This window comes from Bemisia tabaci, chromosome 10 (assembly GCF_918797505.1).
Source record: "Bemisia tabaci chromosome 10, PGI_BMITA_v3".
NCBI classification, from domain to species: Eukaryota; Metazoa; Arthropoda; class Insecta; order Hemiptera; family Aleyrodidae; genus Bemisia; species Bemisia tabaci.
Window position 1 is genome coordinate 13035811 of NC_092802.1, and position 71834 is coordinate 13107644.

A 71834-nucleotide genomic window follows, 5' to 3' on the forward strand; every position below is an offset into this window, starting at 1 on the left:
ATGAACCTCAACATGTGACGGGTGTGTTTTATGTGTTTTTTAACGCCGAGTCCGAAAATGATGTCAAAGTTGCTGCAGTGCATCTGGATTTTCCGGGAAATCGATTGTACCGAGTTTTCTCTGGAAAATTCCCTTTTTTACGGGAAAAATTTCGTTCCTCAGAAACTCTAAGTGGAATAGAGGGAAACGGTTATGATTTTTGAATTCACCGTTAAACAACACACCATAAACATCGAATACAAGTCGATCGTTCATTTCCTAAAAATTAAGTTTCCTCGGAAAACCCTGTTTCTACAAGAAAATCGATTTTCCGGAAAAGCCCGATGTACTGGAGCAACTTTGACATCATTTTCGGACTCGGCGTTAAAAAACACATAAAACACACCCGTCACATGTTGAGGTTCATATCTTGAAAATTGAGTTTTCCCCGAAAAACCCTCTTTTTATACAAGAAAATCGATTTTCCGGAAAATCCTGATGAACTAGAGAAAAATGGATAGCGTTTTCGGACTCAGCGTAAAAAAGTACCTACGAAACACTTACCATATGATGAGCTTCCTTTTTCAGATGCAGACGTACGTAATTATTTGAGTTTTATCACCGTCATTTTACCCTTATTTAGCGCTTTCTAGATGTTTCAGTTGTTTCGCCGCTATAACGAGGGATAAAAATTTTTTTTTGAAGTGTCCAATACATGTTTCCCCACTCAATTTTTCCTGCTGAAGCCGAATATGACCTCAGATTTTTTTTAGAAATTACACATTTTTCGAAAAATGGATTTTTCCGGAAAAAAGTGTTTTTCAATGTAAAATCCCATATAAAAAAGATGGCTCTGTCGGCACGGGTTAATATTATCCGATTTGGCTGAAACTTGGCGGAGAGTGTTTTTTGATCAAATGGAACAGTTCTAGGGGGTAAGACCAAAAAAATTCCGACATCGCCAAATTTGGGCCACCCTAGTGGCCACCCCCTTAATCCGGCCCTGTCGCAAACCGAGATATGTGGTTTGGGACTTTCATCGTTAATATATACATAAGGATCGCTCGCCGTGCATAGTTGCGCCGATTCATAATTCGACCAAGTTCCCGCCCTACAACCTGTAGAACGGCTAGAGCGCTCTACCGAGACTATGCAGTACTACAATACTGTTATCTGCAGGATAAACAAATCAAAAATTGATTACGAGTTAACCTATCTTCTTTGTAATGTGTAAATTAGTGCCGCATTCTTCTCTCTTATTTAGAGAGTATGTACATAATTTGAACACTCCTTATTCCGCCAGCATTTCAGAAATGTCTCCGTGATTAATTTATTCCGAAGTTAAAAATTATTCGAAGGTAAAATTCACCGCTGTCGTAGAATGCCTCTCAGTGACTGTTCGTGATTTTGATAACAGCAACAGCCTCGGTGTTTTTTTGTGCTACGTCGCTATTTTCCCATAACAAAACTGCATACCATCCAGAATTTCACAAATTATTTCAACTACTCCATGAGGTTTTACAAGAATGAATTTTTTTGGACTTTATAGGGAGTTAAGTGCATTGTTTAGTTCGTGACACTCCCTCTCATGAACAAGCTGTTGCTGTTAAATTGACGGAATCCTTGGTTATTCTGTTTAAAATCAATTCTGTACCAAGTTTTTAAAATAAATCTGCCCTAGTACAAAGCGTTTGCTTCCGAAATTCTGCATTATGGATGTGGCACATCTTGTTCTCACCCCCCAGCTGGATGGCGTCACGATGCATGGACCTCCGTATAAGAGCCCTCAGGAAGGTACTCTTTGCAACACCGGCCATCAGTTAATTTTTTCATCACGGAAAGAAGGCGTAGAAGAATTATGGGTAATTTTTCTATCATTTTTAAAGTTTTTTTAGCCCTTACTGTCCATGTGCTTTCATTAAATATGAACGGATTTTGTTCAAAATTTTTTTGTGGCACCTAAGGGGCTTAGGTTAGAGAAATACATTAAAAAAAACATCAGGAGTTGCTTTCAGGGGCGCAAAAATTTCCCAACTGTTGGGTGATTGCCTCCTGGACAACAGTCTGATTTATGCAGCTACTTAAATGCCAGATTTCAAAGTAAAATATGCAATCGGCTCCTTTTTCTGGAGTATTCTAAAAATGAAGAAAAAAAACCCGGCTAAGTATCATCTTAGAAATTTGCATCACTTTTTGCTCAGATTTTTTTTCTAATCCTATCAGAGTTTTTGGCAGTCTAGAAAACCTGAACAGTCAGGGGTTTTAGTTGCGCGACCGAGAGAAGTCATGGAATTCGCAAGCAGCATTTCACAGAAGCATAATTAAAATGAAATATATCTAAGAGGAAGACTTATTTGAATGTCAGGAAATTCAACAACTCTGGAGTAAAAACAGTTCTAGGAAATCAGAAAGTGAAGATGTTTGTCGAAGATATAGGTAAGTGGAGATATAAGTGGAAGCCTTCCAGGATCGTGATTGGGGCATCTTTTGCACCTCTGTCTACCTTTTTTTTCAAGTTTGACCATAGATATGTACTCACCCGATGTATTTGCTGGATGTAACTTACCTTTATTTTCTCCCTGATGTTTCAGCTGTTGCAACAAAATATAGATGTAGTAGAAAGGAAAGTGACCAAAGATGTACCTGGTGGAAATCTTGTGATAAAATGCAAAGACTTTCGTGTGATAACTTTTGAAATCTCATCAACGGATGATTTCAATGATGCAGCCGTATCTATAGAATCAGTTGTTTATAATGGTAAGATTTCCATGTACTCAATGAGTATGCATTTTAAAAAAAGTTTACCCTTTTTTTAGCTCAGAAATTGACAATGCGAGGGCAGTCAAACCAATGTTAAAACAAACATAGTTACTCTCAGTTTTTTAATGAACCATAATTTTTACATTTAAGTAGAAGTAGTTCAGAAAAATTGTTGATTTACTTACCATACCCATTTCACCTAGACATGTCCTGACTTTTCACTTGCTGTGAAACTTCACCCAAACACTAAGTTTGTGTCTTGAATACCGCCATTTTATGTTTGGAGAGCTCAACTTATTTTGTGTGTTAATTCCTATATCTTAATAAAAAAGGCATGTTTGGAGATGAGGTGGGTGGTAAGTCTATCTCAGCATCGTTTTGGCCACATTCAAAGAATCGATGAGTTGATAAAATTCTGAGAGTATATTCATTCTAGCCCTATGTAGTTTGAATATCCATCGTAGCCTTATTTTCCTCCCATCACCTGTATTAGAGATTTTGATTTAAAATAGTAACAACCACAAAATTCCACTCATGAATTCAACTGTGCTTTAAAAATTGGGAAGGTATTACTTTAATTTTTCAAACTATTTTTATATTTTCCATTGAACAATGTATGGATTGTCTCCCACATCTCTTTCCGCCTAAAGTGGGAATGAAGAAGTGAAAAACAACTCAAGAATTCAACTCCTTCCAAGTAAAAAGAGTATGAAAAATTATTAGTCAACACTTTGCCCTATGAAAAAGAGGATCTTATGCCACGATAGTGAGTTCATATGATAGGTAGTTACAATTTTTTTTTTTTTTTCTCTCTCTCTCCAAGTGACATTTAGTAAGTAATTTGAAAACTGTGCACTTTATTGCAGATAAAGTAACACTCCTGTACCCTTTCTCGTATCGTCCTACGTACCGCATCGTGGAGGATGGATGGACAGCTTTTCGGCCTGAAGCAGAGTTCAGTAAACTTACTGCAAGTGAGGAATGGAGACTGACTCATGTAAATAAAGACTTCTCTGTCTGCCCAACATACCCCAGTCTACTGCTTGTACCAAAATGTATTGATGATGATGTTGTAGTAGCATCTGCTAAATTCCGTTCTGGTGGCCGGTTTCCCGTCCTCTGTTATCGGCACACAAATGGCTGTGTTTTACTACGGAGTAGTCAGCCACTTACTGGATCTGTCAAAAAGCAAGGTCTCACAGGACGCAGCAAAGAAGATGAAAAATTACTCAATGCTGTATTAGGCAAGTTTAATTTCACTTTTTTTACGTCGAGAAGCTCCTGTGCCTCTCATGAAAATAAGGAATTTATCCAAGGAGAAAATTTTGTGAGAGAAAAGGGAGGGTATTATTGTTAGTCTCAGTTATCAGTGATTACTGATTTGCTGGGCACCCTCTACCACAGAACTCTACCAGTTTGGATCCAAACTTTACTGAAAAATACTACTTTATTATTTTTACCAAGAGAGAAAAAACAATGAAGAAACAGAGATTTCAGATATTATTCAGAATTCTAAGATCTACAAATTTGCTCTAAATTTTTAGATGTCCAAAAAATCTGCTTAAACTGTAAATCATTGGAAAATTTGGTCTATTCAAAACCATTCGGCAATTTGAGATAAATGAACTGAAGAAAAATCAGGATTTTTGTTTGTAATCCACTGTTAACTACCAGAATTTCCATTTCGAAAAAATTAGAATTCCTCACCGCCTTTGTTAACTCAACTGAAATCTGATTTTTCATTTGAAAGATGTTAAACTCTTTACTTTGTTCCTTTTCCAGGCCCTGGGAAACGAGGTTACATATTCGATACACGGACTCAAACAGTAGCGCAATCAGACCGAACTAAAGGTGGTGGCTTTGAGACGGAAATGCACTACCCACAATGGAGACGATGTAGTCGACCAATTGAGAGGCATCATGTTTTTCTGGATAGTTTAAGCAAACTTGTAGAAGCATGCAATGACACCAACTCATCTGTGGACAAGTGGCTGTCCCGTCTCGAGTCCAGCAACTGGCTGACGCATGTGCGGAATACTTTGGATGTTGCATGTCTTGCAGCACAGTGTCTTGATCAGGTGAAAAAAGGCCATTCATTTTGATTTTAAGTGTTTAAGTTTTTAAACTAGCTCTATGATTGGGAGGTCCCGGGTTAGCCGGGCGACCCGAGTTTGATGAATCCAAACAATGGTTGCCTGGGACTGGTTTTTCAGTAGGGACGGAGGGGGGCCGGGACTAAAAAGCGCGGGATTAGCCCTTGTGGGCTACTCTCTTGCCAGTCACCGTGGAAGTTTGAAAGCTAGAACTGCTTTAAATGAAAAAAGGACCTCTTCATTGACTTCATCAGGAAAGGCCTCCAAATTATTTTATTTATCTATTTTTACTTATAGAGATTTAGTAAAACTATCAAATTCATTTCATAAAGAATCATTATTTATTCCCAGGAAAGGAGGTTATTTTGTAATAAATTCTGTATAATTTTTTTGACACTCGTGCTCGTTCTTGCGATTTTCTAGCATGGCACTCTTCATTTTGATGGTCGAAATATGAAATCACATATCTCATTTGCGGTGTTTCACAATTTATGCTCCTTTTTTATTTTTTCAAAGAGAACAAGCCAACTTTATAGCTTGAACTCCTTACGAAATGTTCTGTGAAAAGAAAAGCAAAATTGAGGCAGTGTTCAAGGAATTACGTCGACTACTTAGTTAACGAAGAAACAATGAAGTATGACAGGAACTCTGCAAAGAGGCAAACGAAGTTTCACTCTTAGGCCATCAATCTAAGTGTTCTCTCCAATTCTTTGCTCACACTTTTCTTGCATGAAACCCAAAAATATTTTGTTTGCACCGTTCAACCTTAAAAGTTTAAAATTTTCTTTTTTTAATTTCCAGGAAGGATGGTCAGTATTGGTGCATGGAGCAGACGGAATGGATGCCACATTACTTGTAACCTCTTTAGCTCAAGTTATTTTAAATCCTGATTGTCGTACTATTCGAGGGTAAGTTCCTTATCTCTAAAGACTATTCAAATTTTTGGCGAGATCAATAACTCATTCAAAAAATCTTACGTTTATCTTCAACACTGTGCAACCTGTGTATGTAGGTATTTTAAATACCTGTTTCTGAATAATGTTGTGAATTCCCTAAAATGTTACTTAAGTATAGAAAGTAAAGGATAATGCCCAAATGCTGCAGCCTTAAAAATATGAACATGACTGAATAAAAAATTAAAACATGGGCAAAACGAGGCTGATACATTAGAACACCGAAAAGGCAGGAGTGGCTAAGTGGTAACAATTGTGAGCGGGTCTCCAATCGAGTTTTTAGTCATTTAAATTGGTTGAAAATGAGCCTTTGACTTAAAAACTTAACTCCTTTTTAGTATTTTTATTTTTTTCCCTTGTTTAATCCATTTTTAAATATTTAATTCTGTCATGTCAAAGCGTTTTAGTTGTTGAAATTAATAATAATGACAAAATAAAAGTATAAACAGTTGGTAATTTACTGTCTAAAAAAAGGTGAATTATGATTGATTGTATTGATAATTTTCAATGGTTCTGTCTATTTTAGGCTGGAAGCTTTGATCGAGCGGGAATGGCTTCAAGCCGGCCATCCATTTTGGACCCGTCACAAACGTGGCTGTTTCTCCACAACCAGCACTGGTCGCACCAAAGCTCAAGCTCCAACGTTTCTTCTGTTTTTAGACTGTATATACCAGATTCAGAACCAGTTCCTATTTAGTTTCGAGTTCACTCCTTCATTTCTCAGTCTCCTCTTTCAACATTCGTACGCTTCTGATTTCGGTATGTGGTTTATTTTTTTATTTCAGCCGTAACAGATTTCAGTGAGATGATATTCATAGCAACTAAAGCCAGTTTGGAAGGCATTTTGAGAAGGGTCTCGGAATTAAAGCTGTATAAAATCTAGAATATAGTAGACTCATCAAAAAAGTGTAAATTCTACTCCTAAGTCAGTGAAAATTGTTCTCATCATTGTTGATTCAAACTTGCCGCTTACTAAAAAACCAAAGTCTCCTTGAATCAAGGTGGTTAACAAGTAAATATTAGTGCACTTTGCTATTAAGTCATATCTCCTGAGGGCTAAATTTCTATTGACAGTTTTAGATGTTTCTTATATCAAGGGATGTAGGAAATTTTCAGGATGCAAAACTTGAGTCATCTCTAAGAAATATTGATTTATCTAAATTGGTTGATCTGACCTGCGATAAGTTTGGTTTTTCCTCAAGCTGGAAGCTGAAATTCACAGATCGTTCTGTAAATTATAAATATTGATTTCTCATTCATCAGTAGATTTTGGCTTTTTCCAACACAATTGACGTTTTCTGAGTGAAATTTTAATGAGAAAACTTATTCTATGGGGCATAAATGCTTACCCTGTTTTAGTGGTACGTTCACTTTGCAATGAGCCCACTTATAGCATGTAAATAACATGCTCAAGTTGGCTTGTGTTTCCGGTCCCATGCAAACATGAAAGTGTGACTGGACTTGTAGTATATGATCAGAGTGGGGATGAGTGTTGTATTTGCTTGTTTTTTTCTAATTGTTAATTTTGCATTTTTAGGAACATTCCTTGGGGACTGTGAAGCGGAACGAATCAGTTTAAATTTAAGCGAAAAAACAACTAGTCTATGGTCTTACCTGAACCGTCCAGAGATCTTACACACATTATTGAATCCTTTGTATGACCCTAATAGTCGCATAATTTGGCCCTCTGTTGCTCCTGTTAGTCTGGTAAGTATGTTTCCTCCAAAAAGAATTCCCTTTTCTCAGAGTGTCGGCTGCTTGTATTTTGAATGAAACTTTACTCAGCTAGAGTGAAAAGAACCCAGCGTATAAAATTATTCAAATCAATGACCGAAGTGTGAATCGATGTATCTGTACTGCAATTTTTCAAAATTTCCGCTCCTATTTTATTTGATTGAAGAGCCAACCTTATAGCTTAAAATTTATACAGAATACTTTTTTAACAGAGGAGGAATCACAAGGAAATTTTTAAAAAGTTACGTTGACTGATTTTCCGAAGAAAGAATAAAGTATGATATTACAGGAAGTCTGTAATGTCGCTAACGGAGATACATGGTTTTGTACTTTGTCCATCAAAATTTATGTTACAAATTTTTTAAAATTCGAGCTGTTTTATGAATGGCATGGATCAGCTATCGCCACAATTTCTCCTCCAAAAATCTGATCAGGAATTACCAATCACCACTTTGATCGATTTAAGCAACCCTCATTTGCTATGATAAAGTGGTAAAATGGTGCTTGGTCCACACTATTTTGCAGGGAAAACAAGGCCAAAAAGTTCACAAATTTCAATTAGAGTAAAAAATATTAAACTCTCTACATATTATACTGGTACTCATTAGAGCTCAATATTCTTGACTCTAATTGATATTTTCGAACTGTTTTGGCCTCATTTAACCTCCCGAAATAGTGTGGACCTAGCATTATTTCACCACCTTGATACATACAGTGTAGGCCATGTTTCATAATTGTTTTTTCCTGATTAGTTATGTTTTCATTCAAAATTGGATGTATTTATGCTAAAAGGAATTATGTGCAAGTGGGAAGATGGGGTGTACTTGTGCAAGCTGCATAAGAAACAATTTAAAAGTGAATGTAGTTCCTGGTGAGAAAATTGAAAAGGGGGATTTTACAATAAATCAAAAGGAACTGAGCGCTAACTCGTGAGCAGTGGTCATGTGACAAGAGTGTTGTGGATAGGTCGCGTTGCCGATCGTCACCGCTCCTGTCATTGCCGCTGACATCACTGGCTCTTTATATTTCCCCTTCATTCTTATGGCCCGAGCAGTAACGAGCACACCCCATCTTTCCACTTGCCCATAATTCCATTTAGCATAAATATGTCCAATTGTCTGAAGGCACATAGTTTTCTTGAAAATTCTTAGTGTACCAACAGTGCAATTTTTCGCTCTAAATTTAATTAGCACTGTCTTTGACAAGAAAAGATACAGGCTTATAGTTCTTTCACCTGTAGAAATTAATGTATCTCAAAACTATTTTCCTAATTCTTCCACAGGTTTTGTGGCGAGAGTTGTTTCTGAAGTGGTCCGTCGATCAAACTCACGTCAAAGAATCATGGGATGCCATCTACCAACTCAAAGCAACTGACAGAGAGCTCCGTACGAAGGCAGCTAAACTAAAGAAACAACTCACAGAACTCGAAAAGGAAGCCGTCCAAGCAGGAATTTTATCTACTAGTATCAATGAAATGGAAAATGGAATTACCAGGCTGGTGTTATGAACATCGCCAGCTCTCAGAGTCGTTTTGGTAATTGAAAAAATTTCTCGGAGCTTTTAATTTTTCAGAGGTTCCTGGAACTTCTGAAACAGAGTATCTCAGGCTATAAAGACACAATGTTTCCTTTTTCTGCATGTTTGAACAAGTAATCAGTCCTTCTAAACTGATCAAAGTTGATTCCCCTGTGAACCATTTACCAAATGTTGTAACCAGAGCCTCCCCTCTGATCAGACGGGTAATCTTTTCAAAGGGAAATTTTATTTTTTTAACAAAAACCTCAGTTTCACAGATGATCCCTTATGAGGACCTTTTTTTCGCCTTTTTTGTGGAGTACGCACAAAAAAGGTCAGAAAAGCTACATTGGAGAAACATTTCGATGGCTAAAGTGTGAAACCATTTATTTTCATAGCGCTTTTTCACACTTTTTGCTCCTATTTTATTTTTTCAAATAGAAACAAGTCAACTTTATAGCTTAATATTCTTGCGGAATATTCTGCCAATAGAGAAGGAATATCAAAGAAGTTTTCATGAAATTACTCTGACTAGTTTTTCAAAGAAAAAATGAAGTATTACAAGAAGTCTGCATTGCCGCAAATGGAGATACAAGGTTTCGCACTTTGGTCATCCGCTGCTACCTCCAATTTTATTGAAGTCAAGCTGATGTGGGTCTGGGCATGAATTATTGATTTCAGTGTTTTGCTCAATTATTTTATTATCTTACAAAAGAAACAAATCTTTCGTCCCTCATTTTAGCTGTCATGTGTAACTTTTTCAGATCAAAATTTTAATAAGAAGGCCATTGTTTGCTGTATCTGCTCAACTTGAGTATTACTTTTCGTATGCAAAAACATTCTGTATAGTTTTCCAAATTTCTTCATGTACTCATTTTAAGAACAAACGTCCTTTTATAATTTATTTTGATGGTTAGATCCAGCCATACAAGTTGGGATGATAAGCTCTGTCACAATATTCATTTTTTCCCCTTTCTTTTAAGGACATTTTTTAAGCGTTTTAATATTATCTTTAACAACTAAGCAGTATTTTTCACTCTAGATTGCAAATATGATTTGCAATATAGAATTCTGTGCTGTTTGCTTTAAACCGGATGCATTTCTAAGTATTTTTTGTCCTTTATGCACAAGTATAACATTTTTGCCAGTAATTTTTCATTTGATCTGACCCAGTGCACCTAGTCATCTGAATATATCCTGCTATTCTCAGTTTATCATGTCAGAATAGAAGAGCATGGACTCCAATTTTGAGGTGGAACCACTGGAGGAGTTATCCAATTTCTCCCAGAAAATATGTATTCAGGATTTTTGTTTTTTATTTTTAACCCATCAAATTCCATATATTAGGCTTCAAGTTTTAGAATTCTGATCTTTCCAACCTTTGAACAAATAGAACCATCATATTATTTTTAAACTGGCATAACTGCTTTGTTCACCAAGGATAATATCCGTAAGAAATGTTGGATGTCAACGGCTAAGGAACAACACTGCCCGTCTGTAAAAAGAAGATTTTACAGGACGAAGAAAAAACTTCATCATTTTCGTGATTTTGAGGTTCATTCTGCATTTTTCCCCCTTTTCTTTCTTTTTCTTTTTCTCATACGTTAAAGAATCATTAAAGCGCTCTGTGCTCTCATGCAGAGTTGAAAAAAATTAAAGACATCAGATTTTGAATTTTATACCGTAGAATGTGGCAAAGTTGCCAGCTCACTTTTGCGAAAATTGATAGGTGGTATTTATCCTTAGCCCTCAGAAACTCCTACCACCATTAATTGACGTGTGTTGTCAGAAAAAAGAAAGATAAGTATGAAATAATTAGGGATGTTGTAAATCTCATCTCATATTCTCACTAATTTTAACTGAAGAGAAAACAATTTTGTTTTTAAAACATTCAGTGACTGTTCATCACCTTGTTGAGAATATTTTATAAAATTTTCAAAATAACTCATATTGTTTTCCTCTTTTCTTTTTTTAAAACAAATGCAACAATCTCAATCTTGGAATCTTTAAGTGCTGATTCCTGCTTTTGGACTTGAATCATAAGTGTGAAAGCTTTTAACTGCCGGATAAAGAAAATAATGAAGAAAAATTCGTATAATTTGCAAACATCAACATTTATTTTGTCTTAAAGGTAAAATAAATTTGTGTGAAAAAGGAAAATAAAAAAATCATGGAAGCAAGTCATGTAGTTTACATCAGTGTAACATCAGCTTTATCATAGATGCCAAACGATACTAGAGGACAACATAACGGATTGAATTCTTTGCTTTGAGATCTAGTCTTCCGAGCAAGATTCGACAACTATGAGCCTTATTGTGTCTATTTGAGCAAGACTTGTGATGCATTGCTTTACCAAGCTGTCAATGTCAAACACGCATCACTAATCATCAAATTAAACATAGACTGATTTAATGACTGCATCGTTTTTGGTTCTGAGTCTGCTTGTTGTATGGCGCTCAGTGTAGGTACTTGAAAGTTTTCTCACTTTTCGCCAACCTATGCTTTAGTATGATTGAGTCATTGATAAAATTGCCTTAAACTCAATCAGCTTATCAAGTATTAAAAGCACTTATCTCAGTTCCATTTCTTTAAAATGTCTGCGTAATATTTCGTTTTAAGAAGAACAACCCAACTCAGTATCATGTCAGGTTGTCATCAACGTTGATTGTGATGTGTGGTTTAAAAGTTTTAAGATTGTTGGGAACAATCGTCTTGTCTTAAAAAATCACAGTTTTTTCCCTTTTCCCAGAAAAAAATTAAATTGAAAAATTGAGGTGGATGGATAAGTTTCATCACACATTTTATCTTTGATTTTGACGGATGCGACCCCAGAATGTTCCACTGTAGGTGTTATACTCGCAGTCAATCTTTTAACATTGGGAATGTAAAAAGAGCAAAATTCTTTGCCGTGAACATTTTAGGATGGTCCCTCCCTTCAAAACTATTGCAGTGTCTAAATACCAAAATCTTTGCGGTGGTAATTAAATCAGTCTATTTTGATCCCACAAATCACACAAATTAAACTTTCATTGCCAGAATGCAAAAGCATTAATGCAAGTGTTTCAAGTGTCATATTTGAAGTTTATTTTTATTTCAAATTACCGATTTTAGTTATTATCCGAGTTTCAATCCAAACAAGACTTTGTCTATGGATATGAACTTCTGCCATAGTTTGGCAACACAGTCTGATGGAACTCGATCAAAGAATTCCTAGGTTTATCAAACCAGATTTATCTCAGAAAACTGTTTTATTAGTACCTAATTGAATCAATTTAGTCTGTCAAACTGAGTTTAAGAAAAGTTCAATGTAAATGCCAAAATTGTCTTAGTTTTCCATCAAGATTACATTCTCTTATGTAGTTCTACCACCTTCTGATTACATAGCTTGTGTGAATGTGCGTTTGTGAAAATAAAAAAGTAACTGTGCGGCAATTCAGGCATTGCAAGCTGGTGACCAATGTTTGCGCGAGGAGCCAACAAAGGGCTTGATCAGATTTCCTTTGACAGATTGTAGCAAAGCTTTTGACCCCCAACTTGCGCGTCCCAAGTGCAGTGCTTTAAAGCCTCAATCAACCAATTTTGCATCTTAAATATGTATTTGTGTGATGGGCAGGATCAATTGTCTTTTGGAACTAAGTTTAATCTGAGGTATTTAATCTAGAACAGTTAACTATCACACAATATGTATAAGAACACCCAACTATATTAAAGTTACCTGTACAAGTTAATGACTGATTCACAGTAGATACCATGATCTCCTAAGAACATCGACAATAATGACGTACATATTTTTTTATGCTCAAAACTTGTTTTCACATTTTCTGAATCAACTTACATCATAATTTTTACATTTTTACAGTGCTTGAGGTTATTTGAGGTTGTGGGAGGGATGTATAAAAGTACGGAGAAAAGTGTTTGTTTCATTTTTTTTGCAAATTTAACTTGTTCGTTAACTTTTTTAACTTGTTCGTTTAAAATCTGAGTTCAATAGACCACTAGAGAGTTACAAAATTATACATCAAAACACTTGTTTCTTCATCAAACTTCTTATTGTGTAAACTTATTTTTATTGTTTCACAGAATACATTAGATTTATCGGAACTGATCAAATTCAATTTGTAAATGAGAAAATACTGTTTTTTAAACGTTAGCTCATACTTCCCACTCATAAAAACTGAAAGACTATTCGAGTCAAGTAGAGGACTAAACTAATTTAGTATACTTCTTAATTGAAGGAGTTAGCTCATATTTTTTTTTTTTTTTCAAGATTAGTGATGCCTTGTATTACAAAAGGAAGGACATTTATGTGAAAGGATGCTTCAGTTATTTCCCTGAACGAACAGTTTCATTTTTAAATTTCTGGTTTTTCACGTTGATTCTGGTTTTTTGACAAGCGGGAAGTTCGAACTAACTACGTACAGTGTGAACTACGAAAGTTAATTTTTCACTTATGACTTTGTGTGGAATTTCGATGAAGACACATGCTTTTTAAATGTCAAACTCCTATCCTATCTTGTGGTCTATTTTGTCAATTTCTCTTTTAATTCCGCCAGAAAATCATCAGCCGATCTCTTTTTTCTTGCCTGGTGAGTGCAAAGCTTAAACTATTAATGTTTTGGCAACCTCTAAGAAAATCCATTAAGGATCATCTTCTCAAAGTTAAGCACCCTCAAAGGTCACTTTATATATCTCCATGCTACGCACACATCTATTCTGAGGTAACCCAAAAAAGCACAGTTATGAGAATCTGCGCTTTCAAAGTCTGGCCAACGGGTGTAACTTTTCTTCATCTCCCAATTTTACATCAAATTAAGCACACATTTTGATATAAATATGCATTGTTACAAGTAAAATTTACAAACATAACTTTTAAAAAAATAGTATGTACTTTCTTAAAAAATATTCTTTAAAAAATCCCAGTATAATATTTATTGTTTCATTTTATGATCTTCGAAATGAATTCTATCTCTAGGTGTTGAAATTCTCTCAGTTTATAATCCTCCTTTTGTTTTTTGTTTTTTTAAAAAAATTTCTCTATTGTATCCAAGTAAGCGTTCTATGATCCTCTTCTCATTTTCTCCTTGATGATCAAAGTGAAAGAGTGACTTAAAACTTTGAAAGCAGAAAACTTGTTTTGTGCTTAAAACTTACTGTAATTTTTATAAATCAAAGCCTCATACCTCCAATCTAAGTTAATTGGTGGGTTAGCCAACTACATAGTAGGTAATGCCCTGATTACTATTAACTGCCAATTTTTGGCAAGGGCCGTGTTAGATGTGAAGAAATTAGACCTTATCAAGAGTTCTTTCATTAATTTTCTAATCATAATGTCTTACAGCTGTTTTCTTTTCTACTTTTTGGAGAAACTTCGCTTAACTTTTGTGAATTAACAATGTGGTAATTTTGCATTTCCTCAGCCATTGAGGAGAGAAACAAAGATTTATGAGTTTCTGCACGTGTACCTATCTTTATTTTTATGGATTTATTTTTTCTGATGAAAACGACTCAATTTTATCATAATGAATCATGCAGTACCAACTCAAATATCCTGTTATATTTTTTCAATCGAATATTGGGGAATAAGGGATTGAAAATCCCTTTTTCCTTTGATCATTGCACACCATATTCATCTACCTGTTTGCAAGATAAAATTAAAAGAAACGGAAATGTCAGTGTAAAGTTTGTGTCCATACATTTTTTCAAACGTGCCAGTGGTTTTTTTGAGCAAATGCCTAATACTACTTTGAGCACACCAATGTGTTTTTACAGTAGGTACGTATAAAAAGTGCCATGCTTGTGAGGACTAAAAAGTTTACGGAGGTGTCTGAAATTTTTATCATGTGCAACTTATCATTTATTTATCCCAGCTCTATTTACCTATCAATTTAGGTATTTCTTCTTTTTTTTCCCCAAGAATATTTCAATAACAGAGAAGTTCATCTCTGTCAAAATCAGTTTTTCCAAATTTTGGAACGATTTTTAAATTATTAGGAAGTCATTATTGTTGTTATTAAATGAAGAATCGAATGATTCTTTTCTAAGATCTGACAATTATTAGTTCTGATGTTAACCGTAAAGAAAACCAAGACCTAACTGTCTTTTCTAAAGAAATTCAGCATAATTAAATGGAAGTATATGAATTTGCTTGATCTCAAAGTATTACATAAAAAATATATACATGACTGGTTTTTTTTTCTCTTTTTTTTCTAGGAAAATGTCTAAATGTGATGTTAATGTCTGTTCCACCAGAAAATGGTTTGTTGTACCCTAATTTTACCTGTGACCAACTACATAAATAAATTCATGTTTTTACTTTACTCACAGCTTGTGACTCATTTTAATCTACATACAATCATAGATTAGAATTTTAAGCATTTCAATCTTGGTAGTGAGATCCATCTTGCATTGTTTTTGTTTTTGTTTTAAAGAAAAGGAAGAGAAAGAGAAGATAATATTCAAATTTGCACTATATCTCGCTGATCTTATCATAACATTGAACTTAGGTTTGAAATTTTCAATTTCGTCACATAACTTGCGTTTGCTATCTATTTCCAAGTTTCCAGTAAAATTAGTTCATCCATTTTAACTATACCACTTAATCTCAATACATGGGATTAGCAGAAAAAATTGCGACCTCATTCTAATTGAGCTACTTCTTGTTTCAAAATATTAAAAAGTTCTCGTTGTAATAGTTCCTCTCAATAGTATTTTTATAGTAAACATTTTGAGGAAATAGAATCGACACTCCTGATGTAGCATTCGGCAAAGAAAAGGTGCAATGAAATACATCGCAGAAAATTACTTCAGGTTTTGCATTTTTTTTTACATCATCACAATTCCACCGAAATTTCAAATCTTCAATTTTATCGCAACTTTCATCACGATTTTATCGCAATATCTCCGCAACGTTTGGCCAAAGCTGCTATTTGATTTTTCGACTTTTCACCGGACGTCGCACACTAAATCAAGTCAATCAGAGAAGTCGGTCATGAAATTTTTAACAAAAACTGCAAATTTTGATGTTTAATTCGTCACATTTTAAATTTCAAGGGGTGTTTCTGGAAGTAAATTTCACGAGGAAACCAATGGAACCACTTTCAACACCTCCAAGTTTTTTATAGACGGAGTTATTCTGCCGTGCTAAGGAAGAACGCCGTAAGAACATTCGAGAGTTGCCAAATTTCCTCCGATAAAATGTTTATTTTTGAGGAATGTTATGAATATTTTTACTTGAAATTTTCAGGAACTTTAGATGAAATTGCGAACAAAATTGTCTAAAAAATTGGAAGAAAAAAATTCTTAAGTTTACCATGAAATTAGGTATTTTTCGTGTTTTATCAAAGGAAATTTGACAACGCTTGAAGGTTCATACGGCGTTCTTCCGTAGGACGCACAGTGGATCGAGTCAATTGGAGAGGTTGGACATGAAATTTTTGACTAAAATTGCAAATTTTTACGTTCATTTCATCTCATTTTAAACTTTAAGGGGTGCTTCTTATGGAAAATTTCACGAGGAAACCAATGGAACCCATTTTAGAACCTCGAGGTCTTGTATAAACGGAGTAATGAGCTTTTTAAGTTTCTAAAGTTTGTCCGACCTCTTTCATTGACTCGATCCTCCGTGGGACGGCAGTATTAGCATTTACAGTTTCCGAATTTTGTCCGACCTCTGCTCCTACTGACTGGATCCAGTGTGCGTCGGGGTGGTTTAGACGGACGCCCTTTTGGCAGCGTTAAGGGCGAGAGTGTAGGCAGGATCGGTGATGAAATGGTGGGCGCTGCAGTGGCCGGCCCCGAGGCAGGTGCACGAGCATATGGAGGCCTGGTCGCTGTCGCCCGACTGGTGCCCGATGAGCATGCGCCCGCTCAGCGTCGCCACGTCCCCGTCCAGCGTCAGGGGGTGCAGCGACTCGTGCAGCTCGTCTTCCCGCCGGTCCTCCGCGTTCCTGGAAACCGGAAAGAATTTCGTCACAAATCAGAACGCGAAAAATAACAGGCGCTAATAAGGCCGTCTTATAGATATGGCATTTAAAGCAAAAAAATAAAAATACGAAGAAAAGAAAAATCAAAATCAAAAAAGAAAAAAAAGAAAAGAAAGAAAGAAAGAGAAAAAAAGAAAAATAAGAAGAAAAAGGAAAAAATAAAAATAAGAAAAAAAGGAATACAGAAAAATCAAAAAAGAAAAAAAGAAGAAAAAGAAAAAAAGAAGAAAAAGAAAAAAAGAAGAAAAAGAAAAAAGAAAAAAAGAAAAAAAGAAGAAAAAGAAAAAAAGAAGAGAAAGAAAAAAAGAGGAAAAAGAAAGAAAGAGATGGGAGAAAAAGGGGGGTAAGAGGAAAGAGGGAGGGGGAAACCGTAAAAGAAAATTAGAAGAAATAAATGAGAAAAAAGAGCAGAGGTGGACTTGCTCCTCGAAGCGGCCCGGGAAATCGCCATCAGCCCATCTCGGTGCCGCGGTGGACTCCCCCCCTCATAATTTTTCGATGTTAGCCATATGCGTTTATAGTTCATTTTGCAAAAATTGCCGAAGTTAGATTTTAGAAGTTAGTAACTCGAGGTGAGATTGCCAGAGTTTATTTTTATGTGAATATGATACCAAGAATATCTCCTTTGAAATTGTGCCACATTTGTGATAAGAAAATGTCCACTTTCTGTCCCTGAAAGTCAGCCAAGTTCGGTGTTTTCCGGACGACATATAGAACGTGTCAGCATTCCAATTTGAAAACTTTCTTCTAAGGATTTATATTTTCACCAGAAATTATACAAGATTGAATTTCACTACAATCATGTGATCCCAGGATTGCAAGCTCGCGGTGTGCACTGTTCGGAAATGGTGTGCGCCGGGATAGGTTTGACATCAAGAAAATACGACTTTTCAACGCCTTGAGCGCTCACCGTAGTACACGTGCAATGCATGAAGTATCCTGCAGACCTGTGAGGCGCTACTATGCCCCGCGCGCGCGCCGTGCTGTACGTGCAATGCATGAAGTATCCTGCGGTCTTGTAAGGCGCTACTATGCATGCGTTCCGCGCCGTGCGCGCTAGCAGCCCCGCGCCGCGCCGGCTGCACTGTATTTGACGCGAATATTCAAACTTAAGGTATCAGCGGTTTTTGACTTATGATTTTGAAGTTTTTGTGCAGTTTGCTGGAACGATTGTCATTTCAAATAATAAAACATTACTTAAAACCCAACTAATTTCCTCCTCTTCATTTACATATTTTTATAAATAATTTTGAATGGAAGTATGCAAGTGATTTTTACGAAGCTCTCTCGTCGCTCAGCGATGTATTGGTGTGATCATTTGGACTACATTTTACTATTCGGAACTACAATTTCTGGCTCATCTGTAAAAACACTTGAGTGCATACAAAAACTAGTGGTGCATACGTTGTTCCTAAACGAGGCCAAAAGTTGTGGTTCCTAATTGCAAAATTATCATCTTATCATTGAACACTTTCAAGGCGTAGGGTATATGGATTCGATCGAAAAGGAATCTGATGCAAAATGCTCCACGAGTTCATTGGAGCTCAGAACAGGGAGTGAATTCTCGTAAATGGTCAAAACACTGGGAAAAAAAACACATTGGATCTGGAGTCCAGACTCTAGAAACCATTGACAAGAAAAAATACTCTTGATTAAATCGGATTCTTGCTTGAATCAAAACGAAATCCGCTTAAATTAGGAGGCTTGGTTCTTGATTTAAGCTAGATTCTGATTGAATCAAGAGTATTTTTTCTTGTTGATGTTTTTAAGAGTCTGGACTCCAGATCCAATGTGTTTTTTTTTCCAGTGAACAGTGAAAAACGATAAAAAACACTCATCGTTTCTCGGCTCAGGAAGCTCCAGCTAGTCACGGGACCAGGCGAAATCGATTCCACGTTTTAAACCAAGTAGGATTTGACGCAACCCCCCCCCCCCCCCCAAAAAATTCCCGTCCGATATCGAGAAAAATCAACAGGGAATCAATCTTACATAAATCACGGGGAATCAAAATTAAATAATTAGGAGGGAATAAAAGAATCAACATAGACTAAAAGTTCGGAGTCAACATTGAGAGATCTCCGGTCGGGCTGAAATGAAGCTAGTCCCAGTAAAATGAGTGAAATTACACAACATTGCAATGCAATCAAAGCCCATCTATTTACAATTTCTTTAATTGTTGACTCGCAAATCCCTCTTTTAGATCAGAGACTCGTCCTAAGGAAGCATCTCATCTCATTGATCGTCCGGTTGCATACTCACTATTTTGAGGGCGATTTTCGGGCATGCGTGATATACAATACACCAGCCGAGTTTAATTAAAGTTTCTCGTCCAAGTAAACTGTTCGGGACCGTTGGCGACAGAATCATCGGATACAAAACGTTCCACGATGTTCTTCGACTCCGCTTGAATGACTCCATTACGAGCGTGTTTACATCCAAATGCAGAACGTTTTTACTCGAAGCACAACCGTTGAGTCGCGTTTATTGGACTGAGAAACTAAGCGATGTTAGGTTTAAGTTTAGCCTACTTCGACATCGTATCTTAGCTGAATGGACTGATTATTGAAATTGATAGACAAAGAAGATGTAGGGAGTATGGATCGATCCTATTGGTTGTTGAAATTGGTGGTTCCAAGAGACTTAGGGGGAAAATGATGGACTAACTTTAGGGTCTCTCAAGGATTGCCATTAGAAAGGGCACATTTTTGTATAGGACAAATTTTGCGTCCAACATTTTGGAACATCCGGTCTTTTAATGACACAGGTCGATGGCTGAAGTGCGAAACCACGGATCTCCTTTGTGTTGTTTTAAGATGTCCGCTTCGCTTTTATTTTTTCAAATAGAAACAAACCAACTATATAGCTTGCAATTTTTACCTACAGGATATTCTGCGAATGGAGAAGAAAAATCAAGAAAGTTTTCGATGATATACGTTGAATAGTTTTTGAAGAAAACTATGAAGTACTACAGAAAGTCTGCACCGTCGCAAACAAAGATACGCGGTTTATCACTTAGGCAATCGCGGTGTCTAAATGGACATTTAAAATAGCACATTTTCACTGAGCTTTCAGCCTAGCATTTCAAGAAATCCTCACCTTCTGGCCAAAGTATCACAAGTGCCATGCGACGTTTAGAAATTTCCGCCGCCATTTTATATTTTTACAGAGAATTGGTTGGTTGAAACTGTTTAAAAATTGCACTGGATTTCAGAGCAGCATATAGAAAAATCGGTGAAATTTTTGGACAGCTTCGTTGAATAATTTTCCTATAAAAAAAGTAAATTGGTGGCGAAAATTTTTAAACGTCGCATGGAACTTGTGATACTTTGGGCAGAGGGTGACGAAATCGGTCTCTTTCTTTGTAGGTTTTCTACCGCAGCGCGCCATTCATGAGACCAGACAACTCTGGTGCTTCTTACTCTGAGACGAGATCCTTATTAGAAAATTAAGTCTGCGAACTTTGTTTTTTTTTAAAAGTTTCTCGGGGCTTAAAACCCGAGAGTTACGGCGAGGTAAGCTAGGTTTTGAAAACACTACCTATTCTGTTTGAAAGTAATAGGTTTCGTATCCTCGAGGTGATTTAAATGCAAAATAATGCGCATAATTCCTCTTGTTTGTTCGCGATCTTACAGCATCCCGTCGGGTGATTGTCAGCGCGTGACGAAGCCGAAATCGAGTCGTAAAAATTGTTTCCAGGTATTCGTTTCATTTTCAAGTGGGAAGAACGATGAAACGGGGAGACAGTTTTTTATTTATGGGAGATTTTACGATAGCGAGAATAGTAGTGTCACCGGTTTTATTTTCAGGCGTATTCAAGGTAATAAGACAAATTAATAGAGAAAGAACATACTTGCCATCAGAAATTGAGGACACCTTACCAAGAACAACCTATAGGCGTATAGGTCGTTATTACGCCCATCTGCTTTTCGGATTCTACTTACCCTGGACTATGCTGTGGTAGCGATAGAATATAGATAGGTAACGGCTCGAGGTCGAAAAACCTTTTTTTTCCGAGTTAAGTCAGGCCTCTGGATCGATGGTTGCAAGAACGACCAATAAACGGGTCTATAAACTTAAGGGCCTATAAGGTGCTAGTTACCCTTTTCTCTACTCACTATCGATATTCTTTCATTTTGCGTTAATCATGCGTGATTAAAATGATTTATACTTCATATTGCCACCAAAATGACTGTTGGGCGTAATAATGGCCTATAAACCGTTTTTTTAAATTAAATATATTAGAGTGTAAACCCAAAATGTATCGCAAAATCTACCCGGCATCCTTCAATAGAAGGGTTAGGTCACCCAAAAACACCAAAACAGAGTACCTGCATAGAAAAGTCTGCGCAATACATCAAAAACAAAACTTTAAATATGTTTTTCTCAAAACGCGGTTTCCAGTTATAGGCTGTTCTTGGTGCGGTGTCCTCAATTGAAATAACCTTCATACACGCTGGCCTTGTCGATTTCCTTTGACAATTTTGCAGTCGTGAATGCATAGCTGAAGTGCGCTCCAGCTAGAATTGTATTTAGCAAATGGGTGGTTTTTATACGAGGATTAAAAATAAACAAGTGGTACGGAATATAACAAAAGAATATGAAGTATGCAAAACGATAATCCGCGCGCGGGTATCGGAACTTGGCTGTTTGAAAAACGCCTTCAACGCCGTGATATCTCACGCATTCCGGAGAGTTCGAATAGTTGTATAATTGCGCCTTAGAAATGTGACGGAAGATCACAATTGAAATATGCTTCATACACGCTGCGCTTGTCGATTTCCTTTGACCTTTTTGCCGTCGCGAATGCATAGCTTAAGTGCGCTCCGGTCCGATGTGTATTCAGCAAATGAGTATTTTTTTAGGAGGATTGAAAACAAACAAATGGTAAGAAATAAATCATATAATAGGAACAGGAATAGGAACTTTGCAAAACGATAATCCGGGTATCGGAACGTCGCTGTTTTGAAAACGCCTTCAAATGCGGCGTGATACCTCACGCATTCCGGAGAGTTCAAAAAGTTGTATCATTGCGCCTTAGAAAGGCGACGGAAGCTTACAACTGAAATAGTCTTATTGCACGGTGGCCTTTTCGATTTCCATTAACATTTTTGCAGTCGTGAATGCATAGCTGAAGTGCGCTCCAGCTAGAATTTATTTAGCAAATGGGTGGTTTTTATACGAGGATTAAAAATAAGCAAGTGGTACGGAATATAACAAAAGAATATGAAGTATGCAGAACGATAATCCGGGTGTTGGAACTTGGTCGTTTTAAAAACGCCTTCAAATGAGGCGTGATACCTCACGCATTCCGGAGAGTTCAAATAGTTGTATCATTGCGCCTTAGAAATGCGACTAAAGATTACAATCATTGTAACTGTTGTAACCTCTTGACTTAGGCGGATTTCCTTTAGATTCTAGCAAAAAGTCCGATTGAATAGAGAGTATTTTTTCTTGTCAATGTTATTAAGAGCCAAGACTCTAGATCCAAGCGGCTTTTCTTCCAGTGATGTTCAAATGATTATGATCAATTTCTTATTTTCAAATTCGTCGGAGGCTCATCAGTATCAACATACAATGTTGGCGCAGCCGTTCCACGGTTTAATCAGAGCTCGAAGTCGAAATAAACGGTGAAGGTAAATTAAATTTTCATTGGTGGGATTATCTCAATGTTTCAGCACTTGAGGCGCACCCGCACTCGAAGCGGAAATAAAGTCGGCTGATTGAGTGTGTGAACCCCGTAGGTAGGTGGAATAGACATGGCTTCGGGTACGGTGGGCACGGCATAGAGGAGGGAAAATTAAAGCTTGCATTATGCATGAACGCCATAACTTACATCGTCATGAATCGCAGAACAAGCAGGTTGATCGAGGCGGCCACCACCGCCAGGCCGAAGAGAATGAACACCAAACTCAGCGCCACGTATCCCGGCTTGTTTGTCAGGGCTTGGTCGTTCTGCAATCAAAATGAAGGAAGCAAAGATTAGGTACCTTCTGAATGGTGAAAAAATTGGATTGCATATTGCAAAAAATAACCAAGAGCATTGTAATTTTGCTAGGATTGTGCAACTTCTTTTGCCATGGAAGAAACACCTGACCATCTATAAACTGTTCCTATTTTACACCCTAAAAATGTAAATTTAAGACAGTTACCTTGTGAATTTCATATTTTTGCATGATTTTAGCACTTTTATCGCAAAGGATAAAGCTGCACAATCTAAGCAACACTGCAATGCTATTGGTTCCTTTTTGCAAAATGCAATCCAAATATCGAACGGACTTAATGCGTCAGTTGGACCGCATTTAGCATAAAGAAACCAAGAGCATTGCAATGTTGTTAAGATTGTGCAACTTCATCCTTCGCAATAATAGCACTGAAACCTGAAACCATGCAAAAGTATGAAATTTACATTGTAATTATTGTCTTTATAGTTTATAAGGTGAAAAACAGATATTGTTTATAGATGGTCACATTTTACTTATGAGTCGAAAGAAGTAGCAGAATCTTATCAACGTTGCAATGCTCTTGGTTCCTTTTTGCAAAATGCAATCCAAATGTCGAACGGACTTAATGGGTTAGTTGGACCGCATTTAGCAAAAAGGAACCAACGCGATTACAGCATTTTAAACATTGAGCAACTTCTTCTATGCGATATATGGATTGCATTTAGCAAAAAGGAACCAGCGCGATCACAGTGTTTTCAAAACCGTATAACTTCTTTTCTTTTAAAAGTATACTTAATATGTGCACAGTATTAAAATTCACACTATTATTTTCCTTTTTAACTTCTACGCGCAAGACACCCATTTCAGCGTCACGTGCCTCATGAAAGGAGTTTTCCATTTCTTTATGTTTATTTACATTACATTTATTTCCATTCATTATAAAATAACGAGAAAAAGAGGAAGAAGAATACATTTGAGGCTAAGTTCACATATTGAACCGATCGATATCGATACAATCCCACCTGCTTGATGTGTCGAATACGACCCATAGGCACACTTCAGGTGTTCCTTTCCGTAGAATTTATTTGTCGACTCTTTTGTAAACTGCTGAAAGTAACTTTGGGGACATGATGTATTGGCTTTATGCAGCGTCGCCGACCGCAGGGCACAGTCATTAGCCAAGCCGAACCAAACCGCTCCCGGGAGACCGCAAAATCAACACGGTGGCGGGAGCCCCAACCCCCTCCACCCCCTCCCCCCTTCCACCCTGGTTCCGAGAAACCAACGCTCGTGAATTATTAAATCGCTTACGAGCCGAAATTAATCCGGGGCTTGGCTTTTTTTGCGGCTCGTCTCTTCAAAGAATGTCCATTTTTTTCTTCGCCTTCGGCGAATTTTGCCGTCGGTTCCCCGTATTGCGGTAGCCGTAACTTCGCTTACAGGTGCTAAACTCCTCTTAATTTCTCGAATTGTCGGGGGTTGCTTGTTCTAAACAGGACTTTCCGACGGTTTAGGTATACTTATGCGATATACAGGGTGTCCGAAAGTTAACGTACTGAACTTTCAGGATCGATTTTTCGACTCAGAATATGACCTTCTTTCCCTATACACGTATGCCCGGAAACGCTTCATAAGTGGATTGCATTTTGCAAAAAGGAACCACTAGCATTGCAATGATGCTAAGATTGTGCAACTTCATCTTTTGCAATAAAATTGCAGAAATCGTGAAAAACTATGAAATTTACATTTTAATTTTTGTCTTAAATTTACAGTTTTTAGCGAGTAAAATAGAAACTATATAGGGATAATCGGGTTTTTCCTTCAAGACAAAAGAAGTTTCACAATCTTAGCAACATTGCAATGCTAGTGGTTCCTTTTTGCAAAATGCAATCCAAGTAGTTTGCTGGTACTCATATAATAAGAGCTCAAAATGTTCACTCTAATTCAAATTGTTGAAATTCTTTGCCTTGTTAACCCTGCAAAATAGTGTGGACCCAGCACTAGTCCACCTTGTTATAATTCAATGTATAAGAAATTTTTTGTCGATTGATTAGCAAGGTCAGAAAGGTATGTTCTAGGTCCCTAAAGATGAATCAGCATACATCAAAACAAATAATATACATTTTAAAAAGGAAATAAATGGAAAACTCCTTTCGTGAGGCACGTGATGCTGAAATGGGTGTCTTGCGTGTAGAACATAAATTCAACTGAATAAACTTCAAAAACCGTAAAATCGGATGAAAATCGCAGTGGGTACACAAAAAAAGTTCAGCACGGTGAAAAATTTGTGTAAAAAATAGAGAATGGTCGCCACCTCGAAACAATGTTTCGAACTTCAAATACACGGCCTCGGCTGGGAGCGCCTTCAAATATTGGTGATACTCCCCGCTTCTCCGGGAGGTTTGTTTAGTTGCGTGACCCAACCGAACCCAACTGTGGTACCCGATTCCGCACTTGCGCACACTGCACGCACTTGCGCGTATACTAGCTGGTACCTCGCAACCAAGAAAAAAACGTCTGTTTAGATGTCGAAGAATAATAATCAGTATATTACTGTTTTTTCCTTAATCTCCGAATTTTTACAATTTATTATTCAACATAAGATTTCAATATTCCGACGATTGGTCACTGCCTGCGGCGAAAACTATCCGATGAGGCATTTTGAGTGCTTACTATAGATAGAAAATGTCCTTGCTGTATATGTGTACTTTCTTCTAATTAAATTCTACATTGTTTCTTTTAACATTAATACTTCCATTTTTTCACGCGTTGGAGCTTTTGTCCGAGGTATTTTAAAGAAAATATTTTTGGAAGTCCAATGAAAATTCCGCGAAAAATTGCGTGACAATTTTGACCAAAACTTTGCACAAATCACATTCCGCCACTTCAAACAACTCGCACGTATTCCCCTCCTTCAATTATCCTCCCTCAATTCTCTCCTTCCAAACTGCTGTGTTAAGAAAAAACGCCGTATGAACCTTCAGGTGTTGCCAAATTTCCTCTGGCAAAGCAGTAATTTTAAGGAAAGTTTTTGAACATTTTTCACCCAATTTTTCAGATAATTTTGTTTGTAATTTTACCCAAAGTGTCTGAAAATATCAAGGAAACACATTCAAAATTTTCCTCAAAAACAAACATTTTATCCGAGGAAAGGCAACTCTCGAATGATCATACGGCGTTCTTCCTTAGCACGGCAGCATAAAAGCCTCGAAAAGTTAAATACTCCACGAGAAACGGTTGAAGGTTTTTGAGGAATATTATAAGGGCTATAGGAACCCTATGGTGTTCATGCAGTTTTCCACTCGAGTTGTTAATTTAACGACTGTGCGTTCACAGCAGTAGGAGGGGGCTTGGGGTAGGGGGCAAGGGGCGCTAGAAGGATGATAGGCGTGAGCTGGAAATTACAACCCCCAGAGGCAGAGATAATTAAATGAGTCGGATAATGTGGCTGGACTGGCTCGTGTTTTTTTACTCCAATGTCAAATGAGGAAGTCGAGGCTGCGAAGGTTTACAACCCTGTTGTCAAATCAAATACTTTTTTACAATGGACCACTAGACAAGGTACGAATTTCAGCATTCTGATACATGTTTCTTAACTAAAATTTCATGTAAAATACGACGCACACAACGAAAATTATCGAAATCAACTCCTTCTAAAGATATATAATGATCCTTGATGCGTGAATCCAAACCACCCGCTCATGAAAACTCGATGCTCTACGTGACTCACATCGCGCGCTAAACGTTATCATGACAGTCTCTGCGATATAAAAATCTGGCAACCTCAATCTTGACGCTTTGGATCAGCTATAGCAAATTGCTAATGTTTGAACAACACATGATGGGAAATGAACATTGCTCGATTGAGAAGCTTGCTGAAACCGTTGTAGTGCGCGATTTGACTCACGTAGAGCTTTGAGTTTCTTGTGAGCGGGCAGTTCAAATTCCTCGTAACCAATGTAAAATAAAAACGTTAATATCTTCGTTAGGAGTTGGTTTCAGTAATTTTCGTGAATCGTGTTCTACGTGAAATTCTGGTTAAGAAACATGTATCAGATTGCTGAAATTCTTACCTTGTCTAGTGGTCCATTATGTGAATTAAGCGGATGAAATGCCTAGTTGAAAACGTCTCCATTTTTTCCGCTATGAATTTTTTTCATCAACAAGGTATGATATCGTTTGCAAACATCGTCTATACTTGAAATTCACATTCAGTTTAAGGTAATTGGCAACACATCTATTCAATAGTGCTCATTAATCTATTTAGTAAAGCGAATAAAATGTCTATTTGAAAAGTCTCATTTTTTTCGCCACATAACCTCCGGTGAAACCGACATACGATGTTGAGAAGCCATTGATGATTGTTGTATTTGGCAATAGTAAATGTCATTCTAAATTAAGGCAAACTACAAATGCGTTGCTCCTTCAATCATGTAACATGCTGCCGTGCTAAGGATAGAACGCCGTATGAACATCCGAGAGTTGCCAAATTTCCTGTGACAAATCTCGATTATTCGGAAAAATTTGTCAATATTTTTCTTCAAATTTTTCAGAGGATTGTGTCCTTAATTTGATCTAAATAGTTTGAAAATTTCAAAGAAATATACGCACAATTGGACCGCGTTGTGCAGAAAAGAACCGAGCCACATCAGCTATTGCCAAATTTAACAGGGGAATTTGACTTTTTACGAGAGAACGTTTATGCGGATTCCTTTGAAATTTTTAAGGAATTTGCTTTGTATCATGGAGAAAATTCATAGAAATTTGCACAAAAACCCGCACATCCGTTTTCATGTAAAAAATTAAATTGCCCGATTAAATTTGTCAACAGCTGATGTGGCTTGGTTCCTTTCTGTTTAACGCGGTCCAATTTTCTTCAAAAATACATGTTTTATCCGGGGCAATTTGGCAACTTTCGAATGTTCAAACGGCGTTCTTCCATAGCACGGCAGAATAAACCTGTGGAGGAGCACGAATATTCATCTCCTTTAGAAATAATATCTATATCGCTCAATAAACGTTGATAAGACCAGTAAACATGCAGTGGGTGAACCCATCGGCAGAAATCGCCCACTTACGGCTCGCCTTCAATTTAACCGCATAGGCAAGAGAAATTCCGGGAAGCGCGAATACTCATCTATTCGAAGGGCTCATATTTCATTCCCCTTCACCGGCTCGCTTTAATACTGCCGTGCTAAGGAAGAACGCCGTATGAACATTCGAGAGTTGCCAAATTTCCCTTGAGAAAACATGTATTCTTGACAACATTCATGCATATTTTTCCTTGAAATTTTCAGATATTTCAGATAAAATTGCGTACAAAATTGTCTGAAATTTTTGGAAAATAGTATTCGCAATTTTCCTAGTAAATCAGGTTTTTATCGGAGGAAACTTGGCAACGTCTGAGGGTTCATACGGCGTTTTTCCTTAGCACGGCAGAATAGTGGATGTCACAGAGTTACCCGCATCTCGATTGAAATTCTGCACGGGGATCTATTTCATAAGGAATTGAAACCGTCAGTAGTTCCGGGTCTAATTTCGCCCCTAATCCGATTTAACTTCAAAATTGTCCCGGGCGGCGGCCTTCTTTATTGAATTTTGCGCTCGGCAGGTTTGAAAGTTTGCCGAGGTGTTTAATAATAACGCTCGCGCTGCAACAGACACCTCTTGGGTCAGCTGCATCCGGGCACTCTTGCGCCTGCCGCTCTTTAATTATGCAAACAGCGCGTCAGCGTCCCACCTCGCGCCACGGAGGAGACGCTTTGACAGTTGAGGAACCACGTTGAATGATAGCGGCTGTTTACAGCTCAGCATGGACTCATCCGACAGCGGGCTGATAATTGAAATTGATAGACGAAGCTGTAGACAAAGAAGACGTAGGGAGTATGGAGCGATCCTATTGGTTGAAATGGGTAGTTCCTATAGACTAAAGTCGCAATCACACGCTGAATGTGGGAGCTGAATGTGGCTTGAATGTGGAAGTCATCGGCCCGATGCCTGAATTTTGCGCGTGATGCGCAAAATTCAGCAACGATTCTCAGCAACCATCGGACTAATTTTGACGTTGTCCCAACTATTCGAGTAGATTTGATATACATCTGGATGAAAATACCTCAAATTTGCAAAATTTCAGCCGTTAGGCGATGACTGTTGACTCCCACATTCAGCTGCTTAATTCAGCGTGCGATTGCGGCATAAGGGAGAAAATGATAGACTAACTATCGGGTCTCTCGTGAGTTGCCGTAGTTACTCTATTACCTACCTCCTTTGTCCCTTGCAACCACCCGCTTCCACCGATAAAATCTCTCTTTTGTCTTCTTTGTCTATAGCTTCGTCTATCAATTTCAATAATCGGCCCGCTGGAGCAAGTCGTTTGTGTCGAATGGATCGTTTCCCGGAAAAAATGGATTGCTCATTTGGACCGCGTTAAGCAGAAAAGAACCAAGCCACATCAGCTATCGCCAAAAAGGGAAATTTTATATATTAGGTAAATGAAAACGGTTGTGCGGTTTTTTTTTTTTTTTTTTTCTGCAAATTTCAGTGAATTTTCTGTATAGTGCGAAACAAATCCCTTAAAATTTTCAAAAGAATTCGCACAAACGTTCTCCTGTAATAAATTAAATTGCTTCGTAAAATTTGGCAATAGCTGATGGGGCTTGGTTCCTTTCTGCTGAACGCGATTCATTTAACAATTAAATTGTTAAAATATACGTCTGACATGTTTTAAATGTACATTTTAAAATAATGGAAAGCTGATGTAAGCACGGTGGTGATTACATTATCACTGATTTATCTTAAAATCTACATTGAAACACGTCGGACACTTTGTTTAACCACAAAGTTGTTAAATCAGCAGTTTTGTTTTCTTCCGTGTTGCACACAAGAGATCCAGCTTGAACACTGAAAAAAAACTCCGGCCGTGGGATCCGCAATTACGGGCTATAGACATACCGTCCGTTCCGGGCTCAAAGGCCAAAAATTCCGGCTGCTGGAGGCGTAGCTTCGATTGCTCCGGGCTCAGAGGCCGAAGCTACGGCTCCAGCAGCCGGAATTTTCGGCCTTTGAGCCCGGAACGGACGGCATGTCTATATAGCCCGTAATTTCGGCTCCCACGGCCGGAGTATTTTTTTCAGTGAAGAAATCACGTTGAGCAGTCTGAGGTAAGCGCAAATTCTCGGAAATATTTTATTCGGAAATGTCAATCCAAGATTTCATGCGAAAACGTCAAGGAAATTGTGTGCGGGAACATCAGACTTCCTTTCAGATCACTACCAACCTGGAGCGCGACGTAGTCGCCGAAGCCGATGGTGGTGAGCGTGACGAAGCAGTAGTAGAAGCTGTCGAAGTAGCTCCAGCCCTCGTAGCGGGAGAAGACGGCGGCCCCCGTGGTGGTGATGACGAAGGAGAGGAACCCGGTGGCGAACATGAGGTTGATCTCCGTGGCCTCGACCTTGTGGCAGCCCATGTAGATCTTGAAGTGGCGGATCACCACCGAGGCAAACTTGTTGAGCCGCTCACCGATCGACTGGAACATGACCAGGCCCAGCGGGATCCCCACCATTGCGTACGCCATGCAGAACGCCTTCCCGCCTATCGTCACGGGGGTCGAGTGCCCATAACCTGTTGGAAAAAATCGCATATCATCAGAATGGACATGAGCCTCTGGATTAGAGTATCTACACGGAGAAAAAAACTTCGTGCGTGGGACCCGAAGTTTAGGTCATATGGATCTCTGAAGTTTTCGGATTGAGCATCTGAATACTTTAAGTCCAGCTGCTGAGGTTTCGATCACAAATCTGAAACTTCAGTTCTTACATCTGAAGTGCTTCGGTTTTCACATCCGAAAAACTTCGGTTCTCATGTCTGAAGTACTTCAGATGTGAGAACTGAAGTTTCAGACGTGAGATCCGAACCTCGACAGCTACACCTAAAGTGTTCAGATGCTCAATCCGAAAACTTCAGAGATCCACATGACCTAAACTTCGGGTCCCACGCACGAGGTTTTTTTCTCCGTGTATGTAGGAATGTTCGGACATGTCGGTAATTTTGAGGTTAGGTAGCTCAGAAAGACATCCGAGACAACCGAACAACAAGAGACAATGTGTTGAAGTAGAGTACCTATACGGGAGAGTATTGCCATCTCTGTGCCGCTCTTTGATTGGTTCATCAGTTTAAGGCTATCGTGGAGCTCCAAAGTTGGCCCAATGTAAACAAACCTGACCCAGAGGGATACGTATTATCGGCTGAGAAATGAATGATAATCACACTCAAAGGTTAAATTTCGGCAAAAAATCCATCAAAGTTTGATCCAAACTAAATTCAGAAGTTGATCATAAAAAAATTTCTATGACATCCAAAATCACGACTAGAACTTTGTAGAACTTTGTCGCCATATTGTTTGTTTACATTGGGACAAGAGCGGAGGGGCTGGGGTTTGTTTATTGCGCTAATTTTGTGGCTCCATGATAGCCGACCAATCAGAGAGCGGCACACTTTTTCTGTAGTAAAAGGATTGGGATGGCAATACTCTCCCGTATACAGGTACTGTAGGTTAAAGAGGAGTTATTGAGAGTGCGCCAATGGGAATTCGAGAAGATAGGAGGCTATAACAGGTGTCGTAGAGATCGAACTTTGAAAGCGGCTCATAAATGTGAGTGTATCTATCAGAGGGGAAGGACTATTTATCAATAAACCTATTCCGAGACAGTGATAATTTCATTATTTTGTCTTCAAAATACAACATTCTATTTGCCTCGTTAGCACATAGCTTGAAGTGAGGCAACCTCCTCAAGGGATAGGATTTGCTCTTCGATAATGCAATTTTCTCCAGGTGAGATTGCTGCTACACGTTCACCTAGCTCTCTCCGTAAATCAGATTATCCGTTATTCCATTTTATTCAAGGCTTCGTTCGGAAAGCCAGTACCAACTCTGATTGGTTGCAGCTTCCACGGTGCATTGGAATCATATGACAGCTATTCATTTTTCAAGAGAGGCACATCCAATTGCGGATGTTCGCATGTAGATGGATAAACCATCTGAGGAAATGTCTCTAAGTACTTATTTCATCAAGCAGCCATCAAATAAAGTTTTCTAGGAGTTTAAGCGGTGAGGATGCCAGATTAAGAGTCATTGCCATATTTCCTTCAACAAGATACTAATTCATGAGAAAATTTTAAATGTTTGTCTACAAAATTTTTAGACAGTTATATTCGCAATTCGATCTAAAATTTCAAAAAAAAAATATGCATAAATTTCCTCAAGAATAGATGCTTTATGCGAGGAAAATTTGGCAACTTTCAGATGTTCATATTGCAGTGGCGTATCGTGCTTCATGATAGATCGATTGCTCTACCATTTAAACCTATGTAAAAGGATCTATAAACAGGATGTTCACAAGGAACACCTTAACAATCGAGTCCTCACCATAGCTTCAAATGGGGAAATATCGAAAATATTATCGACCATTTACGCCTCGCCATTGTTATAATGTATTCTTATCCTTAACACGGTAGTCTGCAGTATTCGACGGGTAGATCATGAGGCCTGTCGATCAGCAAAACATAGAACTAGTTGGAACACCGAGTTTCTGACCGTTAATTCGGCGTATTTCAATCAAAAAGAACGACATTCATTGTGGCATGAGTCATACCTTGCACGTATTCTTATGGATCTCAGGGCTTATGTCAGAACGGATATAGTTCCTTTTGATTCAAATACGTTCAATTGTAAAGACTGAAATACCTATTGAAAAACACAGCGAATGACATCCACCGAGTCCTGTTAAAAGTGTAACGAGGCCAGGGCGCCTTTATTTTGTGTTCATGCAACACGCTCATCCCTCGCTTCTTTAAAATTGCATTCAGGTGTTACCATTATAGTTAGTAACGCGGCAGTCCTTCACAGAGAGCCCTGTAGCGCTGTTTCAAAAAAAAAAAAAAAGTTAACTGAAAAATTTTATGAGCTAATTATCTGTAATCTTAAAATGAATAGGAGCTACTAAATCCACCAATTGAAATTCTTAGAGACTTACCAATCATCGCCAAAACGACAGTGGCGAAGTAAAAGGCACCCGCAAATTTCCATTGCGGTCCAGCCTTGTACGGTTTGTTCTCGATCATAACGATCTCCAACATGCGGTAGTCTTCCATTGATATGTTATATTTTTTCATCAACCCATCGCGCATGTCTGCAGTGGCAAAAAAACAAAGCTTGTGAGAAGAATAAACCTACAAGGCAATTTGAGGTCTCTAAAAAGTTTTGATTTACTAAAAATGGTATCTATGATGATGGAGCGTTACGTGCAGTTAGCTGAACGTCTTTCATTTTTTAGTTATATTTCATTCTGTGCGTCAAAAAAGTAGAAATTGGTGATCGAGTCATGGTAACTAATGTTCAATTATATTGATTGCATTTTGCAAAAAGGAACCAAGAGCATGCCAATGACGGTAAGATTGTGCACCTTTTTTCCCCTTGCAAATATTAACTGATCATTTGAACGATATTCCTTTATATTCCCAATTAACTATAAATTCAAGAGAAAATGTGAATCTTGGCCTGTTAGTAGAGTAAGGTGAGTGAATCGAAGGTCTGCTCCTTTACTACAGACTATCCAAAAGTAACGAAACGATCCGTTCCGTTCGTAACGTTTCGTTTCAGTCTAGGCCTGAGGTTTGAAATAAATGGAGGTTTTCTCATTTGATTCTTATTGGTCCAATCGCTACCGGGCAGAGGAAGGTTGGACAAATGAGAGTCGAATCTTTTCATTTTTTTAGGTCTTTCTTTTGCCAAAGCGGGCCTAAGAGAGGGCGAAGCGCTCTCAAGGGGTTGGGCCGCGTAGCGGCCAAGGGGCATAACCCCATAGTTTTCTCTATGATCTTTCTCAGTCATCTATAGTTCCGTTCGGTAGAAATACGTGCAAGTATATAATTTCCATTTGGGGTACCTTGGAGGAAATCCCAGCGCTTGCGTTCGGTGTCGGACTCGAGAGCGTCGAAAACGGCCGCCCCGACGAGGAGGTAGGTGAACGTGCAGACGACCAGCGAGAGAGTTCTCACGTTCTGCCGCTTCATCTCGCATCCTGCCCCGACCGAGGAAACCTCCGCCTCATCCTCCGCCCCGAGCCGCCCTCACTCTTCAACCGTCAATCCGCACGTCCTTCCTGTCCTGTTGACACCAGAAAATTCAACAATTTCAAAACACTCAAAATATGGCATTTAAGAACTTTTAGGCTCTTTAATCCCACTTGGTGTGCCTCGTAAGGCCTTGCCAGAGACAAGAGACCCTCCACTCGTATCTCGGCTATTGTGGAAGCTTTTACTTTCGGGACTTCCGCATTCTACTGTTGACTTACCTACGTGGTTGATGTTTAAAAACGTGTTGGCAGTTTCGTTTTGCAAACAAGTCGAAAATGGCCGAAGTTTGTGAAACTTGTTTGGCTCATGACGTCACCCGGAGCTCATCATCGACCATATAGGTAGGTCAACACTCGAAATTAGGGTGAAGACTGATTCTCCCTAATACATATAATTGTTCGTAAGGAACTGTTGAATCCCCGAAAGTAAAATCTTCAGCCCTGGATAGACGATCAAATTCCCGAACCAATTCCGATCAAAGTAGCATCAAAGTGTTGGGAGTCATCAGTCTTAAACTCATTAATTTGCTTATTTTATTAAAAATGGAGACTCGGTAGGAGTGTTTCCTGTGGCAGGAAATGATGAGTAGTGGCACTCCGTTCTGATCTTACTTTGAACAAAATAGTGCGTCCCGTCAAAATTTGATGGTAGAAGTGACCATCAGTCATCAAGCATGTCTACTTTGATCGGAATTGGTTCGGAATTTGATCGTCTATTCAAGGCACAAGAACTTTCAGGCTCTTTAATCCCACTTGGCGTGCCTCGTAAGGCCATGCACAGAACTTTTAATGGACCAGTACTGGAAAAAAAAATCTCTTGGAGAAAGCTGCCATTTCCCGGAATTAATTCTGAAATTCGAAACTTTTCTCCGGAATCCTCTGAATCCCCGGAATTTTCACCTATTTTCGGAATATCCTCGAAATTTACGGTGTCTCGCCAGTTTGACCATTTATTTGATCAAATTTAGGGACTTTTTGATAAAATTTGACGATTTTTGGAACTAAATCCGGGCGTATTTCGGAATTTTTGAAAAAAATCGGAATTTTTCTCAGAACTTCGCCACTTAGGCGTATAGGTAACTCGAACTTAAGCCAAGCCTCTTAATGTAAGCGGATTTTCTTTTAATTAAAGCAAAAATCAGATTGAATCAAGAGTAGTTTTTATTGAAAAAATGTTTAATAGTCTTTATTCAAGAGGCTTTCTCATTCCAGTGACTGGAAAAGATACGAACTCAAGCTTTCTGATGCACATTCCCTCTTCAAAATTATATCTAGAACATGATTCGTGCAACGAAACTAACATACATCGACTCCAAACAAAGATGATAAAGTTTTTAATTTGACATTTACTACAAAAAACGACACACACTATGCAAATTTCATTGCAACTCCTGGATGCAACTATTTGGGCTCCAAGGATGTCCTTGTTGCATACGCACAAGAGTGAAGGCGTTTTGACTGTCCGGGCGCACACCACTTCACCTGCGGCGTGGCGCCAAAGGCGGGTTTTACAACGAGGACCCATCATGGCAGAGCGCTTTCAATTCTTCGTTTAAACTACAAAGATAAGTCCTAGGCACGGATAGTTACCTGTACAGGCGTAGGTTGTGAGTTTCAATGTTGCTTCAGTTTCAATATAGTGCTTAAGATGATTTGTAGAGCAACTATTCATGATTGACTATATGCTTTCGAGTTGAAGTTAACTGAATTTTTATTCATTAATTAAATAGATTATGTGCTTCAAATTAATTTGTTTGTGTCTGAAATAAGTCTTGGAGAAGATTGCACTCGAACAAGAGCGCCAGGAATTTCTGATTTCAGCCTGATGTTCTGCTCAATCTCAGGCTGATGTGAATTGTTTGCTTATATATTCTTGTTGTATGTATTCGCTGGAACTGTGCGTGGAAGGTGTAGACCCTGCAATGAAGAAACTACGAAACCCTGTATATCAGTTTGCAACGTTGCAAATTTCCTGTCGTACCTTATTTTTATTTTATGGAAAACTAATTAACTTCATATCTTGAAATGTTCTGTGTTTTTCCGGTGAGAGGAATATTCTGTAAAAATGTCGCCCCATGGCGTTGGTTTATTTTCACAAAATAAAAGTAAAGAAAGAAACGTAGATTGTGTAACACCGAAGAAGAGGTGCGGGTTTTTGAGGTTTCACCGTCACCACAGCCGCATAGCCCGAACATCCGTGCGCGACCACACAGAGAAAATAGAAGGTGCTAGTGAGTTAAATATTTGTGCCTACCGATGTCACTGGAGGTCCACACGAACTTCAGATATTAAACCCAGTGACTTTCTTGGACATTTTCTGTTGTAAATTAAGTTTAGACACTTGTTTCAGTACACATTTTTTCCACGATGAATCGTTTCTGAGATTTTTGCGATCAAAGCTGCATCCAGTGATGTAACACGTACGCGGAAATGACGCGCAATACACTGAAAAAAAAAAATCTCTGTGTATTTACTAAGAAAAGGGTAAAATTACCTAGAATTCAGGGTTCTATTTGATCCCAGTTTTTTCTTGGTAAAATTACCATTGATGGAATTGGTAATTTTACCGAGAAATCTCGGTAGAATTATTGAACTTTCTCGGTAATTTTACTGGACCTTGGTAAAAACGCCAATATTTTTTATAGACTGTGGTAGAATTACCGAGCTAAAATGGCAAAGTTACCGGGAATCGATTACCTTACCAATAAAAATGGTATTCTTACCTGAAAAAAAAACAGTAAAAATACCGGTTTTTAGGTAAGCTTACCACTCTGTCTTGGTAAAATTACCAATAATTGGTAAAAATAGTGAGATGGCAGTACCGACGGACCTTGGTAAAAACGCCGAGAATTTTTTTTCTGTGTATGGCCACGGAATTTCATTCGCAACTCTCTCAAGTTTCCTCTAATGCGCGCGAATACTAATGCAGCTAATTCCTAGGAAAAGCTCAATTGGATACCCAACTTTATATTTGGAGCCTACAATGTAACACATAAAAAATTCTTCTCCATCATGTACCTACGACGCGTGGGGTTGAGTCGCGACACGCAGTAGTTTGAACTTCCGTGCGCCTACATAAAAAAGATTCATGATGAGGGAATGGGACTTTTGCACGCAAGAGATACAATAAAATGAGAACACTCTTAAGACATAAAAATGCACGAAAATAACGTTAGGTATGTAAAAAAAAATCTAAAATGCACTGCTTTACGCGCAATTTGCGAAATTGTAACAAATCTTTTCAAATGTACCGCGTATACGGGCAGTTTTCTTCAGTCAGCCCCGACCAAGTTTTCACAAGCAGAGGAGTAAGAAATAATCAATTTGAATAAGCTAACCATCTCGCTAACTTTTTCTATTGTAGGATTCGCATTATTTTCAAGCGTTTGCTTCCTTTTTCTTTCCTTATGTTGCAAGAGCAAAAGCTTTGAGTCAATTGAAATCTTAAGCAAAGAGAGTTTATAACAGTTCGCGGGATTATTTGTTTACTCTGGTAAAAATTGGCGATAAGAGCTGCGTTTCAAAATACCATAGGAATTCTTATAGCCGGCTAAAGAAGGCTACAGAAAATCATATAGCTGGCTGTAGAATGCGGAGAAAATCATACGGCCGGGCTATACGAAGCGATAAAAAATTATGCAGCCGGGCTGTAGTTCCTATCGCCGGGTTTTACAGTTTATCGCCTGCCTGTTGCTTCTTCGCCATTGATTATAAAAGGCTATAAGAAATTAAGTAGAAATTCGTATGCTTTAGAAATCATTAAGTTTGATACGGAACCACCTTAATATTTACAAAACACACATTATATTTTTCTTTAATACATATTTTTTTTTCATCAATTGAAACGAGAATAATCCATACAGGATGTGCAAGCATTTCAAAATCATGAGTTGAATAACGCTGGCTCCGCCAGATTAAATATTAGAGCCTAACACAAAGCGGAGCGGCGACGCACTGGCGCCTACAAACCTAACAGGGATACTTCACGCATCGCGCAACGCGTGAAGTATCCCTGTTAGGTTTGTAGGCGCCAATGCGCGTTTAGCACTGGCTGCCGCGTGCACGCAGCGTGCCACGGCGCTTGAAGCAACTATTTCACACCAGAAGTATTGCAAAGTATCATACGAAACTGAAGGCGCTCTAATATATTAGGAATGGCAGGCATCCATCAAAAGTACGGAGCTTTCCTCGCAAAATAAATCAAGATACCACGGCCCAAAAAGAGAGCAGTGGTCCAAAACCTCACTAAGTCCTAGCATCCGTAATTAGTGACGTTCAGCATACACTTTATCGCCTGGCTGTGAGTTGCTTAGTCGCCATCGGCTATAAAAGGCTATAAGAAATTGTGTAGCCGGCTATAGAAGCTATTGGAAATCTTACAGCCGGCCGTAGGTCTATGGTATTTTGGAACACAGATTCTACTGCCAATTTTTACCAGGGTATTTAGGTTAGGTCTCTCTTCGGGCAAAGCTGACTGCCGGATTCAAGGAAAACTGCCCGCACACGCGGAACATATTTGAAAAAGCTTGTTACAAGCTATGCGAATTGTGCGCAAAGGAGTGGATTTCAGATTTTTTTATGTACCCGCCGTGATTTTTGAGCAAATTTACTTGTAGGAAGTGTGTTCAGTTGGCTGTATCTCTTGCGTGCAATTGACCCATTCCTTTTTCTTTCAAAGCACTGGTTACAAACCATGGAAAGACGAGCAAGGGGGGAGGGGAGTATAAGCCAAATTTCATGAGAAGAGGCAAAATGTGCTAGGAGAAAAGAGGAGAGGTATTAAAACTTCGTGAAATCTCGAAAATGCCTTAAAATTGATCAAAATTTCCCCCGTACAAAATAAAATGTTAAAGAATGGAGAGGCTGCCTTCAATTACTTGCCCTCTCAAAATCCAAGGGAGAAATAGATCGTATTCGATATATCAAACGGGTGATATTCTATCGATATCGATTGGTTCAAAACATAAACATAGCCTCAAAAGTCAATTGTGTAATCGGACGGAACGGGTTTTTTGGGATAGATTTTTGATTTGCATGATAATAATTAAAATATTAATTCAATATTCGTACTTAATCCTGGGACACCCTGTATATGATCGGCCTAATAGAATTCAGAGTATCAGAGTGTTCTTGTTCTGAAAAAAAGTAGCTTAATTGCACGGATGGCTCTGATATGTAGATCACGGATTGAGAGATGATTGATCGACAGGTATGTTCCTTCTCACAAAGGTAAACTGCACCATGTTAAAGTGCTTTTGCAGAACTAGATGACGCAGCATGACACATCATTGGTAGTATTTAAGCAGCAATGGTAGTCATTCCGGCTCTTTTTCCTTGAAAACTGACTGGTTCTCTAGTGTTGGGTCGTGCAAGTTAAGTCTCCTTTCTCGTATTATTCTGGTGTTGCGAGCTTAGTTTATGACGTCAACTTTGATTTATCTCGTTCAGTGCTTCTCCTTTTCATTAAAATGAAATATGTCTCCTTGTATCATGTAGAACAAGATACATGACACGACATTTTAAAGGAAATTTCCATCGGTTGATATACCAACATAACGCCCTTATCTTTCGTAGGAATAGACAATCCCAGATATTTAGTCATCCACGCTTTGTAACTATCCACGAGCTTCAATTACTAGTCAATTTTAGTTTTTTAGCCCATAATCATCGATAATTTGCGATTTTCAATAACCAGAAAATCTTTCTCCATCTTTTGCTTGGTTACTCGTCAATCAATCATTCGCAAATATGCATAGAAAACTGCTATATTTATCATTCCTTTCCATCTGCGTCTTGCTCAGCGCTGGTGAGCAGACAGCCCCGCCATTTTCACGGAGTCCCTCATTCAGGCATTCCTCACTCTTAAGGAGCCCGTCATTCAAGAACACCTCACCATCGCGCGAGCCCTCGCCAGGAAGTGAAATCCCAGTATTTTTTAAAAGCTCATCGCCATTTGGTGATCTCCCCCTATGGAAGAACCCCTCACCATCGAGGAACCCCTCACCATTGAGCGATCTCCCACTGTGGAGAACCTCCGGACCATGGAGTGGTACCTCACAGAGGGGTGACTCCTCACCACCACGGCGTGCAACGTGGAGTAACTCCTCACCAGAGGATAATCACCCGTGGAGGGGTTCCTCACCTCCGAGGACTCCCTCGCCAAGATTCAGGACACCTACACCCTTCTCCACAGAAGCAGACTCAAGTGAGACAGGTTCACCTCCGAGGACTCCCTCGCCAAGATTCAGGACACCTACTCCCTTCTCAACGGAAGGAGACTCCAGTGAGACAGATTCAGCCCCTCCTACGGATTCTGCCTCTGATGTAGCTGCTTCGAAGCGGAAGGCAGACGAGCTAAACGAGCGCTTCAACAATGCGGTCGGGGGTTGCGAAGGCCCGAGGGGCGAGAGTCCGGCGTACGAGTGTTCCGGCATTTTGATTCGCGGTGTCAGCAGCGATCGCAACCCGTACGCTTGGACCTTGAGCAAGTACAGCCGGGAGACAATGTCCGTCTGCATGGGGTATCTACGTCGAGATGCGCAGTGGGCTGGATTCCCCTACGGCTACGTCAGTGGATTCATTATGTAGGAACTCCGTGTTTAATTACTTGATGGGCTTGTCGATGTTATTGAGGTGAAGACTCGAAAAAATAGTCTCTTGGATCCAGAAGCTGGACTCTTAAAAAAATTGACGAGAAAAAATACTCTTAATTCTATCAGATTTTTGCTGGAACCGGAAGCCAAGCTCATTTGGACGTATTTATGCTAAAAGGAACTATGTGGAAGTGGAAAGATGGAGTGTGCTCGTGGAAGCGGGATAAGAAACAATGTAATAGTGGATCTCAGCTTTTTAAAACGCTTCAGTTTTTGAAACTCGGTCTTCCCGAGTGACATCAGTTTTCCCACACCCGTCTCTCGCCACCGCGCGTCAAAAATTTACGCGCGTTCGGGAGATCGCATAGGACGATATCATGCGACTTCATTTTGCGAAATTGTCAAAATGCGATTTTTTGTTCAAAATTGAATATTTTCATGTACAAGAAGACTTTATCTTACTCTCCTACGGAATCCCTATCTTTTTGAACACATTTTTCATACCGAGACACGAGCTTTTTGAAAAATGAGCTTTTGAACAATCAAACGTTTTTTTACAGATTTAGATTATCTTCATTTGTTTAGAAGATATGACAAATATTAATGTACTATACGAATACACCCCGTAATTCCTTTTGAGAAGATGGAAAAACGGGATTTGACATTACAGCAAAAAGAATTGAGCTCTAACTCTTGAGCCGTGGGTATGTGACAAGAGCCTTGTGCGCAGGGCTCATGAGTTAAAGACCGACGACCTAGTCGTCGTCGCTCGTGTCGCGCCTCCTCTTACCCGGTCCTCACCGCTGACGTCACTGGCGCTTTAAAAGTCCCATTCGTTCTTATGGCCCGAGCACTGACGAGCACACCCCAGCTTTCCACTTGCGCATAGTTCCATTACGCATAAATGCGTCCGTTTTAAGTTTAGTCAAGCTTGATTTCAGCTGATTTCATTTTGATTCAAGTAGAAATCCGATTGAATCGTGAGTATTTTTCGTGTAATATTTTTTAGAAGTCTGGGCTCTGGATCCAAGAGACTTTCTTCCTAGTGTAAGTTTCTGCTTCGGAACCAGCCTAATCCGTAAAAGGGGTCTTCTAGGAAAATTTAAAAAAATTGAAAAATCTCAGGAAAAATTTTGAGATCTTCACTGAAAAATTGATCGAATTCATTCATTTCAAAGATGAAAGATATGTTACGCACTTAATTGGAAAAATCTCTCAAATGTGTGGGAAGCTGAAGCAGTTTTCTCAGAGAGGTGGAGCAGACTTCTAGGAGGAAGTGTGGGTCCCTTGGTCATCTCCTATTTCCACCCTTGCTCGGGAGGAAGAGTTTTTTCACACTTTCTTCAGGGGGCCTCATAAAATCAGACGCTGTTAAATTCGACATTTTAGAATGATAACCTTTGCCACGTGAGACATAATCGTGGCAGAATAATTATTTTTTTTTGTTCAAACAAAATGAGAAGTCCGCGCAGTTTCATTATTTTTCATTCTGCAATGACTGACTGAGAGTTTTAGGAAACTTCTTCATTATATCTCACACTTCTTCATACTTGTATCTCCATTATACGGAATTAGGAAGCTTGTTTTTGGAATTGACCACTAGACGAGGTAAGGATTTCAGCATTCTGATTTATGTTTCTTGACCAAAATTGCACGTAAAACACGATGTGCACAACAAAAATTACCGAAATCAACTCCTTTCGAAGATATTTAATGATCCTTGATGCGTGAATTTAAACCATCCGCTCATGAAAACTCAATGCTCTACGTGATTCACATCGCGCGCTAAACGTTATCATGACAGTCTTTGCGATTTAAAAATCTGGCAACATCGATCTTGAAGCTTTGGTTCAGTTATAGCAAATCGCTTATAGTTTGAACAACACATGGTGGGGAAATGAATATTGCTAGATTGAGAAGCTTGTTGAAACCGTCGTAGTGCACGATTTGACTCACGTAGAGCTTTGAGTTTCTTGTGAGCGAGCAGTTCAAATTCCGCGTAACCAATGTGAAATAAAAACATAAATATCTTTGTTAGGAGTTGGTTTCAGAAATTTTCGTTGTACAAATCGTGCTCTACGTGAAATTTTGGTTAAAGAACATGTATCAGATTGCTTAAATTCGTACCTTGTCAAGTGGTCCATTTACAAAAAGGGGGCAGCAAGCGTTTAAATTTTGTATTGGGATAGTAATACCTAAAATCGATCTTTCCTGTTTTGACATAGGTACCCGCAATCGAAGACCCCATGGACGAAGACCAAGACAAGGGTCATCTGCGCCTTCCCGCTGGACGCGCACTCTGACGAGCGAACCGGGAAATACGCTTGCGGGCCAAGTCAGCAGGACACTATAGGTGAGAGTGGTCATTGCCATGCTCAAGGCATCTTTTCGTTCAGGGATTGGCTGGCTCATTATCACCGCGTCAGCTTCAATTTCTCCCACACCCAGTGCGGCTTTGACATGACCGCGCCGCAAGCTCCAGGCCTGTTCAGGACCTTTCTGAAAGCCTCGAGTTTCGTACAGAACGAGCCTTTCGACCTCAAGAATAACGAGATTCTGGTTTACGCCTGGAACGAGAACAATGTTGCGAGACTCCCGATCGAAGCGTTTTTCTTTACCGTCGGGAGCGATGAGGGGCGGCTTAGTGCCAGGAGGTTTCAGCGGGATTTCAAACGAGCCAGTGGTGGGGAGACGATTCCAATCGTGGGTATCCAGTTTCCGAAACCGAATGTCCGGGAATTCAAGGTGTATCCGATGGATGAAGCCAAGCTCATCACGGAGAGGATTTCACGATCCACGCCGGTGAATCCATGGTTAATGCGGTCTCCTAGTAGAGGAGGATCACATGATTTTTCGTCGTTATTCGCGAACCCTTCTGCTAGAGGAGGATCACAAGATTTCGCTTCGTTATTCGCGAACCCATCTGATCGAGGAGGATCACAAGATTTCGCTTCGTTATTCGCAAACCCCTCTGCTAGAGGGGGATTCTCTCCACGATTTGGTAGCTCCCCTAGTAATAGATTTATCATGCAGTAAGTAAAATAAAAAATAAAAAAAAATGACGATGCATCGGAATTGAATCAGAGAGAACGAAAACACACCAACTTGGTAACTCGAAAATGCTCAATTTTCATCAAAAACGGTCAATTTTCATGAAGGTTATTGAAGTAAGAGCGCATCAGTTCCAATTTGGACCTTTAACGTGCACCGAAAAAAAAGTGAAGTTAATTTAACATTCTGGATGTAAAAACAGTGTGCGAGAACTCACAGAGTACTAAATTACCCGCTGCGGCAGTTAGTTTTACATCTTGACATTGCTAGAATAACTACTGCAGCAGTTAGATGAGCTTTTAGTAAGTGCTCGCACAGTTTTTCTACATCCAAAATGTAGAATCAACTGAATTTTTTTTTCAGAGTGTCTTTAAGTTTTTGCCTTTCGGCACCAAAAATCTTTTTCTTGGACTATAATTTCTTCACCCGCTGTGCGGTCTCGTGTGTGTCTTCATTATTCTCATTATTTCGAGTTGATGTGTTTTCGTTCTCACTGATTCAATTATTTCCAGGTGGGTCTCTCGGTCAAATTTTCTGTAAAAGTACCCGATGTTCTCTAACGTGTGATGCTCAGAAATTTTGGAGAAATTATTAATTACTGATAAATAGATGATCGGATCGTTCTCTTAAAGGCCAAAGATCGAGCTTAAGTCTAATAATAATTTGATAAGGAGGAAGCTCGGTTTAATCCGTGTATCCAATTAGAGGAGACTTAATACCACCTCTTCTTTGATCTCTTTGTAAAAAAGGAGAGCGTTTTCGATATAAAATATTTAAACATTACGATTACGAAGCCCAAAAATAACGTTGCTGGGTAATGCGTTCGTGCATAAATTTTTTATCCAAAGCTCAAGATTTTATACCAGTTTTTACAACCACAAAAAAATGAAAAATATTCAAATTTTGGCGTTTGTACCAGAATGACGTTATTTCCCACAAGGTGACACACTATGTACCATGGTACATGTTACATAGTGTGTCTCAACGACTGGAAAGGGTGTATTTGATAACGAGAAGCGCCCAAAAAGGTATATGGTAAACGAGAAGGTGGTAAACTTGCGGTATTTAAGAGATTGGGCATAATTTATGCTATATCAACAATCGGTATTTTAGGTTTTATGGTTTTGGGGACATCATATATTTATCGTTAGAATAGAAGTAGACACTCGAGCTTATTTACTTCAGCTACTATGCTTATCGTTGTTCCCACATGAATTAACATTTTTGGGGATTCAGTACTTTGGAAAGAATAAAATCTAATAAGTTTAGTCTTTTTGTTCATTGATTTTCAGGGTTTTTATTTTTATTCACCATGGGAGGTTTAACCGGGATTATATTGTATAAATCTTCTGTCGATGTTTGTTTACATGGTACTTATTTTGTTGTGGTTCACACAGCTGTTTTGACCGCGGGGATACGGTCAAGCCATCGCTGTGTTAGACATCATTGCATTGCTTTGTACGTAGGACTAAACTTGAGTTTTAGACTAAAGCATTGGTTCTTCTGCTCATTTTATTCTAAAAAATATACCTAGATACGATTTCCACTTGAAATTTCTAACATTTACAATTTTCATCGATGTGTTGCTATCCCTGTTATAGCCCTGCATAATACGAAAAAAATCGTAGGATCAACAATGTGTATTGTGAATTCTAGGTCCTACCTAATTTTATAGTTGTACTACCAATGTTACTATGTTAGTAACAACTATTTTAGTCCCGGTAACAACGCGGACTGAGACCGTATTTTTACTGGGAAAAATAGAACGAAAAAAAAATAAATAGTATCACAAAAGTAAAATCGTAAATCGACCAGTAAAGTTGAAAGGACTTGAAATCCTCTATGAATATTGTATGGGCATGATTCTTTTTTTCAGATAAGGAAGGAGTGTTTAATGATATGTAGCTTGGTGTAATAAATATTCTGCGCAATACATCGTTATTTTTTCTAATAAATAAAACTGTAAAAATGATTTTCTTTGCTAATGATTTTCCAAGTACATAACAATGGAATATTTTTGGTGGTCCAAAAAAACCCGGTCTTGCGTATAACCGCAATTCTTGCGGCTATTTCAAAAACCAAAGAAAGTAGCTATCACTACCATGATCAAGTAATTTGTAGGGAGACTCAACGCGACGTTTGGCGGTTTTATTCAGTGTTTTGTAATTTATTTAACGCCTCTTCATGAAAAATTAAAGGCGCGGGAGAAGAAAAAAATCCGCAAAATTTGAAGGTATGATAAACATTTATAGTTGCGACAAACGATTTGTCTCCTAGTGAATTCTGAATCTAAAGGGGGGGATGGTGACTCCATAAAATACCCCTTCTCTCCTTGACTATGTATCTGAAGAGGACCTAAGAAACTTGCCTATCATAACCGGGCAAAAGTGTACGAACTTTGCCTTATTCGTCATGTGACAGACAGTGAAACGTAATAAATCGTGACCATTAGAAAAAAGAAGATATGTAAAAAAAAAAACGAAAAAAAAATCTTAGAAAATGACTTTTTTAGGGGAAAGGCAAGGATTTTAGGTCAAGAGAGAAGGAGCAACCCCTTGAACTCCTTTACCTTTGGCCACGCATCCGTGCGAAAATTAATGAACTCAGAATATAATAAAGTTTCCCGGAACTTCTGTCGACTAATTCGCTGGGACAGAGAACAAAACATAAGAAAAAAAACCACGTGACCAATAGAGAAATACGTAAAAAGGAAGTACCATAAAAAAATACCATGGGAGACCCATGACACAGGAAAGCTGTGTGTGATTTCCAGACCGCTGCTCCTCAAACATGCAAACACCCCACCAAAACAACGCTCATGCGTTCGGCGTCGAGAGACACCAAAACCTTCACGAAAGCAAAACTCACCGATCAAACCTGCTCCAAAAGTCGCCGAGAACATTCACAATCAGACGAGCACATTTCTCGAGCCCAGCGTCAGGCCCGACGCGCGTATAAAAGTATAAAGCGTGTACAAAATAGGTACGAGTAGACGGATCGGTTTGGCGTGCACTGCGTTTTGCCTAAGTCTCCGGCGACTGTGTCGGACTGCGTTTCGAGATGAGTGGCTGGGTTATCGATCTCGCTGTCTCGATGCTCGGTGCGCGACGGGGTGGTGATCGGTGAGCCGCGGCCCGGATGCTGGGGTCCCGTGCGCAGGCTGCAGCTTTCGCGCCCTCCGAAAGCTCCGCAGTGCTGCCGAATTTCACACGTAAATGAAAGGAATACTGCCGGTAGCGAAGTTAACCGTAATTGCAGGAATAGCGGATTGAGCAAATGAGCTTAGTAGCGCCTGAGTGCTGATTATTTTACTGAGAGGAGACTCCGTCCTCTGTCGTCTTCTGCCGTGCTAAGGAAGAACGCCGTATGAACATTCGAGAGTTGCCAAATTTCCCCAAATAAAACATGTATTTTTGAGGAAAGTTATGCATATTTTTCCTTGAAATTATCTGAAAAATTGGAAGGAAAATATTCACAAGTTTACCAGGAAATTTGTGCTAAGGAAGAACGCCGTATGAACATTCGAGAATTGCCAAATTTCCCCGAATAAAACATGTATTTTTGAGGAAAGTTATGCATATTTGTCCTTAAAATTTTCAGGAATCTTAGGTGAAATTGTGAAAAAAATTATCTGAAAAATTGGAGGGAAAATATTCTCAAGTTTACCAGGAAATTTGTGCTAAGGAAGAACGCCGTATGAACATTCGAGAGTTGCCAAAGAGCCTTGTTAAAAATGGGTCGAAATTCGCCCCTTTTTAGGCCCTCGATTTTGCCAACGGGACTTGCGCCAAATTGTTGCATATGATGCCCCAAGTCTCAGGTAAAAATTTCAGCTTGAGTTGAAAAGCGGTTTCGGAGATACGGGGGGGTGAAGTGGGGGAGTTGAGCGGCTGGCGTGCGCTCTTTCCGCGGCTGTTCCTCGCCAAATCTTCGTTTTGATGTCACCCATTACATGTTTTCTTATGTAATTTTTTGCGTACTTTCCATTTCTGACCTTAAAAATTACTTACAACCACTTTTGAAGGCGCTAGGGGGTGAAAATAGGGGTTGAACGGCTGGCGGCGCGCTCTTCCGCGGCTGTTCCTCGCCAAATCATCGTTTAGTTGTCACCCATTACATGTTTTTCTATGTAATTTTCCGCGTACTTTTCATTTCTGACCTTAAAAATTACTTACAACCACTTTTGAAGGCGCTAGGGAGTGAAAATGAGAGTTGAACGGCTGGCGGCGCGCTCTTTCCGCGGCTGTTCCTCGCCAAATCCTCGTTTTGATGTCATCCAATACATGATTTCTGATGTAATTTTCTGCGTACTTTCCATTTCTGACCTCAAAAATTACTTAAAACCACTTTTCAAGGGGCTACGGATTTTGTCACAGTTTTTTTTTTTTTTTTTTTGGGGGGGGGGGTCTTTCAATTTAGGGGTGAGGGGGTGCTTGGGTGAGGGATGGTTTTAAATAAATAAATTACGAACTAAAGGACAGAATTTTTATGAATCAGATTAATATACTACGCGAGGCATATCCTAGATTTGTTCTCATATTTGTTGTATCATTTTTGCGTGTAAATATTTATGTTCCGATGAAATCATGCGTATATATTTTCTCGTAAGGCGTGTGAGGTACACTGAAAAAACTTGAAAATATACGGCAGCAATAGATCTTAAGGAATAATACGAAATAAATTGAAAGAACTCCAAAAAGAAAAAAAAAACTGTGACAAAATCCGTAGCCCCTTGAAAAGTGGTTTTAAGTAATTTTTGAGGTCAGAAATGGAAAGTACGCAGAAAATTACATCAGAAAACATGTATTGGATGACATCAAAACGAGGATTTGGCGAGGAACAGCCGCGGAAAGAGCGCGCCGCCAGCCGTTCAACTCTCATTTTCACTCCCTAGCGCCTTCAAAAGTGGTTGTAAGTAATTTTTAAGGTCAGAAATGAAAAGTACGCGGAAAATTACATAGAAAAACATGTAATGGGTGACAACTAAACGATGATTTGGCGAGGAACAGCCGCGGAAGAGCGCGCCGCCAGCCGTTCAACCCCTATTTTCACCCCCTAGCGCCTTCAAAAGTGGTTGTAAGTAATTTTTAAGGTCAGAAATGGAAAGTACGCAAAAAATTACATAAGAAAACATGTAATGGGTGACATCAAAACGAAGATTTGGCGAGGAACAGCCGCGGAAAGAGCGCACGCCAGCCGCTCAACTCCCCCACTTCACCCCCCCGTATCTCCGAAACCGCTTTTCAACTCAAGCTGAAATTTTTACCTTAGACTTGGGGCATCATATGCAACAATTTGGCGCAAGTCCCGTTGGCAAAATCGAGGGCCTAAAAAGGGGCGAATTTCGACCCATTTTTAACAAGGCTCTTTCCCCGAATAAAACATGTATTTTCGAGAAAAGTTATGCATATTTTCCCTTTAAATTTTCAGGAGCCTTAGGTGAAATTGTGAAAAAAATTATCTGAAAAATTGGAGGGAAAACAACATTTGAATTACTATAACACTGGTTCCTGTAGGAAATGGCATATCGATGGTGAAACTACCAAACCACGTATCTCGGTTTGCGACGTCACAGACTTCCTGTCATACTTTATTTTTTAAATGAAAAACTACTTAATGTCCAGTCTTGAGAATTTCTGTGATTTTTCCTCTTCGTGCGAAGAAAATTCTGTGAAAATTTCAAGGAATGATATTGATTTGGTCTACTACAAAAAAATAAAATGTGAGCGTAGATTTTTAAACACCGCAAACGAGATACGTGGTTTGATAATTTCACCGTCGATATGTCTCATTTATGTCTCCTCTCAGATAGGTGCTTTCAAGGTTAACTCGAGAAATAGTAGTTCCTCGTTGCAAAATGCAGTTCAGTTGGCACCTTGGCAATAGCAAAACTGCATGGCATTACCCAAATGACTTCTACATAATTATCTCGAATGCAATTTTTGCATTTTTATCCGAGACCGGCTCCAGGAATCAACAAATGTGCCACTAATGTTCCTTCGCAGATAGGCGTTTTCACGATTTACTCAGGGAACAGTAGTTCCTCGTTGCAAAATTTAGTCCAGTCGGCACTTTGGCACAGGCGAAACTTCATGGCTTCACACAAATGACTTCAAAATAATTATCTTGAATGCGAGTTTAGTCGAGAACTGCAAAACCTCAATGAAAAAACATCAGCATACCCCCTGTGCTCACTATACTGCACTGCAAACTTCTCGGCGAACAAAACCACGCGCTTATAGAAAGATCTCGAGACCATTAATTTTTCCTCCCAATGACGCCTCGATGAATAACGTCCGAGGGCGCAGAGGGGAAGAGGTTCCACCCACCGAGAGCGTGTTGAGTTGAAAAGAAACTCTGTGTCAAAAACACTTTCGCGCCACACGGACACAACGGAACTTCAGCGCTTTAAGTGTACGGAAGTTTTGGATCCGTACGCAAGACACACATATGCCATATTTGCGTGATATTACCTGGACGTAACTCGTGCGAATTTGATCGAATTCAAAGTTGGAGGCCCGCATACACGCTCAAACTTTCATCAATTTCCGATCAAACATCTACCATCAATTTTTTTGCTGCCTGCAAAAATTTGATGGTAGATGATGGAACTGTGGGTCGCATCCGCCATTTGCTTTCCACACAACCGTGCCTACTTCATGCTTATTTCCACCAACACGCTGTTTTAATTACTTTTAGATAACAATTTAGATAACTCTCGACCGCCATTTTTGACATCAATTTGATCGGAAATTGACGGACATTTGAGGCACGGAGGCCGTGTATCCAGGTCTTACGGCCTGGTTACACGCTCAAATTTCCGTCAAAATCCGATCAAAGTGATGACCAAGATGGCGGTCGAGAGTTATCTAGATTGATGAGTAAAATTAATTCAAACAGAGTGTTGATTGAAATAAGCATGAAATAAGCACGGCTGCGTGGAAATCAGATGAAGGATGGCCCCACAGTTCCATCATCTACCATAAAATTTTTGCAGGCCGCAGAAATTTGATGGTAAATGGTGCGCACCAGTCACCATTTGATGGGAAATTGATGGGAATTTGAGCGTGTAACCAGCACAGTGGGGAATTGTTTCATACATGGGCCGCGTCTAGCAGAGAGAAATCAAGCCACATCAGCTCCTGTCAAAAACTGTGCAATTTAATTTTTTACGAAAGAACGCGTTCATGCGGATTCCTTTGAAAATGTTGAAGGATTTTTGTACTGCGCAGAAAATTCACTGAAATTTGCCAAACAATCAGCACAACCGTTTTCGTATAAAAAATTAAATTGCCCAGTTAAATTTGGTGACAGGTGATGCGGCTTGGTTCCTTTTGTTTAATGCGGTCCACATCGTCTCTTTCCCATAGGTTTACCACAAGCGCCGCTTTTGTTATGAATTGGAATGCATATTTACATATAACTGCGCATTCTAATGTACAGCGGCTCCAGTCAGTTTAAGAAATGTGTAACTTCGAAAGAGTTGACGTATTAAGGTGATTCGATGGACGCTATATTTTGTTTCAGAATTGCATGCGATATATCGCATCGATTAGTTCCATTTTCTCAGCTACTTGTCATTTTTCTCGAATTTCGAGATCGCAATTCTGTTGCCAGGAGACTAAAGGAGTCACTTACCAATTTTGACAAACAAATTCAACGTAATAAAGGCGTGTTTTTTTAGAGAGGGAATATCGCATTCGAGTGTTTTCCCCTAAGAAAGAAAACACGCCCATATTACGTTGAATTTGTTTGTCAAAATCGGTTAATGAATCCTTTAGTCTCCTGGCAACAGAATTGCGATCACAAAATTCGGGAAAAATGACGAGTAGCTGAAAATATGGAACCAATCGATGCTAAATATCGCATGTCGTTTTGACACAAAATATGGCATCCATCAAATCATCTTAACGTGTTTAATTCATGTTAGAAATTTTAAACGCTATAGCTTCCACTGTGACGTCTCAAAACTCCAGACTACATTTCATTGCAGTAAAGAAAGAAATACAATCGAAAGATTTGCTTGGAATTTTCTGCGAATATATTTTAATGAGTGAGGAACGCTTGTATAAAATTTCAAGATAAAAAGTTTTTGAGCTTTCTTTTACAGAAGTAAAGAACGAGCAGAGAGTTATGACGTCACAATTGGAGATACTTCGAATTTATCACTTTAGTCATGAATGGGAATCATTGCAGCTCCGACATACATAAAATACTTCTATCCAGAGCCAACAGTTAATTTTTATTTTTTACAGTAAAATGGTCAAATTTCTCCGTTAAGAGATGACAATTTTGATTTTACGTTGTCTGTTTGAGCCGAAAATCCATAAAAAGCTACGTGGAGTTCTCGTGTCAACTTAGAACGCCAGTGCCCTGAGGCAAGCTTGCGTAAGAAGAAAGATCCTCCGCCATTTTAGTCATCGATTTTTCCGTAGATCAATTTCATTGTTTCCGGGACCAGCCGTGATTTACTTGACGCAAACTCTTGTTTTGACGTCATCATCAGATCGACGTGAACATGCTGGTTGTTTGCTGAGAATCCTTGAATGCAGCTACCTGTGAAACAGCCCCAAAGAGAACATTTAGAAAAACCGATCGAGATAAACAGAGAGGAAAATAAGCGTTATGGTGAACACTGGGTACGCTCAATGATTGCTTTGTTTGGAAGAAATACACAAGCATCATTGCGAATAAATTTTAATGCCAAATTTGGCTGGCTAAACTGCATAATCGATCGAATAATTGATTGAAAAATCGAACTAAAAATGAAATATTACTCGATTAATTTATTTTTGGCTTGTAGCTTGATTTTGTAATCAATTACTATGTTCATCACTGCGAAGATGGTTCCCCTCTCTGAATTGGACTACATTTTGCAATTAGGAGCTATAAGTTCTGGTCCGGTTTAAAAACGGCGTATGTACCATTATTTTCCCTATGCACATGAGTGTTTTTTCAGATGAGCCGGAATTTATAGCTCCAAATTGCAAAATGTAGTCCAATTGATTTTCCTCATTATAAATCTGACAGTGAACTAACTTTACATTTGGACTACATTTTGCAATTTGGAACTATAAATTCTAGCCTGGTTTAAAAACAACGTATGTCCCGTTAGTTTTCCTATGCACATAAGTGTTTTTCCAGAAGAGCCACAATTTATAGTTCCAAATTGCAAAATGGAGTCCATTTGGTTCCTATCTCCTTATCAATGTGGATCCTTTAGCACCAGTGAGAGGAGGGGAGGAGGACCAAAATACGAAAAAATAATGATTTATGTTGTAAAGTTGAATTTTTTCAGACATTAACAAAAATTTGACCAGCATTCGATTTTTGAAAGAAAGAAATATAACGCTACAGCTACCAAACGCCTTGGTTTCTCGATAAGAAACTCAATCAAAGTGACGCGCAAAGGATAAAGTCTGCATGGCATGATGTACACAAATGTGGATCAAATTTGCCCCAAGCAATCAGGTTCGGTCGCCTGCACTCGAAAAACAATATTTGTATTGGTCATTATTTCTCTTCGAAAAGGTTAAAAATTAATCTTTTCCAACTAATGTTTTGGTAAGTCCAACTAATCTTTTGGTAAGTTTTCCCCTTTTCAAACAATAATTTTGACAGTTGTGATGTCCGAAGACGCAAACAATTTTACACAACGCTAAAAAGCTGGGGTAAAATTTTGTAACATTTGAAGGTCAGATCAAAATTGAACCTACCAAATACGAGTAGGTGGGTATCGCAAGTGATCTTTCAAAGTTTCTTCTTCTAGGTACAACATTTCTGGGAAATCTTCTTGAAAATGCAGATAAAAATCTCGCAATTAGTGCTGAACACCGATAATTGATCATATTTTGATTGAGGAAAATGTGATGGGAACTTACAACATCGTAAAAGAGGCCATGTGCTTTTCTGCCAAAAGGAAGTATTCACCTACCCCCTCTGTATTTTCTTATGGAGGTTTTGATAATTTCACTACATTTTTTACGGCTACTGCTTATACTTATACTGTCCCTCTATATTTTATTCCTCCCTCAATTGCTGAATGGCACAGATTTTTCATCGACGATACATACTTGTTGAAAATGGCTCACTGTGCTCACAGGTCAATGTGTCAATCAGCGTACTACAATGTTAATTCAATTTTAATTGTTTAAAGGATAATGCAATCAGCGTTCAAGCTGAAAGGGGTCAAAAGGAGATATACCCAGAAAATGTTCCTCCTCTAACACTTAGAAAAAGGGTTCTTCCCATTTTGAAGAACTTCTGAGTTAATGCCTTTTCAAGTTTTCTACTTGCCACGGAAACTTTTTGATTACTGACCACTATTTTGAATATTTTCGTAGTTCAGTGATTGTGAGAAAAAAGTATGGGCTTCGGTCGAGTCTTAGACTTCTTACGCATGAAATGTGTAATTACATACATAAAAAACGCTCATACAGCGTTTTTTTTTCGCTCTGCGACACCTAGCCGCCAAAGTTCCCTGAATTCCCAAAGCTCTTCAGGGAGGCCTGGTAAAAATTGGTGTTCCAAAATACCATAGACCTACAGCCGGCTGTAAGATTTCCAATCGCTTCTATAGCCGACTACTCAATTTCTTATAGCGTTTTATAGCCGATGGTGACTATATGCAACAGCCAGGCGATAAAGTGTATGCTAAACGTTACTAATTACGGATGCTAGGACTTAGTGAGTTTTTTGACTACTGCTCTCTTTTTGGGCCGTAGTATCTTGATTTTTTTGCGAGGAAAGCTCCGTACTTTTGATGGATGCCTGCCATTCCTAATATATTAGAGCACCTTTAATTTCGTATGATACTGTGCAATACCTCCGGTGTGAAATAGTTGCTTCAAACGCCGTGGCACGCTGCGGCGCGGCAGGCGGGCAGCCAGCGCTAAACGCGCATCAGCGCCTACAAACCTAACAGGTATACTTCACGCCTTGCGCAATGCGTGAAGTATCCCTGTTAGGTTTGTAGGGGCCAGTGCGTCGCCGCGCCGCTCCGCTTTGCGTTAGGCTCTAATATTTAATCTGGCGGGGTCAGCGTTATTCAGCTTATGATTTTGAAATGTTTGCACATCCTGTATGGATTATTCTCATTTTAATTGATGAAAAGAAAATATGTATTAAAGGAAACTTTAATGTGTGTTTTGTACATATTAAGGTGGTTCCGTATCAAACTTAATGATTACCAAAGCACACGAATTTCTACTTAATTTCTTATAGCCTTTTATAATCGATGGCGAAAAAGCAACAGCCAGGCAATAAAGTTTAAAGCCCGGCGATAGGAACTATAGCCCGGCTGCATACCTACTTTTTTATCGCTTCGGATAGCCCGGCCGTATGATTTTCTCCGCATTCTACAGCCAGCTATATGATTTTCTGTAGCTTTCTTTAGCCGGTTACAAGAATTCCTATGGTATTTTGAAACGCAGCTCTTATCGCCAATTTTTAACAGGGAGTTGATACTCCTTCATTTCCTCTAAAACCCCCTGTCACCACCCCCTCACTGGGCATCCATTCCTGAAACTGAAAATTTTAATTTGTTTATATTTATTGTGAAGCGACTCAAACCGCAAAACGACCGCTTCAGTCAAGTCTAACAGTTTATCTCTGTTTCTTTTTTAAGTCATTCAAAATTTTATCGGGAGAAAAATTTTAACACTGGTTCTCCGACGGGGGCCAATTATTGAAATTTATAGACAAAGCTATAGACAAAGAAGACATAAGAAGTACAGAGCGATCCTATTGATTGAAATGGGTGGTTCTTATAGACTATAGGGGTGAATGATGGACTAACTATCGGGTCTCCCGTGGGTTGCCGTTAGTTAGTTTATTACCTACGTTCTTTGACCACTGCAACCACCCGCTTCCAAAAATAGGATCCCTCCGCATCTATTTTGTCTTCTTTGTGTATCAATTTCAATAATCAGCCCTCAGCGGGCTTATTGAAATTTATAGACAAAACGATAGACATAAGAGACAAGGAAAAATGGAGCTATCTTTTTGGTTGAAATGTTTGGATGGAGAGGACAAAGGAGGTAAGTAATAGACTAACCTAACGGCAACCCACAAGAGATCCGACAGTTAGTCCATCATCTCCCTCCTTAGTCTATGACGAGCACCCATTTCAGCTGAAAGGATTGCTCCATACTCCCCATTTCTTCTTTGTTTATAAATTACAATAATCAGCTCCCAAGAGAAGATGCAAAAAAGATGAGAATGGACAACCAGGCGGATCACGAATTCAAGCATTCTCAATTGGATCAGTGAGTTTGAAAACACACCAACTCGGGTTTTTTTCGATTTTCACTTTTTTACGATAAAGTAACACTTATGGATAGAAGCATCTGCATGCAAAAGGAAATTTCGAAATTGCAATCGGAAGTGCTCGAAACAGCTACGGGAAAAAGGAAAACTCGAAGTATTCCATTGGAAATACCAATTTTTGGCCATTTCAAGGGAAACGGGTGACCATCCGATTTTGCGGTTTTCTTTTTTCGGTTCAGTATACTTTGTACCAACAAGTTATATAAATATTCAAGTGTTATTCAGGTTGAAAAATATAAAGTTTTCAGGGTAGACTATGAAAAATTAGTATCTGAAAGTCGGTGAAAACGAAAAAACACCAATTCGGAAATTTTTAAACGCTTAATTCTCTGTCATCAAACATGGTGTATCGATTTCAACTTGGTGCTTCACAAAGTCTCTAAGTACTTGTCCTTTGGCACCAAAAAGGTTTTTCTTAAACTAACTTCTTCGCCCGCTGCGCAGTTTTCGGTGTTTCCTGAACAATTTTTTTTTCCGAGTTGGTGTGTTTTCGAACTCACTGATCCAATTAGATTAATCAGCCCGCTGTCAAAAGAAAGTGACCTTACCTGCAGTAGTGCAAGAACTGCACAGACGATGATGAGGCATTTTTTCGTGCTGAGCATTTTGATGTGGGTGCGTTTGTAGAGAACCGAGCGCAGAACGTAACGTTTGCAGAGACGAACTTAGTAAAATCTGGGAATTACAACTGACGTTGAATCAAAATACAGCCGAGCTTTTTATTCCAAGGATTGTCGCCCATTCGCATTAATGAACTCTACACCCAAGCGGTAAGTTTCCCGCGAGCGTAGACGATGCCATATTGACGGTGAAACTGCAAAAACGCATATCTCGATCGCGGTGTTTCGAAATCTTCGCTATACGATTTTATTTTTCAAAGGAGACCAAACCAACATAATGGCTTGTAGTTTTCACAGAAGATTCTTTATAATGAGAAGAAAAATCACTGAAATTTTCAAATAATAACGTTCAGTAGTTTGCAATGTAGAAATTAGAGTACGACAGGAATGGAGATGTTGCATGTGTGAGGGATTTGCGATTTGACCATTGATTCTTATGTTAAAGTTCGCGAGAAACACGATGGAGCCACTGGTTTTCTCTGAAATCATCTCTGAAGCTCAAAAAAAGCTCTCAAAGTGAGGCCAAAGTGGAGGGGATATCCGACCCTACCCTGAGAGTCACCTCTACATCAAACTCTCCATGCAAAGATAGGGAGCAAATACATTAGCAGTGATGCCGCGTTTTCAGTTTTGGAGTCCTCAATTAAAGTGGCAGCCCTGTCAATGTATTTGCTCCCGATCTTTGCATGGAGAATTCGTCTTGATGAAGAGATGGACTCTCAGGATAGCGTGGGATATCCCCTCCATTTTGGCCTCAACTTGAGAGCTTTTTTTGAGCTTGGGAGTTGCTTTCAGAGAAAACCAGGGACACCATCGTGTTTCTCGTGAACTTTTACGCAAGAATCCATGGTCAAATCGCAAATTCCTCACACGTGCAACATCTCCATTATGGCTTGAAGTTTTCACAGAAGATTCTTTATGATGAGAAGAAAAAACACTGAACTTTTCAAATAATGACGTTCAGTAGTTTGCAAAGTAGAAATTAAAGTACGACAGGAATTCTGCAACGCCGCAAACCGATGTACGCAGTTTTGCATTCTCACCATCGACGTGAGCTTCATGCGTAATAAGCAGTGGCGTGGCGTGAATTGCGATATATCGATTGTTATGCCATTTAAACCTATAGAAAAGGATCGATAAACAGGGTGTTCGCAGCGAACACCTTAGTAATCGATTCTTTACCATAGCTTCAAATGGCGAGATATCGATAATCGATTATTCACGCCACGCCACTGGTGATAAGCTTCCCCAGGTTTGTCTGATTCGCGCACGGTTGCAAGGTAGAAAATGCGCTCAGTTCACGAGAATTTTCCTGATTATTTTTTTAGTGATGACGAACCACGAGAAACGAGTTGGTAGTTGCGTATTTTGAGGTTCTATCCACCATACGCGCAACCCACAGAGAGCAAAAGTTGCGTCCAAAAATGTTCGATTTTCCTCGGGCACACTTTCGGCAGCGCAACCCCTGCCGTAGCTTAACAGGGGCTGTTCATAAAATATGTAATGCTAAATTTCGGATTTTTCTACCCCCCCCCCCCCCTCGTAACGCTTTTGTGCCACGTAAAAGCAAAAAGCGTGTGACGCTCATCTCAACTCCTCTCCTCTGAGAGCATTACGTAATTTAGGTTCGATCCCTTAGGGTCCCTGCGGTTGTATTTCATGAACAGCTTTGACATCACCCCTCCACCCGTTTACTCTAAAGGTCAAGTTTTGAGTCTCTCATTGAAGTACCCTCTTCAATACCCTATTTTGAACAATTTACTGAGGCCCAAAATAATACCTTGTTGTGAATATCATATACCGACGGTGAAAGTCGGCAATCACATAACTCGTTTGCGGTGTCTGAAAATCTCCGCCTCTACGTCATTTTTTTTAAAGGAGAACAAATTGACATTATTTTTTGAAGTTTTTGCAGAATTTTCTTCGCATTGAGAAGAAAAATCATGACAGTTTTAAAGAATTGCCGTTGAGTAGTTTTCCATTTAAAAAATACAGTATGACAGGAAGTCTGCGACGTCGCAAACCGAGTTATGTGATTGCTGAATTACACCGTCGATATGGATTGTATTTTGCAAAAAGGAGCAAAGAGCATTCCAATGTCGCTAAGATTGTGCAACTTGGTTCACATTGCAAATATAGACTGATAATTTAAACAATCTTCATCTTTACTGTCAATAGACTATATTTCATGACAACAATTATCTCACTAAATTCAATTTTTTGCGTGATTTTGCATTGGGTTATAGGACATTTCGTCAACGATTTTTTGTTTGCGAACCTGTTTTTTCCAGCAATTTACGTCCACCCGTTCTTTCGGCACGGGAGTTTTGGTCCACGTGCCAGTTGAGACCCTAAGTTAATTGGCCCACATGTAAATACAAACGACATTTGCTCACGAAGTTTTTGGATGAAAATGTAAAATGTCTTGGAAGAATGAGGGTTTGCTTGTTTTTTTGTTTTGCCTGTTGTGTCAAACGGAGAAAAATATATACTTGAGAGTTTTGGTAAAAATGGGGGAGCGTCAATTCCACGAGACAAAATTCACTAAAACTCTCTACACCTCTTTGGTGTACCAGAACTTAATTATCTTTCAAGATTATCTCACCTTGTTATACATGAACCGGATAAACCTCTATATTTACCTCAGCTGAAGGCTCTTAGATTTTTCCAGTGTACGATAAGTATCTCGATTTATTTTGCGAGGAAAGATCTGTACTTTTAAAGGATGTCTGTCATTCTTAATACTTTCAATTCCGTATAATCCTGTGCAACACCTCTGATGTGAAATAGTTGCTTCAGGCGCCTCCGCACGGCGGGCGTGCTGCCAGCGCACATTGGCGCCTACAAACCTAAGTGGATACTTCAAGCATGGTGCAATACGTGGAGTATCCACTTAGGTTTGTAGGCGCCAGTGAGCCTCTCGCGCTGGCAACCGGCAGCACGCCGCGCCGCTCCGCTCTGTCAGGCTTTAATATTTATACTCGCATAGTCAGCGTTTTTTAACTCATGATTTTGAAATGTTTGCACACTCTGCATTGATTATTCTCATTTACATTGATGGGAAAAAAATATGTATCAATTTATCAAAGAAGAATAATAATATAATGTGTGTTTTTTAAATATTGGTGGTTCCGTGTCAAATTTAATGATTCCCAAAGCACTTTAATTTTTCCTTTTACATATTGTGCTTTATTGTGCTGCAGCTAGGTGTACGCGCACGCGCAACCAAACGCTCAAAATTTGACGTATTTGACTCTAGAAGATCGATGTACAAATGGGTTAAAACTAAATATTGCGTGCTTCTTGGTTTTTTTCCTTCTTTTATTAATTTTTGCAGTTTCTGGTGGCACAACTGCGGCTTATTGAGATTAATGTCGCCTGGAAAAGGTTTTACAAATATTTGTCACGTTTTAAAAATATAAATGTTTTCAAAATGATGTAATAATTTCGCAACGAAAAAATTAAAAAAATAAAAAAAGTACCTATACACATATAAGGTATGTTGTACATCGAATATTTTAAGGATAGAAATAAACCCAAATATTCACCAATGACGATTTAAAAAGATGATTCAAAAGGCGAAAGTAATAATATGTAATTTAGAAAATGAGCAACCATAAAAATACCTCCTTCTCTCTCAATTTCTCATTTCCATATTATCAGTATAATTTTACATGCCGACTAAAATATAACGCTTGAACCAAGTCACCGTTGCTTATTTTACGTGTGGGCGTTAACTACTGGACAAAAAAGGTGCGCGGACAAAAAACCGTTGACAAAATGTCCTGAAACCTTGTATTGCAAATAATGTCAATTGCACTATCCTAGCAACGTTAGAATGCTCTTGGGTCCTTTTTGCAAAATGCAATCCATATGTTATTCTATCTTAATCAATAAACTGAAAAAAAGATTAATAGAGAGCTGGATAGGTAAGTATCCTCATAAAGATAACTGTGGCCACACTTTCACACAGTAAGGATAAATAAACAAAATCTTGCGTTAACGTAGGATGTAAAACACGAAGTTACACAAGTTGTTGGTTGATTTTTTTTTGTGTTAGTTTTTCTTGTGTGAAATCAACCGAATCTTCGTGTTGAAAATCTGCGATCTCTTTTAAATTAGTCGCCAGCCATCACGGTCGTACCAGGATTCTGGATCATATCGGTAATAGTCAAATGCGCTAGCCATTCGCAAGTCACGACCTCTAAAAGTGAGGTGGAAAACTAGAGTGCATAAGTTCGGCAGGACACGTTTCTTATGATCCGCTGTCTGGGACTAGCCTACGGTTTGGGTGGATTTTTTACAAAATTTTGTTGAGCAACCATGTTCTTTAGGTTGACCCAACGCAAATAAAGTAACACAAAGTGACTCCACCCGTTTAAATTTGCACGGATGGTGTTCTCTGTAGCCTCTGTGGCTGTTAAGGAACAATTTTTGTTGCGTGTATCCACAAGCTGTCGCTGAGTGCAATGTAATCTAAACGTATTTCAAAGTAAACTCCTTGAAGAGGGTGATTTTCAAATATTTTAAAATCTCTCTACATTGCGAGAGGGGCTTTTAAAGTTCTCTTTAGACGGAACTTGACTCTTGGTAAATATTTAATCAGTGCGCCTAATATTTTCACTCATAACATTTTTATCGGGCTCATTCGAATGACTTCGCTCTCTGAAGAGTAGCAGGATTAAAAAAAGTCAACGAAAACCTAGCGAATTCCAGAATAAATTGATACTTCGTCTTTGTTTAGAATTGGAACATTGATGTATTAAAGACAGATAATAGATTTAAAAATATGGTATACTTTCTCGGGGTTATTTATTTAATAACAGATAGCAATGTTGCTCGTAAATAATACGTAAGACGTATTAATTCAACATTATTTTCGAGCGAATTTGCTCTCAGAAAGTATGTATTCTTTTGGCTATATCTCTTGTTTGCAACAGATTCATTCCGCAATCAAGATTCGTGTTTTCGTTAATTTGTTGATAGGTTTATTTTTTATATGATCAAAATTCAAACTTGTGAAACAAGCATAATTAAGAGGGAAAATCGTGTTGCTTAAATATGATTAACTTGCCCCACGGCCTAGTGCTGCGAGTGGTTGGCAGAGAGGAAAGTATACAGTTAAACTGAGAACATTTAAAGTATCACTAAGTTTGTTGAATAAAAAAAAAACAACGGATACATTAAAAACAGTTTTACTATAAACATTTATGGACAAAAGGTATACAGGTAGTAAAATATAATACAGTAAAATTTAAAGGTCTGTCATAGATTCCAAGAGGAAGGAAGATCAACATATATCTTGCTTCAGCGTGTCACCAGTTAAGATCTGTTTCTTTCTGGATTCAAGGGTTTGAAAGATGATGGATCTACGTGTGGAATGGCAGAATTTGCATTCAATGTGCATCAGTTCGGAAGAATGAAGGCTCTTGTAACATTTCTCTGAGAGAAATATGCACTAACAATGTCGTGTATAACGGTTAGATTAACTCCTTACAATTAAACATGACTAAATGACGAGTTTTTCTGACTTCACCGACAGAACTTACATTTTGAAAAAGGGGGGTGAGGGTCTAGTACTGGGTGCGCGGTATCGTTTGTGTAGTTGAAACTTTATTCAGTTTGAGCATATGCAACTATTTGCACTCGGCTGTGAGCGTTTTGCCTACATTACTGATTGAAGGCGAACCGATGAGAAATCAAAAATTCCGCATGGATCCGCGATAGCTTTCCGACGAAAAACAACCCTTGCTCTTAGTATTTTTCTCCCTTACTAATGCGACCATTGGGCTCATTATTTATTCGGAATTTCTCTCGGAAGAGGGGAAGGAGCTACCAATTTTTTTTTGTTCACTATCGTCAACTGGACCGCGTTTAGTAGAAAAAAACCCAAACCACATCAGCTATTGCCCAATTTAACCGGGAGATTTCATTTTTTACGAGGGGACGTTGGTGCGGATACCTTTGAAAATGTCGAGGAATCTGATTCGTACTAGGCAGAAAATTCACTGAAATTTGCACAAAAATTCGTACAGCCGTTATTATGTAAAAAATTAAATTGCCTGATTAAATTCGGATTCCTTAACTGCGTGAATTAAGGCCGAATGTAATGAGGGAATTTAATTTTTTACATGAAAACGTTTGCGCGTATTTTTGTACAAATTTCAGTGAAATCTCTGCTTAAGTAGTTCGAAGCGAACTCCTCAAAATTTTTAAAGGTATCCGCACAAACGTTCTCTCGTAAAAAATGAAATCTTCCAGTTAGATTTGGCAACAGTTGATGTGGTTTGGTTATTTTCTACGTAACGCAGCTTGATCGAGAACTTCGTAGGCGCCAGTAGAGACACAGGATCAAACTGAGACAACTTCTTCGGCACTGGTAAAAAAAGAAAAGAGGAAAGTACGCTAGGCTTACGATGCTGCACTTAAAAAGAAAATAGATATACATTTTATCACAATTAGGTAAGTTAAAGAGCTATTTACAAACATTCATCCGACTCCTTGTAACTCTATTACGTCACTTAAGTCATACTTATACGAAGAAGTGCAGTTCAAAATACGCCGACCCAGTGGCGGTTCTTTCCAATTGAGAACCCTGCTTTCCCTCCATTTTAATTCAATAAAAAATGTCGAATATATACTGTTTTAGATATATTGAAATTGAAGGAAACCGGTGTTGCATTTTCGTTCTATTTTAATCAATTATAGATATTGAGTTGAATATATTACATACGTTTAAATAGAGAGAAACCGGTGTTGCTGTTTTCCTCCTTTTTAATCCATTATAGATATTGAATCGATTGTATTACATACGATCAATTAGCGGGAAACCGGTGTTGCCAAATTGCAAGAAAACGACACTTTTAACATCCATAGGCGAGTCAGTGGTTGTGCGGGTTACAGAAGTGGGTGATCACCGTTGGAAGTCACAGGATAGTAACAAATAACAAGAAGAGAAAAACAGAAATTTGAATTTAAGCCTCCGTACGGAATCATTCTCTTCTCAAAATCACGTCATTTCCTCCAGTTAGCGCATGCCATGGCATCGTTTTTTTCGATATTCTCGATTAATGATGTATACGATAATTACAGGTTGCATAAAATGTACTAAGTACAAGACCAAAGTAGAAGGATTTATAGTAAAATTTCACGCGATGAATGCAGTGGTGTGGCGTGCTTTGCGATGTATCGATTGTTATGCCATTCAAACCAATGGAAAAGGATCGATAAACAGGGTGTTCGCAGCGAACACCTTAAAAAATCGATTCTTCACCATAGGTTTAAATGGCATAACAATCGACACATCGCATATCACGCCACGCCACTGGATGAATGACGTCGTTGGTCTCCTTCTATGACGTCATTTTTACTGACGATGATCTAGGTTCACACACACAATTTTATGACACGTGTCACTGGCTCATTGCAAGTGTGCAGCGTACTTGTTTGAAACAATCTGCAAAACCTTATTTCTCAAAAACGTTACACTCAATGAGAGGGGTGAGGTAAATTGGGTTATCTCCGGTGTTTTTATTCATTTTTCGTTCATTCGATCTTATTTAACCTGTAACCTCTTTTTTATCAAATTTGAATGACCAAAAGGATGGCTAATGATCATGACGACGACCAAATATTAGGATAAGGTTAGAAATTTTTCAAAAAAATTGTTCTTCCGATGAAGTAAAAATACAAAATTTAAGAGAGGAGTCCAGTTTGAGCAAATTACACATCAATTGATGAAAGCCAAAATACGTGACTTCAATGCGACAACATACATGTCTGCTTCTGTGTTATTCACATATTTCCTTCTCAAAGAAAAAATACGAAAAATTATACTTAAAATTTCCTATCCTTTTAATCTTCTAAATGATTTAATTCAAATTTCAGTTCAATCCTTTCTAAAATATTCTTAGAAGCTTCCAAAGAGGTATTTTGGTTGGTTTTCTTTAGTAAAAATTAGACGAAATCCGAGATTTTGAAAATTGCGATGGGATTATTACGCTTTTTTGAGTATGCAATTTTTCATTTGTCCTCGCATAGAATTCCTTTGGATTACATTTTGGCCATTTTTGAGTATTCATTCATTTGACTTTCTCTAGGAAAGTTTAAATGAATTATCCATATCGGTAACATGTATACTTCAAATCAGTCATTAAAATGTGCATGATTAATAAATTACACAACGATTCCAGTTTAAAATGCTGGTAATGTGAGCTGGCGAGCGTTGCTGATGAGACGGGATACATTAATAATGTCACCCTATAGCTTTAGTTTTTTTTCAATTGATGTATTTTAATGCAACATCAAAACATTGATTTTTCCAAGCAGCATAAGAAAAGAAGGAGCAGTAAGCAAAGGAAGAAATCTTCAACCAAAATTATCGTTGCTATTATTATTTTCTGAAAGAAATTTTCGATTGAAAAAACATACAATCAAATGATTCATTCCACACCGTGCCGACTGGCCATCAAGGCATCATAACTCAAGTCATAGTTGGAATTGATAATTAAAATGTTACACACAAGTCAGGTTCACTACACTTCCGCATTCAAACAATCATAGACACGATACCAACGGACAATATTCGCAGAGGAATTAAAAGTCCGACGGACAATTAACTTTAACAACGTAAATAATGGAATTCAATAAACTATTAGAACATTTTAATGAGAAACAAAACATGTAAAAGGACGGGGATAGCTATTTACATAGTTTTAAAAGTTCTAATGAGCTCAAGCATTCGCTCGCAAAACAATAACAAATTAATGGTCGGACTTATTATGCATTTAATTGACTTATTTTCTTAAATTTATTTTTGAAATTCATTCACCTGATGTTTGAATCAATCATTTTCGTGGGTTGAATTGCACGTAAAACACTGTAAATTTTAAGCAGCTCTTTATCTTCATTATAATTAACACAAATGTGTTCCAGAGTCACCTTCAGATATGGTTACGTGCAGTCTTTCTCAATGCAGTGAAAAATTCGACCATTAAGTTATTTGTTTTGCGCACAGGCAAATGCCGAATGACCCTGCATAGAAAAATACATTTTGTTGCAACTTGAGTTGCTTATAATTCTACGGACGCGCGACGGTAGAGAAGGAAGATCTCTACCTAAAATGTTAAATATAACTAAATACTGTTCATATAAATTTGTTTCTTCTTCCTTTTTGGTTAATTGCTGTAATTTTATAGAAATTATAGCAATTTTACTTTCCAAAAGAGCTTGTTGAAAAATTTGAATACACGGGCAGAAGTACAAAGGGTTCAAACCAAGTTTATATTGCGATTAAAAATGTACTGGGTCGCACCTTAAAATATGCCCAAACCTAAAATTCGATAATCTGAAATTTCCTTTGTGACCTCAGCAATTTTAAAATTAGTTTTTACCTCAGAACATTGTTCGATCTAATAGAGAAAGTGAGAAAAATAAAAATCAGAAATTTAATGGAAATGTAAGGTAAGAACAGACAATCTCATGAGAATTCCGTTTAAAATTCGCCTTTTGATGTCGAATTACTTCATCTAGCAGGAAACATCTATTTTCGTGATCGGCTTTTTCTTTTGTTTATAGACGCTTGACTAATAAAATACAACAATGAGCTTTGCGTTTTTTATTTATATTTTTTTTAATCACTTTGAGAATAAGATTTGTCCTCCTTAGTAATGTTCAACTCATACCAAAATCACACTCTCTTCAGATATACTATCATACCTAAGTACTCGTCTTCAAACATTAGTTGGATCGGAGTTCTCTTGGCAATTATATGATTTTAACTTTAAAGAAACCTTGTCAGGGTTCGTCCTTGGAAACAAAAAAGTAATAAATTCACCTATAACGTGGTTTTTGTGACAACCAGAGTCTGAAAATTTTGATTCATGGGGCCCTTGGAATATAAAAAAATCACAATCAATGAAAAGGTCGATAGTCGGAGTATTTTGAGAATTCTGACACTGAGATCCAAGAAAATGTAAATTCGAACTTGGAGCAGAGCAAAGTTCTTTTGAATGAGGGAGTCGATACTGCTGTGCTGAGGCAAGACGCCGTGCGAGCATTCGAGCGTTGCCAAATCATATTTTGATTACACACGAATGTCCAGGGAATATTAAGTATATTAAAGAAGATAGTTATATTATGTATACTGCCTTCCAATTTTTCAGATAATTTTGTTTGCAATTTAACCCAAAGCTTCTGAAAAATTTCAAGAATAAGCATAGCTTTCCTTAAAAATAAGTATTTATTCGGGAAGATTTGGCAACATCCCAACAATCATACGGCACTCCTCCTTTGCAGGGCAGTATAGGCGAAAGGCGATTGTGAAAAGCCGTTTTCCGTGATTTCTAGGAATTCGTAATGAGATAATCTGATTTTTTTCCAACGACAGCCGCCTTTCCTAAAACTACGATTTCACTTGACGACGCACAATGGATCGAATCAACGGGAGGGGTCGGACAAAATGTGGGAACTTTAAAAGCTTGTAACTCCGTTTATACAGAATTTTGAGGCTCTAAAAGTGATTCCATTGGTTTTCTCGTGGGATTGTCTGCTGGAACATTGGAAAAAAAACCACATTGGATCTAGAGTCCAGACTCTTCAAAACATCGACAAGAAAAAATACTCTTGATTCAATCAGATTTAAGCTTAAATCAAGAACCAAGCCTCTTAATTTGAGCGGATTTCCTTTTGATTTAAGCTTAAATCTAATTGAATCAAGAGTCCTTTTTCTTGCCAATGTTTTCAAGAGTCTGGACTCTAGATCCAATGTGTATTTTTTCCAGTGAAGCACCCTTGAAATTTGAAATTTGACGATATAAACATAAAAATATGCAAGTCTAGTCAAAATTTTATGTCCGCCTTCTCTAATGGACTCGGTCCACTGTGCGACGCGCCGTGGGAAATGTCCTCGTGGTCCCAAAAGCGTGGGCAAGAACCCTTGCGTCGTGGCCTTCCATCGGGGTTTTCGTCGGGGACAGGGGCGAAATCCCCTCAAGTCTCCTCCTGGAGCAGGGGCGTGGAGGAGCTTATGGTATGGTTGTGGTTGGCTTCGATGTGCTTGTTGTTGTTGGTGAGGACGCTGCACATGGTGTTGTAGGAAGGCGGCATGATGGTGGGTGACGTCACGAGGGGCGGCGGCGGGGAGGGCGGGGGTGGGGACATGTGCAGCGGGGGCGGGGGGTCAGCGTCGGGGGGTGACTCCGGTCGGGCGACCCTCGGGCAGGAGCTGATGGCAGTCGAGTCGTGGCCCAGCAACCAGAAGGTGTGCATTTTCCCTTTGCCCTGCGGAAAAGAGAAGTTCATGAAGTTAGTTCGAACTATTAGAATTCATAGTTGTTCCTTAAGGTGATCCGATGGACGCTGTATTTTGCGTCAGAACGACATGCGATATATCGCATCGATTTAGCTCCATTTTCTCAGCTACTCGTCATTTTTTTCGAATTTTGAGATTGCAATTCTGTTGTCTGGAGTCTGGAGAATTCACTTACCAATTTTGACAAACAACTGCAACGTAATAATGACCTGGTTTTTCAAAGGAAAAATATCGCATTCGATACTGATATCGAAACTGCACTCGAATGCGATATTTTCCCTCTAAAAAAACCACGCCTATATTACTTAGAATTTGTTTTTGTTTGAAAAACGGACTGAACTCTAAGAACTTTTTCTTTGAGCTTGGGAATTTATTTCAGAGAAAACCAGCGGCACCTTAGCGTTTTTTCCCGAAAATTTACATTGGAAGAAGTACCGACGACGCAAATCCCTGACACTTGTAAGAACTCCATTATACGAGAGTGATAGTCGATCTACCTACCAAGTGGATGATGAGCTTTGGGTGACGTAATGGGGAAAATAAGTTTACCAAATTTCGGATTGTTAGACAGTTGAATGTTGGAGTCCCAATAGTAAAAGCTGTCATCATTGCCTCGATAAAAGAGTAGGGTCTCTCTTTATATCAGAATTATTAAAGTTGAGTGAATTTAAAAATAGTCAAATTTGACTCGAAGGAAGAACCGAAGTTGACTGGATCTTATCTTTTATAAAGGGACAAAATATTATTGAATTTTAAAGTGTTCTTACCAGGTAATATAACGTTTGTTAACATTTTGTTAAATGGAGTTGTTAAATTATAAAAAAGGGAAAAGAGGAGATGGTGGTACAGAAGAAAAAGAGGAAGAGTATGGGCAAGCTGGAAACGAAGCGGTGGAACCTAAATATAACAGAAAATATGAGGAAAAATGAATCAGAGGAGAAATTGTAAGAAGACAAAGAAAGCCAAATCGCCTTCAATTTTTTGGGTATGTGACAAGGCCATCTCTGGAGCACGTATAGTTGTATCTTTACGCTGTTTACATTACTACACATTATAACACGTATCTGTCAGCCAGATACTTCATTCGGCGGTATGAAGTCTATGTACTCTTGCAGCCGAGGACTGTAAATCATAAATTTTAGGATTACTGAGCCGAAACTCATCAAAAATGAGCCAACGCACATTCAAAAGAGGTAAAGGTCGGATTCCAAATTCTTGGTCACAGAAAGTTTCTGTGAAAAAACGAAAAAATGGAAAACGTCTCACCTTCATTTCGACTAATCCTCTTTCTTCTAATAGGAATGTGCCAAACGCATCTAGGATGTGTTTTGTCGATTTGCTTACGTGAATCCTTAGAGCTGAAACACACGGAAAAAAATCAATGTCACGAAAGAAATCGAATAATTTGCATAATATGTTACTATCTTTGCTTATGATAACAGTTGTATTGTCTGTTAGTATTTCATGGACGGCCTCATAGGGTGAAATTACTACCAAGAACGACGAATCAAAACTATTGTGCAATATGTAAAGCGATCCGTTTGGCAAACCTGTTCTTAGCTTGTCAAATTTTTCACCACATATTGAGCAGCATTCATTGGTCAAAGATGATGGCTTTCCTCCATAATAAACGATGGAATTTTCCTATCTCATTGACACGTCACGAACAGCTTATACACGAAAAAATAGTCGTTCCTACAGTGCAATTTATCCGCATGGTTTAGAATTTTGAGGTGTTTCTCATGGAAAACATAACTCGGAAAAAGTAATTTCAGACATTTTGGCAACTCTGCATTTCCGATGTTTCCGTCTTTTAGTTGCAGACCAGATTTGGGACGAGAATCTTAATCAAGCTCAAAAATTCTAAGGCGCGTGAGTCGTGCGTAATAAGATTAGCACATGCTAGTCAGATTTAACCCCCACACAGATAATGAACTTAATGAATGAAATGGCACAAGCTCAGTTCATTGAAAGCAGTTGAAACCAAATCTTTCTGGCGGAAATGTTATGAATAAATCGATGAGTGATAATATCAGGTACGACTCTTTACATTAAACTTTAAAGAAGCTTAAGTACATGAAAATGCCCAATAATTGGACAAAACTGGTGAGCAAAAGTATCATCCTTTACAGTGCCGTGCTAAGGAAAAACGTCGTATGAACATTCGAGAGTTGCCAACTTTCCGCCGATAAAATATGCATTTATTGGCGAAATTGTGGACATTTTTCTTTCAATTTTTGAGACTATTTTGTTCGCAATTTAATCTAAAATATCTGAAAATTTCAAGGAAAAATATGGATACATTTCGTCGAAAATACATCTTTTATCCGGGGAAATTTGGCAACTCTCGAATGTTCATGCGGCGTTCTTCCGTACCACGGCAGTACAACTCTAATGCTCTAATGAAAATTCGTGTGCGTCGCTACATAAGAAGGCAGCGCTTCTTCGACTGAAGCGAAAGTTACCGCTAGCTAAACGGAAGCTCTGAATTAAGCGCACTTAGATCCTACGGGTGCATTACGTTTGAGTATTTGCAGAGGGTTTTGATATTTTCTCTCCGTAAACTTTGAGTGGTTCTCGCCGACGACTTCATCAGCAGGTCTCAATATTAGGGGATGCGTTTCAAACGCTCCGACGACGTACTTAATTGCATGGATGACAGAATTGGACGTATTTCTATCAAACGGAACTATGTGCATTATGACGTGGGCCCTGTTATGCGTGTATTCTAATGGGTCTCAGGGCTTACGTCATAATGCACATAGTTCCGTTTGATAGGAATACGTCCAATTGAGCGACGAAGTTTTTGATGAACGTTCTCCCTTTTCAAGACTGTCAGATATATTCTATGGCTTTCATTCTGTGATGTGGAACTCTGGCGTATTTTAGAAGCAACGTACTGATAGCTGGATGCGAAGGATGCGTATCTCAATTGGACGTATTTCTATCAAACGGAACTGAGCGTCAATTTGAGTTCCTTTTGAGGAATTTAGAATGCCGGATAGCGCGTTCTGTCAAACGGACCTAAGCGCCATGGAATAAAGCATTGCGGGTATAGGAGCGAATGAGCCCGACGCCCGATTCCGCCGCCAATCCAAGCCCCCCTCTACCTTCCTCACCCTATGGCGCTTAGGTCCGTTTGATAGAAATACGTCCAATTGCAACGTTTAAAATCTCCAATTCTGTCTCGGTTTTTTAAAGGAATAAACAAACCAACATTCTAATTAAAATTTTTTACGAATTGGACTTCGTTTTGCAGTTTGGAACTACAATTTCTGGCTCGGTTTAAAAACGACGCATGCATCATCACTTTCCCTATGCACGTACTCGTTTTTACGAATGACCCAGATATTGTAGTTCCGATTTGCAAAATGTAGCCAAATTTTCTTCATCAACTCTGAGGATTATCCCATACAATTCCAAGAAATAATTTTAGTTGGTTTTCCTTTTGAGAGGAGACTTACAACGTCGGAACACTGAAAAAAAAGGTGCTGGGCTCAAGCATGATACTTCTTGAATTTGCCGCCAAAAATTTGTCTTATCTCGATTTAAGCTGATTTTTTCTTAATATAAGCAAAATAATGCTTGTGTTAAGCAAAAAAGTATTTTCTATTAAACAGCAAAATTCTTGATTTCAAAATAATACTTCTCGGCGGCAAAAAGATTATTTTTTTTTTCAGTGAATCTGAGATGCTTATATTCGACTTTAACTATTGATTGCAGGCCATTACTGCCGTGCTAAGAAAAAACTCCGTATGGGCCTTTAAACGTTGCCAAATTTCCTTCATTAATATCGAATTTACTGGAAAAATGTTGAATATTTTTCCCGCCAATTTTTCAAT

The 71834-nt window shown here is 38.7% G+C and overlaps 4 protein-coding genes across 8 annotated transcripts in view; 2 read left to right on the plus strand and 2 right to left on the minus strand.

Annotated features, from left to right (window-relative positions):
* The first annotated feature begins 1167 nt into the window (after positions 1 to 1167).
* On the plus strand, positions 1168 to 9095 carry LOC109044706 (myotubularin-related protein 9). The gene is made up of 8 exons (XM_019062541.2): positions 1168 to 1841; positions 2571 to 2736; positions 3606 to 3983; positions 4522 to 4817; positions 5634 to 5740; positions 6312 to 6544; positions 7323 to 7492; positions 8802 to 9095. The coding sequence occupies exons 1-8, from the start codon at positions 1692 to 1694 to the stop codon at positions 9024 to 9026; spliced, it is 1725 nt and encodes a 574-aa protein (XP_018918086.1). The 5' UTR covers positions 1168 to 1691; the 3' UTR covers positions 9027 to 9095.
* A 2034-nt stretch (positions 9096 to 11129) lies between these two features.
* Positions 11130 to 46830, minus strand: LOC109044708 (TWIK-related acid-sensitive K[+] channel 7). 2 transcript variants are annotated; one of them, XM_072305500.1, is made up of 7 exons: positions 42879 to 43008; positions 36345 to 36535; positions 33902 to 34122; positions 32990 to 33145; positions 30235 to 30578; positions 22850 to 22968; positions 11130 to 16980 (listed from the first exon to the last, which is right to left on the minus strand). In XM_072305500.1, exons 3-7 carry the CDS (start codon positions 34026 to 34028, stop codon positions 16743 to 16745), a joined length of 984 nt encoding a protein of 327 aa, XP_072161601.1. In that variant the 5' UTR covers positions 34029 to 34122; positions 36345 to 36535; positions 42879 to 43008; the 3' UTR covers positions 11130 to 16742. The 2 variants fall into 2 exon arrangements, with proteins under 2 accessions (XP_072161601.1, XP_018918088.1); XM_019062543.2 differs by lacking the exons at positions 36345 to 36535; positions 42879 to 43008 and adding an exon at positions 46603 to 46830.
* On the plus strand, positions 39408 to 45002 carry LOC140225715 (uncharacterized). Its single transcript, XM_072305499.1, has 2 exons — positions 39408 to 40674; positions 42909 to 45002. Exons 1-2 carry the CDS (start codon positions 39839 to 39841, stop codon positions 43717 to 43719), a joined length of 1647 nt encoding a protein of 548 aa, XP_072161600.1. The 5' UTR covers positions 39408 to 39838; the 3' UTR covers positions 43720 to 45002.
* A 15030-nt stretch (positions 46831 to 61860) lies between the features above and the next one.
* LOC109044685 (atrial natriuretic peptide receptor 1) overlaps positions 61861 to 71834 on the minus strand; it is a 589109-nt gene continuing 579135 nt past the window's right edge. For all 4 annotated transcript variants that reach the window (XM_072305169.1, XM_072305168.1, XM_072305171.1 and 1 more), the window contains 2 exons: positions 69259 to 69350; positions 61861 to 67961 (listed from right to left, as the gene is read on the minus strand). In XM_072305169.1, coding sequence (XP_072161270.1) covers positions 67671 to 67961; positions 69259 to 69350 — 383 coding nt within the window. In that variant the 3' untranslated portion in view covers positions 61861 to 67670. The remainder of the gene's footprint in view (positions 67962 to 69258; positions 69351 to 71834) is intronic.

What these genes read in the sequence shown, in the direction of transcription:
- LOC140225715 (XM_072305499.1), top strand. Translation starts at nt 39,839, where the DNA reads ATGCATAGAAAACTGCTATATTTATCATTCCTTTCCATCTGCGTCTTG. An exon ending in TACGTCAGTGGATTCATTAT is followed by an intron (nt 40,675 to 42,908) that starts GTAGGAACTCCG and finishes GTTTTGACATAG; the next exon opens with GTACCCGCAATCGAAGACCC.
- LOC109044706 (XM_019062541.2), top strand. Translation starts at nt 1,692, where the DNA reads ATGGATGTGGCACATCTTGTTCTCACCCCCCAGCTGGATGGCGTCACG. An exon ending in GATTGTCGTACTATTCGAGG is followed by an intron (nt 5,741 to 6,311) that starts GTAAGTTCCTTA and finishes TGTCTATTTTAG; the next exon opens with GCTGGAAGCTTTGATCGAGC. An exon ending in TTCGTACGCTTCTGATTTCG is followed by an intron (nt 6,545 to 7,322) that starts GTATGTGGTTTA and finishes TTGCATTTTTAG; the next exon opens with GAACATTCCTTGGGGACTGT.
- LOC109044708 (XM_019062543.2), bottom strand. Translation starts at nt 34,028, where the DNA reads ATGAAGCGGCAGAACGTGAGAACTCTCTCGCTGGTCGTCTGCACGTTC. An exon ending in GCGCTGGGATTTCCTCCAAG is followed by an intron (nt 33,146 to 33,901) that starts GTACCCCAAATG and finishes TTGCCACTGCAG; the next exon opens with ACATGCGCGATGGGTTGATG. An exon ending in GTTCTGCGATTCATGACGAT is followed by an intron (nt 16,981 to 22,849) that starts GTAAGTTATGGC and finishes TCCGGTTTCCAG; the next exon opens with GAACGCGGAGGACCGGCGGG.